Here is a 72,089-nt window from a genome sequence, read left to right as displayed (position 1 = left end):
ACATCTTGGGGTTGTATGCTAGAAACTTCTGAGTACATTTGTCACATGATGCTGTTGCTGTCATAGTTTCTGTTACTGAGCTTGTCTGGTGCTACTTCTCAGTCCATGAAACCCATCTCACCGTGCGGGCTCACGGCCCACCTCTTCTCAGTCGCATGGGCGTTCCTGTGTCTCCGAGCACTGAAGGAGGAAGGTGGGAAAGTAAAGAGTATGTATGTGAGCGAGCGAGCGAGCGAGCGAGAGAGAGAGAGAGAGAGAGAGAGAGAGAGAGAGAGAGAGAGAGAGAGAGAGAGGGAGAGCTCACAGTTCAGGGGAAAGGCAGGCTTGAAGTGGTCCAAGAGCAGACACAGTTCAGCATCTTGTTTTCTGGGATGGAGGGTGGGGGTCCACGTGGCATTCTGGAATTGCGCTGGCCCGCACCAGGTTCCCATCCCATGGCTTGAAGGGAATGTGTGCGTGCTACGCACACCCGTGAGGCCTTGCGCAGTTCTCTGAGCAAAGGTCAGGCTGGTCAGGTGCCTTGGTGGAATGCGAGGACACTGTCCGGAGTCCTCCCGCCCCAGAGGAAAGTCCCCCTAAACACCGATAGCCCCTCCCCAGGGAGGGATGGCTATGGAAGGTTCTAGGGAGGAGCTGGGACTCCAGGAAACTCTGGGTGGATTTGCATTCTTTCTGCCTCTGGATGAGCCTTACTTCCCGCTGGAGGGCGTCCAGACGCAAGCCCTCCTGACTGTCCACCTGACCATCCACCTGGCCGTCCTCCTGGCCGTCCTCCTGACTGTCCACCTGACCATCCACCTGACTGTCCACCTGACCATCTTCCTAACCGTCCACCTGTCTTCCTGACCATCCACCTGACTGTCCTGATCATCCACCTGACTGTCCTGACTGTCCACCTAACCATTCTTCTGACCACTGGGGCTTTTAGTGTCATTACACTTGCACACCCAGATGTGATTTTCAGTGCTGTTACACTTGCACACCCAGATGTGACTTTCAGTGCTGTTACACGTGCACACTGGATGTGAATTTCATGCCATTTTACTCGCACGCCCAGATGTGACTTGGGAACTGGAGGAAGGAACTTTAAAACTGGGAGGGACTTGTGTTCTCTCTGACCATGCCAGCTTGATAGAACTGAGAACTCGTGAACTCGTGCACACCTCTGTGTGTGCCTGGGGTGGGGGGTCCCAGACAATTAGACCTCCAAGGCTTGGGGAATGGTGGCTCAGACCATGGACAGATTCAGCTCTGATGGGCGGTTGGAGGTAGGAGGTGGTTGTAGCATGTGGGTTCCTAGCGGGATGTCCTTGAGGAGTGTCCTGGGGCTGTGTCCCTGGGGTCATGTCCTGCCCTCTTCCTGTCCGTCCTCAGCCCCACCCCCATTGCCATGCTGTGTTCTGGCCCTTCCACGCCCTCCCCACCACGGTGGATAGAATCCTCTGGAACTGTTACTCCAAGCCAGCCTTTCATCTTTAACCGTGCCTCTCATGTATTTGTCACAGAGATGGAAATGTGGCTCATTCATCAGTGCAGCTTTGAAGCTGCACAATGAGCAATCAGAAAATGGTGTCCTTGAGCTCAACTCTCATGTCTCCAGTTCTGGTGGCCTCTCCTGAACAGACCTGAATTTTTCATGGAGAAGCTGACAAGCTGAAGAGCACCACTGTCCTCCCCAACACCTATGATCAGCACCACCGTCCACTCCACCGCACCACTGTCCACACTGACAGCCACGGTCAGGACCACCGTCCACCCTGACACCCACAGTCAGCACTACTCTCCACCCTGACATCCATGGTCAGCCCCACTCTCCACCCTGACAGCCCCAGTCAGCACCACCGTCCACCCCGATGCCCATGGTCAGCACCACCATCCATCCACCCTGATGCCCATGGTCCGCACCACCATCCACCCTGACACCCACACTCAGCACCCATGGAGCTAGAGGCAGTGGGGCCCTTGTTGGGAAGGACAGAATAATGGGTTCTCTGCTCTGCTGTGGCCTGGGCATGACACCAACAGGCAGCTGGCTTCGTCACAGAAGGAATGACCACACGGAGGCTGGCTCTTCAGGGGAGTCAGGTGGGTGGTCAGATGGACACCGTGGAAGAGGAACAGATGGCATTGGCATGGAGGTGGGAGAGCAGTGTATCTGGAGAACAGCATTCTCCATATGGAAGGAGCCGGCGGGGGTGAGACTTGAGAGACGGCATGGGTCCACATTGGAGTGGACTTCACTCTTAGGGGTTTGATCCTCGTTGTACAAAGCAAAGTAAAAGAGATTAAGAAAAACACTGACTGGCTACAGGGTACTGCAGAGAGCTCATCCCAGCTTCTGTGAACGGATTCTGGAAGGAAAGAGTGAGGTCTGGGGCAAAGCAGAAGCCAGGGCTTGGGCCCAGGGCCAGGGAATGGGGGTGGGGGTGGGTTTAGGACCCAGAGCCAGGGCTGGCTGGGGAGGGTGTGTTGACCTTTGACCTGGCTCTCTCAGTGCAGAGCCCAGAGTCTCAGCCAGCAGCATAGCAATCCTTTGGCTGCCACTTGCTGATTTTGAGTAAAATCTATGTGAGCCAATGTATAGGCTGCACACAAGCAAGTCGCCGCGTTCAGCAGAAGCTGGGAAGGAAAACATTGGTAGGAAGTCTAGGCAGAGAACACAGGTGCCTGGGTGAACGGCTGCAGCTGCCATCATCTGCCTGGATATTCCAAGAGTAAGGAGTTATTTCTTCCTTATTGACGAGTCAAGGGAGAGAGCAAGAGCAAGACGATAACACGTGAAGACTTAAAAAAAATACCAATATTCAAAGACAAGGTGCCAATATCAATTATGCGAAGAAGATTTGGAACATAAGGAACAAGAGCGGAGTACTCCATGTCCGGGAGGCACAAAGCGGCTTTGGCGTGGCCGAGATGCCATCTTCATCTTGACTACCCGAAGCCACGCTCCTGGGCCCAGGCTGCACACCGCCAGGCCTTCTCCTGACTCTCACCTCACTCTCCTCAGCTTCCTAGTTTCTAGCAGCGATTGGATGTGACACAGCACCATGGGCTCCAGAGAGATATACCATCGTATCCATGGACTTGAGCGTATAAATGATTAATTTCTGCCATGGAACTTATTATTTGAAGAATACAAAGTTTGAGTGAGATTTGAGTTACATTTATTTGTGGGTTTTTTTTTTTAACCTCTTGACTACAACTGGCATGTGGTACTCTCCCAGGACCAATTTTAACTAGTAAAAAATAAGAATATTTCTGAAAGGTAAATCTTCAGTCAGTTTCACATCTGTATATTTTTCAGATTAGTTTCAAAACAATGTTCTAGGCCATGACCAAAATTTATAATTAGCTCTGAATCGACTCACTAAAACAACAGGAAACTTGAAGGTCCTTATGAAACCATGCACTATAAAAATGTAACTGTGGTTTGAAATCTTTCATCATTTCTCAAAAAGAGAGCTTGTGGAATTCTATTCAGATGAGCTGTCAGAAAATAACATTCAATCAAAGGTACTTGAAATTTGTTCAAGACAAAGATAAAATTGAAGGCAAATTTCTTCACAAGCTATTTTAAGTAAAAGATAAAACTTCGTGCCAGCCTTGGCAATTGGCTAATTCTAACTCTCTACAGGAAGACAAAAAGAAAAATAAAGGAAAAAAAATATCTCATTTAGGTGGAAAAAGCAGTGACTTAGCTTTAACAAAATGTCAAAGGATTATAGAATACAGCAGATGATTGAAGGGGTTAATTAGATAGATCTATCTCATAATTTACAAAATAACACACATGATATATATTATTCTAAATCTTTAAGGAAGTCAAGACATATGAAGTGACTGGAAGGAGGGTTTAAAAAATATTATTTGAACAGAATTTTTTAGAACCAGAAATTAATGGTTTCTCCACACAAACTCCTCAGCTGAATAAAAGTCTCCATGGAAACCTTCACCTGTTAGAAGTCCTCATATGCACATACAAGATTATTTTCTTTGTATTTTATTTCAACAAAAATATGAATAGAATAAAAAGCATTGAACTGTCAGAAATCTTCCTGGCCTTACATAACAGCTTTAGACACAGAGTCCGACATTGTTCCATAGTTGCTATTTGGTATAAGACCAAATGGCTATACAGAATATTTGCATTCATAGACACAGTGAGGACGATCAGCTATCCTGTTGTGGTTGTGAGAAGAAAGCTTCGGTCTTGTGATGTTGTTTAGAGCCTCGGTAGGCACACCTCCAGATTCTAGATGTTTTCATCCGTCTTGAGGCTTCCCGGAAGTGACCCTGCACCCAGATAACACGGGGAAACAGAGGCAGGGGCTCCAGAAAAGCCAAGACCATGGCATTTATCCAAACCTTCGTGCTGCTGGCGAACGGTGAAGATTATGTGGTGGTCCATCCAGGGAAGAACTGGCTAAAGACGCTCCCTGTGGGTGAGGATGAGGATGTTCCCCCCATGGTGAAGACACCTTCCCCCGTGGCGAGGAATCCCCCCCCCCAAGGCTTCCTGGTGAGGACGTCCACTGCCGCGATGTGTAGGCCAGGCACTGTTCTTGAGGGAGAAGACAGCTGCTCCGATTGCAGTGCTCTCAGAGGAAGCAGGAGGCCCACTGGCCGCAGCTGGGCTCCTGTGAGGGCTGGCGTTGCTGGTTACCGAGCGGGTCACGATTATTCAAGGGCTCATTGCTGTGGGTTTGGCTTGTGGATAGTTATTGCAGATGGTGGTGGACATTCTATTTTTAGGCCTAGTCCGGCATATTCACTATCTCAGGATTGAAGAGTGAGGACTGGTTTCATGCATTGGTCAAGAAAGGGAGGAGAAGTTGAGCACTGTTGCAGAAGAAAAATGAATGAGGCGGAGTGAGCATGGGGAGGTAGGGAGGAATATGTGAGATTTGCAGCAGGGACACCTAATGCACAAATGCACTAGGGTGAGGGAAGGAGGGCGGAGCCAGGCAGGGAGAAGGGAAGAGATGTCAAGATACATTGTTCAATGGCAAACAAATAAATTCAATATATATACATATATAAATATTAAAAACAAGCAGCAAAAAATTTCAGCCCAGGGGCTGGGAAGGTGGCTCAGTGGTAGAGCGCTTGCCTTGCATGCCTGAGGCCCTGGGTTCGATTCTTCAGCATCACATTAAAAAAAAAAGCTGGAAGTGGCGCTGTGGCTCAAGGGGTAGAGTGCTAGCCTTGAGCTGAAGAGCTGAGGGACAGCGCCCAGGCCCAGAGTTCAGGCCCCACGACCGGACCCCCCCCTCCCCAAAAAAATTTCAACCCAGCCTGGCTTTCGTGTGACCTTTTCTTAAAAGAAGAAACCATGGGAAGTGACCACCAACCTGCCACCAGAGAGGGACAGGGACAGGGGTCAAACACCAGGCACATGTTCATACACACACACATCCATGAGCACACCCCGGAGCCACGCCAGCCAGGCCGTGTGCCACTACCTCCCTGCCATTTCTTCCAGCTCCGATGAACTTCCTTACAGCATGTGGGCTGCTGGGATATGGATGGAATGAGAAAAGGTCTGTGTTTCGTGAAGTGAGTCAGGCTCAGAGAGACAGAGGTGCATGTCTCCTCTCCTGTGTGCGTGCTGGGTCTGAAGCACGAGCACAGGATGACACACAGGGCTCCACGCATGCTCACACACTGAGGGGAGTCGAGGGGAACGCCTCTGAACCAGGGATGTGCGCTGTCCTCGGAAAGCCAGGAGGGCACGCGGGCTGGGGAAGGCATGGGGCACGTGCAGGGACCGGGGTGAGCAACACAGCCGATTGTCAGTGCACCCCCGGTCAACGGTGGACTTGGGGGGCAGGAGGAGCAGGGAAGGGTGACGCTGACCAGATGCACCGTCCCCACAACCTGATGTACGACCCAGAACCCCTCCTGCAGCTCTCATCATACAGCAGCTCCGCTGTGCCCAATCACAAGGCCTCCAAGTCACATGACCTCAAGGGAGAAGAGCGGTGCCCACTCAGTGCCTTTGAAAATGAAGACTCAGCTTCGAATCCCACTGGCCTGTCACATCCTCACCTCCTTTCCCCCGAAGATGAGAAGTGTTGAAGCTCAGCTCCCGCGGCTGTCCTCCTCCCTGTCCTCCTCCCCATCCTCCTCCCCTTCCTTCTGCCTGTCCCCTTCCCTGTACTTCTCCCTGTCCTCCTCCCCATCCTCTCCATCCTCCTCCCTGTCCTCCCTGTCCTCCTCCCCATCCTCCCCATCCTCCTCCCTGTCCCCTCCCTCTCCTCCTCCCTCCCTGTCCTCCACATCTCCTCTGAAGCCTCGGTGACTCAAGCCCTGGCCCTTCTGCCTAGGAGGCAAACACATTCAACAATGAGTAGCTGCTCTGCAGAGGGGCCGGCGGTCAGAGCCGTGTGCAGAAGGGCCAGCGGTCAGGGCTGTGTGCAGAGCCGTGTGCAGAAAGCTGGCAGTCAGAGCTGTGTGCAGAGGGCCCAGTGGTCAGGGCCATGTGCAGAGCTGTATGCAGAAGGCTGGCAGTCAAAGCCATGTGCAGAGCCCTGTGCAGAGGGTCTGGCAGTCAGAGCCGTGAACAGAGGGCTTGGTGGTCAGAGCCGTGTGCAGAGGGGCCAGTGGTCAGGGCCGTGTGCTGAGCTGTGTGCAGAAGGCTGGTAGTCAGAGCTGTGCGCAGAGGGCTGGCACTGCATGCAGAGGGTCTGGTGGTCAGAGCCGTGTCTCCATGGGACAGCAAGGGAACCCTGGTTGGCCCTCACAACTACCCCACCCCCCACAGCCAGGCCCTCCCTACCCAGAATGGATGGCTGAAATCTCCAGCTGGAGAAGGGAAGAGGTACGGGGCCGTGACACTGTTGCACACTGTGGGCCACCAGCACTCACCAAAACAAGGTTGAAATTCAAGTGTACACACGTCTCGCTTTTCATTCTGATATATGACCCCGCAAACATCGCACTCACAGGGACAGCGACCCATTTTCTGATTGCTTTAACTCTGCTTCATTTAAACTCTGTACCCCCAGCTGTCACCCTGGGCAAGTGGCTGTGCCAGTGTGCTGACGGGAAATACAGAATATTGCCATGCGTACACGGCCCTAGCCACGGACGAGTGGCAGAGCAGGAACAAAACATGGTATCTGGCCACCAAATTCCAAAACCACCCTCCTGGGTGTCCTTGCACTTGAGGAGTGAGGCAGAGATGGTGGGGGGGTGGGAGCTGTTCAGAGGCCCCAGGTGCCCGATTCCCCAGCCTGGCTGAGCCTTCATTATCTGGGTAACGAATACCATCTCTTCTTTGAAGTCCTCTTATCTGCAGAGCGAGGGAGTCAGATCAGGTGACTTCTAGTCTGAATATGAGTCTTACAGTAAACCGTGTGACTTCAAGCACAGATTAAATCAGAAGTAAACAGAGCGAGCTCTTTGGTGGCTCTGCCCGAGTCCAGTGGTAAGCAAGTGTGAAGCATCTCTTTTGTGTTCCGACTGAACGTCGGGTGGACGTGACCATTCACCTGTGGCCCTGCCTCTGCTGGCATCTTACGTCAGGTGATACCAAGGCACACTTTTGCTTGGAGGTTGTTGGATACTAGAGCAATAAATAGGGGTAAGAACTTAGTTGGCAGCCAGGTGCCGGTGGCTCACACCTGTCATCCTAGCTACTCAGGAGGCTGAGATCTGAGGATTGCGGTTCAAAGCCAGCCCAGGCAGAAAAGTCTGTGAGGCTCTTATCTCCAATGAACCACCAGAAAACCAGAAGCGGCGCTGTGGCTCAAAGTGACAGAGTGCTCACCTTAAGCCGAAGAGCTCAACGTCCAGGCTCTGAGTTCAAGCCCCATGGCCAACAACAACAACAACAACATCAACAAAAAGAAAGCTGGCTTCTGCAGCCCAACAAAAAATGAATACATAACCTGAGTAAAAACAGACGAAGGAATCGAACAGGCACTTCCCCAAAGACGATGCCTGAAATGACATCATGAATTCCCAGGGAATTCTAAATCAAAATCATAGACCAAACCTGCCAGGACCTTGGATGTTTAAAACCACAAGACAAGGTAGGTGCTGGCAAGAACAGGGAGGCAGGAAGCAGGAAGCAGGAAACCGGAAACAGGAAGCAGGATACACTCACCCTTCATGGGGGAGGGAAGTTCCCAAAACTTAAATGACAAGCCAAACACAGCGACTCCTGCCTGTAACCCAAGCTACTCAGGAGCTGTTATCAGGGGAATCCTGGTTCAGGGCTAGACCAGGTGAAATGTGTTTGAGACTTAATCATTCCGCAGAATGCAGTGGCACTCAAGTATCACCCTGGCACTGGGAGCACAACGAGAAGATTGTAGTCTAGACTGGTCCCAAGCACAAGGACAAAACCCCCCCAAACACGCTTGACCAATAAGTAGACAAAGGACAAAGGTGAACCAATGCCACAGCCATACTCACAAGACTCTATGTTGGAAATGATCTTACAACTTGGGGAGGAGTTGAGGGGAGGGAAAAAGGGAGAAAAATGAGGAGGGGGTGACCAGTTAGACAAGACATGTAATCACTACCTTACTTATGTAACTATAACCCCTCTGCACAACACTTTGACAATAACATTTTTTTTAGGTACCAAATTTCTTTCTTTGAAGGAATGGTACAAATTAAAAGAACTTAGGATGTTCTGGTACAACTTACAGAAAAGGTAATGATAACCCCAAACATGAAGGCACTGTCCCTGTGACCAGAAGTCACGTGGGGCTTTGGGGGAATCAGCCCAAGGCTTAGCTCTCATCACTTTCTCCCAGACTGTGCTTGTGAAAGAGATATTCTGCCATTCCAGATTCAGGGGCTCCCATCCTGTGCAAGTTGGTGACATGGTCACCCAATTCTTTGATGGATTTCACCTGCTCATTCAAGTAATGAGTCTCAATGAACTCACACAAGTGGGGGTCATTTTTGTCAGTGGCCAGTTTGTGCAGTTCCAATAGTGAGTGACTCACACTTTGTTCCAAGTGCAGTGCATACTCCATAGCATTCAGCCCGCTAGTGGGCCAGGATATGAGTCAAGCGGTAGAAGGCCTCCCTTGCAAGCACAAGGTCCTGAGTTCAAACCCCAGCACTGCCAAATAAACAATGTGATTGCTACATAATGTGGGAGTCCCATCTCTGACAGTGCACACGAAGGACCGAGAGGAAGGTTTGGAAGAGGAGGCTGTGAGTGAGTGGAGCTGGGACTCTTGTCATCAGGGACAGGCCAGATGAGCTGGCCTTAACCATAGGACGGCTAGCAACAGGCTGCTGGGCGGTGTTCCTCAGAACAAGAGCTGAGCTCAGACTTGCTGACCATAGGCGGAGAGGAGAACCACATGTGAAATGAGCTCCGTGTGCAGCGCTTCAGCCCATACTATGAAATTCTTTTTCTTTCTTTCCTTCCTTCCCTCCCTCCCTCTCTCCCTCCCTCCCTCCTTCCTTCCCTCCCTCTTTCCCTCCCTCCCTCCTTCCCTCCTTCCCTCCTTCTCTTCCTTCCTTTCTTCCTTCCCTCCCTCTCTCCTTCCTCCCTCCCTCCCTTCCTCCCTCCCCCTTTCCTCCTCCCTCCCCTCCCTCCCTCCCTCCCTCCCTCCCTTCCTTCTTTCCTTCCTTCCTTCCTTCCTTCCTTCCTTCCTTCCTTCCTTCCTTCCTTCCTTCCTTCCCCTCTTTCCTTCTTTCATTTCTTGGTGGTGTTACTGGGGTTTAAACTCAGCAACTCACACTTGCTAGGAAAGCACCCCACCATTTGAAATGTGTTTCTAGGCTTTCCTCCCCTTCATTATCTTCTGGGTAGAATTTTGATGCTGCTGCTGCTGCTGCCAGCCTGGACCTTGGCCCCTCCATGCCTCCCATGAGGGGCCGATGTTACCTGAGCTGTCCAGGAACTGAGATCTCCTGAGCTCTGCCTCCTGAGTTGCGTAACCTCATCTGGCTCCAAAAGTTAATGGACTTCTTTTGTGCAACTCAGGCTTGTTGACACCTTGGTGGCCTTGAAAGCTGGTGCTAGGGTCTAGGGCTCAGAAATACACAATACAAATAGCAAAGACAACATGAAGTGTGCCAGGGGAACTCAGCGTTGGAGGCGTCAGAATTACTGGGTTCCTAGTGGAGAGACACAGACAGCGTAGAAATGCATGGAGACACACAAGGGGAAAAGAAGATTTCTGGAAAATGAAGTCCCTTCCCCAAACCCCCTACTTCAGGGTGAGTGCTAACATAGTCTCATTTAATAATGAAGTGAGCTATGTGTTTCTACTTGCATAAGGAAAATCTTTCTACCAGTCAACCAAACAAGTGACCTTTTCAGAGTCCTCATGGTCCTGTGTTGCTCTGCCTCCAAAAAGGCACTGCGCACACTCTGCCGATAACTTTAAAGATTCATGAATCTTTAAAATATAGGTAAAGATTTAGGCAATCTTACAAACAGGGCTAAAAGCCTCAAGCACTATGTACTCGGGAGAGAACTGTGTCCCATGAATTTTTAATAAACCAAGCCGTGCTATTTCCATGAAGAACCTGGGTATGCTAAACAAGAGTGACAAGAATTCCACGGGGAGGGGCTGAGAAGGGCAACCCTCCCCGTTCCAGGGGAGCGGGAGAGAGGGCAGGAGCTGGCGGCAAGAGTCACATCTGATTACATCAAAACCAAGGAAGTTCGGATTCCCTGCTTTGCACGAGTTGACATCATCACATCACAAATATTTAAACGTGGTTTTATTAATTTAAGCAAGTTCTTGTTATATCTCATTCCAACAATTAGGGCGTACTACACAAAATAAAGATAATAGTTTGAAAATCAATTTTGTCTCAGAGTTACTAGGTGGCCAAGATCAAAAGCAGAGGCAAAAGGATTTCAAATGGAGAAGTGGATAAAGATCAGACTCCTGTAAAACCAAATGGGGGCAGATGAGGGTGGTGTCCCCATCTCGCCTCTCCACATCTCCTCATCTCTGTCTCAGTGGTCCTCCCTTCCCCAGCCTGCTCCTCCCCTCCACCGTGGTGTAATGCCTGCATAGAGTATCATCATTGTTCAGTCTTCCAAAACCATTCTCACAGCAAGCGTTTATTTTATTTTAACTAATAAAAAGGTAAACTAAAACTATGTTCTCTTGGTTCAAATGCTTGGGAAAGAGGTAGAGAAGGAAGGAGGGGGGAAGAGAGAGAGGGAAAAGAGCGAGCCATGGCCTCACATTCTTGACTCTTGAGCATTTATGGAGAGGTGGGTGTGGATATTGCACCTTGAATCTTAAATGAGACAGAATTAATGACTTCCCTCATCAACACGTCCTCCTTTGGAATCCTTAGTGTGAAGGCCTACGAGGGGTTTTCTGGAAAGAGTGGACCACCTGGGAGAAACTCGCTTCTCAAAGAATTGGGGTGATGGGGGGGGAGAAGGGAGGGAACCAACCGGAAGGTCTGAGCAAGAATGAGTTTTATTCATGGAGAGTGGCAGATAAGATGCACGTGAAGCACCCTGTTTCCTTTTGTTGTCTGAGAAGACTGGGGTGTGTCCACAAAAAGTGGATCACTAGTCAGCTGAAGAAGTGTGGCTGCCCGTTCTCAAGAAACCACACTGCAAACCATGCTACATGGACAGGAAGTGAACCTGTGGACCATTCTACAGGGACAGGAAGTGAACCTGTGGACCACTCTACAGGGACAGGAAGTTAACCTGTAGACCACCCTTCAGGAACAGGAAGTGAACCGAGGGCACACTTAGGCAGTGGCTCGCCATTTTCCATCTGCTGGCAGTGCCATTATTTAAAGGCTGTAATTGGAGAGTTAGGTTTCACTAGGGCAGAGATAGGGAAATATACATTATTCATATTTCATTGTTATTTTTTAAAAATTATTTTTGCCTGGAGGAAAAATGGTCAACGAAGAGTGAAGTACTCAGCCACGGGACACATGCATATCAAGTTGACTGGCAGCATTTCTTTCCACTGCAGGAATTAGGGGCAGGCTGAGACAGAGCCTACGGAGTGGAGCGGAGGGTAGGAGCAGACTTGCTGCTTAGCAACAGGGCCACAGATGAGAAAGAGTCATATGGTGACTGTCTCTGTGTGGGCATCACTGGGCCACATCCACAGGCCTAGATGGTGTGGTCAGACACCGGCAGGAGACACACACATGCACACCAATACACACATGCGCGTGTATACACGCACACACGCACACAAACACATCTGTCGCATGTAGGGCCGTGAACAAAGGAACATGAGTGGAAATCAAGCACAAGAACAGTGGGCTGTCAGGGAGTAGCACACAGGCCGCTGGGCAGCCACTGAGCCTGGGCTGGAGATGTTTACGGTGGACAGCTCTCACACAGGCAACAGGAGAACTCTCAAGTTGCAAGGCCAGGTGGAGTGTGACACACACCAGGCCCACGACCTCCATTGTTAGTTTTCTTCACCCAGGGCGGTGGGCCTCAGACAATTGCATGGGCCACACTTTCAACAGCCTGCCTGAGCCCTGGGTTTGCTCACCCCAGCGTCCTCACCCACACAAGAGAGACTTGGTGAGCTAGATGTCTCCTGAGCAGCCCGAGGCCTGGGCATCCAGCTCCATTCCAGTGTGACAGCCCCGTGTGTATGCGGGACATCGATGGAAACCCCATCCCAGCACATGGCCTCACTGCTCCCTGAGGGAGAAATGGAAAATGGCTGAACCCTGGCCACAACATCTCTATTTGTGGCATAAAAAGAAAAATACAAAACTAGACCAAGACTGGATGGGGAGCACTCCGTGACCTGAGTCTTTACCCACTGCTGCTGCTGCCGCCTATGGCCATGTGCCTTCCAGAGAAAGCCAGGTTCAGATGTTCTGTGGTGACCTTGCAGACATTCTGACTCAGAGGATCTGGATGGACTCTGAAGCACAAGAAGTGAAGGCAAACGCTGGCACGTCAGATCCACCACAGTAAAAACCTCTACTCAGCCCAGGAAAGAAAAAAGCAACAACCTGCAGAATGAGAGAAAATACTTGCAGCCTGTTCACCCAAGGGTTAATATCTGGCACATAACGAACTCACAAAACTTAACAATGAGAAAGAAATCCATTGAAGAACAGGAAAATGATCCGAGTAGAAACTTCTCAAAACAAGGAGCACAAACAACTAACAAATACAGAAAATGCAGGACTACCAGCCACCGGAGAAACGCAGATCCAAAGCACAAAGCAGCTACCAACATGGCTTCACTTCAGCTGGCGTGGCCTTCCTGAAGCAACCAACAAAGAGCAGATTCCAGGAGGAGGGGGAGGGAAAGGAAGGTGAACACACTATGATGAGGAACACCATTACAGGAAACAGAACAGAGGGTTCTTGAAAAGAACCATCCCCTGACCCGGGAAGTGAGGTCATCATGCCGCAGAGCAAGCTTCAAGCTGTGGAGGCAGCCGGGGGGCAGTTCAACGTGGTCCACATGCAATAGAATGTTAGTCAGTCAAGAAGAAAAATTAAATCTTTCCACTTGATATAAACTGGATGGTGCTGTAGGGCATTACGTTAGACAAAACAGGCCAAAGAAGAAAATCATGTGTTCTCTTGCATGATGTAGGTGGTAGGTGAGGATGGTGGCATGGTGAGAACGCAGCCTGGTATACACACTCATATGTATTAAAACATCACACCCAACTCCACCAATAATGTACAATTAATGCCTGTTAATACTTCAAAAGAGCTGGGGACTGGTCCCCTTGCCTCTAATCTGAACTACTAAGATCAGCAGAGCACTTCCTTCAAAGCCAGCATGGGCAGGAAAGTGCTGGAGCCTCCATCTTCAGTTAACCAGCAAAAAGTGGGACTGGAGACATGATTCGCATGGTGGTGCACCAGCCAGCCGAGAGCAAATGAGTCAAAGGAAATCGAAGGCCCTGAGAAGGAAGGAAGGAAGTTCATTTTAATATGGAAATGTCAGGATAGGAACTTTTGGAGCAAATGGGAAGAATTTATGGCCTGATAAAACTGTGAGAGTGTGCTGTTAGACCTGGCTGCAAAATACAGCCTGCGTGAGGGGATTTATTGTATGTGCACATAAAGTAGCTTCTTGACTAACGTGTGCATTTTTCTATATCTTAATATTTAGGGGAGTTTGGAAATCCAATTTGCATCAGTTCACCCAAAAATTGTTAGAGCGAATTGGGCTGTTCTGGTTTAAAAATTCTCAGCAAATAAGTTAATTAATCTTTTTCTGTGACCCTCATTACATCATCAGGAAATATTTCAGAGTAGCAAGGAGTCTGGAAAGTTCTGTATATATTCTACTCCTTGCAAACATTGGCATGTCTGTCCAGCAACTCAGGGTGGGACGATGAGTCAGGTGGCTGGGGGGTGGGTAGATGCTGAGGTGTGCCAACTTGCCTGGGCTTCTGCTGTCGCTGGAGGCCAGGGTTGTAATTATCACCGAGAATGGAGATGCTGCCCCCTCTGCTCCTCATCACTGTAAAAGCTGTGCATCATTGTCACCTGGGAGCACCACCCCTGGAAGGCCTCATCTCCTTCGCTCACACCATCCTCAGCAATCAACAGTGTCTTAACTTCAGTTGCTTTCTCCTGCAGGACAGGAGAACAGCCTGGACAGGTGGTTTGGCGTGGCTAGTGGGCAGCTCTGTGGCAGCTCGGTGGTAGATTGGCAGTATATAGTGGGATGAACTGAGCTGCATCCCACATGTGGGATACAAAGCCAAAACAACAACGATGATAACAGTATTGATATTGGGACAGCTATGTAACCGGGAGAGGAGAAGCCAATGAGAAGGGAGAGAGAGGAAAGGAGAGGAGATGGCAGGCTAAAGACAGCACAGCAAGCCCCACAGAACACCGAAGAGAGGGGCTGGAGAGGGGAGTGTGGTCTGTGCAGATTGTACAGCAAAACCTCCTCATCTTACCCACCAGTGCCCAGTCAAAAATAAAAACATCAGGCTGAGTTACATGTGTCTTCGCCATATTTGCTTTTTCCAGGAAACAATTTGATTAAGAATCCCAGGTGTTCTATGTTCTTCTACATCATTCAAAACATTCCCTGGCTGGGAAGGTGGCTCATGAGGCCCTGGGTTCGATTCCTTAGCACCACATAAGCAAAAAGAAAAAAGCCGGAAGTGGCGCTGTGGCTCAAGTGGTAGAGCGCTAGCCTTGAGCTGAAGAACTGAGGGACAGCGCCCAGGCCCAGAGTTCAGGCCCCACGACTGGATGCAAAACAAAACAAAACAAAACATTCCCTGGTGCCACTTTCCTGCCTGCCGTGCCCAGGCCTCGGTGTCCCCCTGTGTTTCAGCCCTTGGGCCCTTGTCCCCGGGGAGATCTGTGACTCCCTTAGAATGACTGAGGGGTTTGTCAGACCCCTTAGTGCTGGAGTGTACCCCATAGGAAAGCCTGAAGACCAGGAGGACAAGGCCCGGGCTGGAGAGGCTGTGGCATTGCAGGTGTAAATCAGAGATGTGAGTTACAACGCAAGGCCAATTCTGAGGTCTCAGAGTCGGCTTTCGATTTGTGATATGCACTGGTGTGCCCAGGGGCTTCATGGTAGCCTGAGGCTAGCCCATGCCAGGTAGTAGCGAGATGATTACTTACAAATGTGTCACCTGCACACTTTAAATTGGCCAGGCACCTATGACCCACACCCATCACTCTCGCTGCTCCCAAGGCTAAGATGCGGAGGATGCCGGTTCCGGGCCAGGGCTGACCCAAGTCCCAGGCCTTGCTGGAGTATAGTGGCTCCCATGTGACATCCAGCATAAATAGGAGTATCACTGTCTAGATTACAAAAAAAAAAGCAAGGCTGTCTCTCAAAAATCACGAGGGGAAAAAAAGGCTTCAGTAGTGTAACACCAGACTGATGAACACCAAGCAAGCTGCGAAGATGAGTTCAGTGTGGAGGATGACGGGCATGGGTGGCTCAGCAATGTCCAATGACAACCTTTTGGTGCGGGGGTGACCGTGCTGATGCTGGGATGGTTTCTGTGTGACGATCCACTCAGTCACAGGGGTCTGTGTCAAATAGAGAGCTGGGACAAACCGGCACTGGCAAAGTATGGACTTCTTACAGCAAACTGGCATGCATTTAATAAATACGCGTTCTTCATATAGTAACCGAAGTCACTGACCCCCTTAGTGTTCTGCCACTTAACAACAACAAGAAAACAACCCTCCTTTTTAAACCCCAGACTCTGCCACGTGAATGTACAAAATGCTGTTGGATGTTAGTGCTCAGATACGATCTCACATGCTCACCTCACCTGAGCTATAGTGTTGTTGATTAAATGTTTCTGTCAGAGGTGGAGGCCTAACAAGGCGATCACAGCACGATCATCACCTGGGTTGAGTGGAGGAAAGGTGGTGCTGGGAACGTGGAGGTGAGTATGTTCTTCTCGGGAAACAGCTTCCCGTGCCTCTGGGTTCCTTGGCTGAGTTCACTGTGCCACACAGGGCACGTGAGCCCGTGAGCACTCACTACCTAAGAAGTAGCACCTGAGACTGAACGGGTCAGCCTTTCTGTTAGCATTGATAGGTAATGTCAGGGCTTTTCACTTGGTGGTAGCATTCCCCCCACACCACCCCCCACCTCCCCACCCCCGAGATGAATAAAATTAGTCCAGTGATGGCTCAAAGCAGTAGAGCACTAACCTTGAGCAGAAAAGCTCAGGGACAGTGCCCAGTCCAGTGATGGCTCAAAGCAGTAGAGCGCTAGCCTTGAGCAGAAAAGCTCAGGGACAGTGCCCGTTGCCTGAGTTCAAGCCCCACAACCAAAAAAAAAATGTAGACTAGTGAATTCTTGATGAGCAGGACATATCTGGAGACGTGGCCTGAGTAAGACTTGGCTGTGGGGTTGAGGTACCAAGACATTATCCCACCTCAAGCGGGCTGTCCTCCACAGGCTCTCCCTGCCAAAGAGGACGCATGAGCCTGAACAGAGGGAGGGTGCCTGGCCTGGGAGGAAAACCCGAAGCTCAGAAGCTCAGGTGCGGCCGAGCCAAGGTTGGATGTGATGACAGCCGCATCCCCGTCATCTTCCATGTGGCCCCTGTAGCTCCCCTCACAGGAAGACCCCTGAGGAATGGCTGGGCTGGGAAGCCAGGCTCAGTGTCTGGAGACACTTGTATGGTAGATGGTCATGGCTTCAGCCAGCGGTGGTCAGCCAGACACAGCCACAAACAGTTCCTCCCATTTCCGGTAAAGGACAGGATTTCATCTTTCTTTATGGTTCCCCACCTTCTCTGAGAGCCAACGCATGGACTGACTCATGTTCACGGCAGGGATGATTCCTGCCAGGGAGAAGAATGCTGCTTCTGTCCTTTTGCCTTTTTGTGGTTTGGGTGACACTGGGGTTTAAACTCAGGACCTTGTTCTTGCTGGACAGGTGCTCCGCCACCCAAGCCACACTTCCAGCCCTTTGTTTTGGCCTGAGGTAACAGAGCCTTTTCCAAAATGCCTGGCCGGTCTACGATGTCTTCATCTGTTTACTCTTTGTCTCAAGGCAATGGAGATAGAGCCTTGTACTTGCTGACACTGTGTGCTTCCACTCAGCCAACCCTGCCCTCCGCATCTCTCTCTACTGACTTGAGCTCACTGTGAGGCGAGACCTCGGACACCGGTCACTTGCTGTTGACCGGATGACACCACGTCTACTCACACTGAGGGCTGATCCTGTAGAAAGATGCCGCTTCTTCTCCAGCTCCTGGGGTCCAGTCACATTTGCTCAGAAAGGCCTCTAATGTGGGCCTGGAGCTCAGGCTGGGTTTGTTTCCTTCTCTCACCTCCTCCCATCTACTGAACTCCTTCCTGCCTCACTTTCCCTGGCCATTCCACCCCCAGGTGCTGGTCAGGTGAGCCCTGCTCTGCCTATGCTGTTGCTATGGTGAAGAACACAAAACACGAATTCCACAGCCAATGGCGCTCCCAGGGGAGGAAGGCGTGTTCCCAGTGTGCATGATTTTCCCCTCATAGCTAAGGAGGAGGGCACTGGCTGGCTGAAGCGGCACCCACACTGTACACTCAGAGCGTAGCACTGCTCTGAGAAATGATGCAGACCGCTTGAAGGGAGGGATGTTCTCAGAGGGCCTCCGTGTGCTCATTTTCCCCCAACTAAAAAGGAAATTGACACGCTAGATGTCCATGTAGGAATCTGACCAATCCCAGGAGCAGTGTCGCAAAGATCCTTATCAAGTCAAGCTTTGAAAATAAACTTAACTTTAGTCCAAAGAGCCTTCATTCCTCTGCACATGCAAAGGGTAACTATGTATGGTGGTAATTCATGGGATTCTCAACACCAGATCTTGCTTTCCCGTCCTTACCATCTCTAAGTCCCGGAAGGGTCTGACTCTCCCTCCCCGCTACCTACATTGAGCATACTGATTCTGATGAGCCAGCTGGGTATGTCAAGATTCTTCTAGAAGAGCGGCAGGGCCACACTGAAGCCAAGAGAGGACCGGAGGATCTGAGGCGGCTGTTTTCATCTGTGCAGAGGTGTTGGACAGACGTTAATCACTGGGATGGAAAACATCTGTGAGACCGCAGGCTGATGCTACCATTCTTCACTAGGATGGAAACAAGTGAAAAGCTTTCCTGACAACATTTTTCTCTACTTATTCAACTCTAACTTACTATGTCTCAGTAGACAGAAGCTAGAAGAATAATTTTCAAAAATGTAGACTGAGAATACTTGAAAATAGTCAACATCTAGTTTTCAGACCCACTCTTGGAATAGTGAACAGAGACATCATTAACTACAAACAGAGTGGAGCCCAAGAGTGAAGAGACATGTTGAAGTACATGGAAAACACAAGAGGCATGGCATCAGACTTCAGTATAAAAACAGCTCAAATAATAGAACAATGGCAGGAAAAAGAATGCCAAATGCATGTGAGGGTGTCTTTAGAGGAAGGGAAGATGCTTTTCAAAATAAACACTAGACGAACTGTCAAGCAATTGTTGTAGAAAGAGTATGACTGAGGTGGATGTATGGGAAAGGGCAGGGAAAAATGATTGCAGAGGCCTGTGTGTGTGTGTGTGTGTGTGTGTGTGTGTGTGTGTGTGTGTGTGTGAGAGAGAGAGAGAGAGAGAGAGAGAGAGAGAGAGAGAGAGAGTACATGTATGTATGTGTGAATGTGTGTGTGTGTGTGTGTGTGTGTGTGTGTGTGTGTGTGTGTGTGTGTGTGAGGGTGTGTATGGCATGGCCCTTCACCTTAAACAGCTCTTCGTGTGTAATCCTTCATATCAACCAGACGTGATGGGAGAAAGCACAAACATTTTTTCAAGAATCAGAGAAGACCTCTAGCATAGAACTCAGGGAAGTGATTTTTGCAGGACCCCGGCTGCCTCCCTCCTGCCCACAAGGAAAGAAAACATTCCTAATATTTTGGAAAAGTGGCTGCTGGAAGAAAAGACTTCAGAAAACAAATTCGTAGCACTTCTGGTGCATTTATTTTCTATATTTCTTTCCCCTTTTGTTTTCCAGATACTGGGATTTGAGCTTGGACTCTCACATGGCTTTGGCCGGGGCTCTGTCTACCTCTTCAGCCATGCCTCCAGCCCATGTTTGATGTTTTGTTTGGTACTTGGCAGTCATTTGACCATGGAATTGGATGTTCCAGGCAGCTGTGAAAGCTTCAGGCCTCCGCTTCCCGACTGCACAGCGCCCTGCTTTTCATCACAGCACGGTGACGTCATGGCGACGGCACGGTGACAGCCATGGTGACAACATGGTGACTGGTCTCTGTTTTGCACAGTGTCACCGCTGCATTTGCTCTGTTTTTTCTGGTAGAGCCCTCAGTCCAAGATCCAGAGAAGCAACGTCTCACCACAGACGCCACATTTGCCTTCCAGAACTTTCTAATGCCTATGAACACTTTCCGGTGAAATGCACAATGGTGTCTCCTTACTGTTCAAAGTTTGTGTGGGGTATTTCCTCTTGTGCAAATGAAATCGTAGAGGAGAAAATCACTCGTGCCTTGCTGTACTGCATTGCATAATACATGGCCATTGCCACACATTGCTACCTAGGTTAGAATTAGAATCACTAAAACTAAAACTTGACTTCCTTGGGTGCTCACTGGACTCCTGCGAGCCATGGCGAATGTATGAGATAGCCCAGGCATACAAGAACTCCATCATCAGGACAGCTCTGTGGGATAGCCCAGGTACACGGGAACTCCACCATCAGGAGTCTTCCTCATTCACTTTTAAATAAATAACCTGTTGAGCATTTGGAGGGCTTGCCAGTTATCAAAACAGAATTAACTGCATACATCTCTTCCAGAAGATCAATAAAGCCTCTTCCTTCAATAGCAGTCTCTCCTAATGGATGTTTTGCTGTGCAACTGGAAAACAATACTGAGCATAAATGAAATAAAGATTAGTTACATGCATGACCAAGTTCACAGTCATGTTACTGAACACACAATAAGGTCTGATTCTAAAAGCTCACTTTATAGGTAGTATATTCTCATTGTTTTCTTTTGGGGGGGGGTTCCGGTTGTGGGGCCTGAACTCTGGGCCTGGGCGCTGTTCCTCAGCTCTTCAGCTCAAGGCTAACGCTCTACCACTTGAGCCACAGCACCACTTCCGGCTTTTTTCTTTTTGCTTATGTGGTGCTGAGGAATCGAAGCCAGGGCCTCAGGCATGCAAGGCAAGCACTCTACCACTGAGCCAACTTCCCAGCCCTCTCATTGTTTTCAAATACAAGGACATATGTTTTGTCAAACCTGCTCTCCTGAGTCATTGATACCTGGTCTTTCACTTTTTGCCATACACAACAGAAGAGAAAGGGTTTCGCTTGACGGCGGAATGTGTTAAGATCTGTATTCACACACAGGAAGTGATAGGAACACAGGGTTTACCTGCTGGGGTCTGTTACGTTGGTCTCACTGCCACGTGGCTTCCACAGCAAGATGCTCAATTAAGTTAATTAGCAGAAAAGATGACACCTGTGATTAATAACCCATGTGCAATGCCGGCACACCCAGGTCCCTGAGCTGTGCATCCATCCCAGGTGTGATCTCGTGGGAGTCAATGAAGTAATAAAGTCTTTTGTCTACATGCTGACTCAATGGGAGTTACTCCTCAGTGAGCCTTGGTTATTTTTAAGATGCTTTTGTCATTTATTTTTGAATAACAATGTTTGCCTTCCATTATCTTTGTGATGAAAAATGATCACACGGCCATTTCCAGACTCATGGTCATGGCTGTGTGGGTATGTATGTGTGCGTGGGTGTGTGTATGCACATACAGGTATATGCATACATCCATATTCACACACATAAACAGGTTTCCTTCATTTCTTGTGTTTCTATGTTGACTGATCCCACAGTCTCTCTGTTCTTTCGGCCTGCCTCTCACTTTTGGGTTACACAGCCACGGAGGAAAAACAGAATCTGTGCAACTGGGACCTTCTTTGGCATTTCCTCCCCCAGGAACACCCTGGTGAGCGTGTTTTTGGTAGTATGTGCACTTCCCAACATGTGTCAGAGCCCTTGTGTTACTCAGTATGTTCTGGATCCAAGTGGGCTACTGAGTAGTTTGGGTTCAGAGTTGACATGGTTGAAACAGTGCAGACTGGAAGTGAGATCAGGCCAGTGGACCCCAACACATCTCCTCCTCGCTCTCATCCTGTGTGAATGAATGATGGTAGAGGTCAGGTGAATGAATGATGTGGTGCCCCCTTCCAGGTCCACTGGGCAGCGAGGCCGTGGTGACCGCCACTAACAGGCAGCAAGACAATTTTTCTTCTTGAACCTTCTTTTCTTTATCATGGGTGTAAGGAAGAAGAATGAAGTCTGTAAAAATGGGAAAGGAAGTTGGTGTGGGAACGCCCGACATCTGTCTGGATCCTGGCACCGGCAGTTGCTGGGTGTCTACCTGGTCCATCGGTCAGCGTCCAACATCACCAGCCCCATGGAGATGTGGGTGAAAGACACTTTGCTAGAGAACGAAGATACCAGGACATGGGTGTGGTGTTGGGAGTTCATGGGTACATTGCACACACAGCTGTCATGCTCAGATGAAAGAGCGTATCCCTAAGTGAATGTGTGCGTGGCTCTGGCTCCTGAGTGGAGTGTGGGTACTGGGACCCGACGTGTGTCCCTGAGTCACCTGCAGAAGCAGCTCTTCTGGCTAATTCCCCCGGCCAAGTCCCATGCAGCCCGGTAGAAATTGTTTCTCACTTATATGTTGTCTCTCAGACGTGACTTGGCTTCACACCGCAGCCACCTTCTAACTCCAGCTGAGGTGATCTGAGGAAGTAACTGGCAAGTGTAGATTTTAGAACTAAAAGGGTCACTTCAGGTATCCACGTTTCAGTGTTTTGAACTGAATGTGCTCAGGATATAGAAGTGTCCAGATGCTGTCCCTTCCTCATGACCCTGCTGCCCCTGTCTGCCTGGCTCCTGCAGGCTTGGCTGCTGGTGTCCTGTGTGGCTCCCTGGGGGCTGTGGGGCTGGCGTCCCACAAGGACCGTCCCCAAGGACGGTGAGGCTGAATTTAAAATTCCAACCAGCCAGGTGTCTGTGGCTCATCCCTATAATCCCAGCTATTCAGAGATCACAGTTCAAAGCCAGGCCAGGCAGGAAAGTCCGTGAGACTCTTGTCTCCAATGAACTACCAACAAAATGGGAAGTGTGCTGTGTCTCAGGTGGTTGAGCACCAGCCTTGAGTAAGAACATAAGTCAGGGACAGCACCTGGGACCGAATTTTTGCCTCAAGACTGGCACACACACACACACACACACACACACACACACACACACACACACAAACACACACACAATATGGCTGATTTCAAATCACAAAAACAAAACTCCTGCGAGGAGTCCAGAAGAGGACAGACTGCCGTGGGAAGGAAAGTCAGGATGGGGCTGTGTGACCACGCCTTGGGCCAGGACAGGAAGCCAAAACTCGGACAAGTGGAGAAAGGCTGATCGTGCCTTTCCCTGGTTGGCCAGCTGAGGAAATCAGGTTCCATGGTGAGTTTAACAGGAGCCGTTGGTGTGTGTGAAATGGATGGAGAATAGAATGGAGGCGAGAGGTGGGAGAACAAAGTGTTGGTGAGCATGGCGGGGAGCTGGGGCCAGGACTCTGTGCCTTCTGCACAGACTGAATTCCATCACACTTGCAGAAATCACACCAGCCTCGGCTGTCTGGACCACAGTAACGGTGCTGAGCCCTTGTTTGTTGAAGAGCAGGCAGGTGGTAAACATTCGTAAGAATGATACAGTGGATATGAAATCCAGTCAGCTACTCAGTCTACATATGTAGGGTCTGTCTTCCCACACAGCCGCTTTGCTTCCTGGATCCAGCCTCCAGTCGGCTCCAGTCTGTGGAAGCTCAGCCCTGCAGCTGCAGAGCAAACTCAATCCTGGTGGGGACGGGGCGCAGAATGTGCAGGCAGGCTTAGAGTGTGAGCCCTAAACGCTCAATGCCGCTGGAAGGAACTCGACCATGGTTCACTCTGCCCCCCATTCACACATGGCCCTGCGCTCAGCACCTGCACAGTGTCAGAGCCATGGAGACGGGGGGGGGGGGGTCAGGTACAGGAGGCCCGACAATAAATATGCTGTGTGTGAAATCACCTGCACCGTGAAAACCCGAACCGCAGCACCAGAGGAAGGAAGTTGCTAGTGACAGCAGTCTGGGGGGCACTTTTGTTTCTTTTCCGGATCCCGAAGGTACGGGAGTAGAAAATGTACCAGAAGCAATTTGTCATCAAAGCACTTCACAGCGCCGCCCGGCAAGGAGGATGAATACTTCTCAGCAAGAACTTTCTGTGAATGTCAGAACCGTGGCGCTCAGCAGAGGAGCGCTTCATTCTTCCAGCTCCGTTGGTGGCGCCTATTTTGAGATGAGAGACTGAAGAATTCAATTATGCACCTCGGGAAAGGATACCAGAGGAGCAAACAGGCTTTATTTAGAAATACGGCACTTTGCAATTGCACTCCTGAAACGGAAACCAAGCCACATGACTGAGGGTTCCTGAGCTGCATACACTTAGGGGATAACTTACTTAGCAAAACAGAGGGGTCATATGGAAGGGCATTTTCACAAGCATCTCTGGAAGATTGATTCGGTCACACAACCAAATAAGACAAGAGACAGAGTCAGTTAAGAACAACACCTCTTTACCTCGTGGAGAGGGAGGCTGGGCAGGGGTGGAGGGGGAGAGTGGGTGGGAGGGTGGAGGGCAAGGGCAGGTGGGGGTGGAGGGAGATGGTGTGTAGGTCCACATCTGGCATCAAAGTGGCGGACACAAGCCCTCTACTGTGGACGAATTTCAGTTCCTTGATTTTAAGAATTCACAAGTTGGAGTGAGCATGCTGAGCATCAGAAGAGAGACACCCTGTGGCATCCCAAGAGGATACTCCTGTGCATGGTGGTCTGACAGGCTGAGCTCGTGTCTCTAATGTCAGCCTCGCCTCCTGAGCGTTATGCACCGCTGCCTGTGTCTCTTCTGGAAGGACTACAGCAAGTCCTCCGGATGACCGGGTGCCTGTCAGACGTGGCCCCTCCTGGAGGTCCACTCCAGCAGGGTGGTTGCCCACACTTGACGAGGAGGGAATGGGAAGCTCTGCTGTCCTGGCCGCAGAGCCACGAGTTCAGGACTGGCCTGATTAAGGACTTGGATCAGAAGACGGCATTGCCATGCGTGGTGATGGTCACACCTCTGTCCTCACGACTGTACAAGCTATGCTGATAGACACAAAGCTGCGTGGAGGAGTTCAATGCGAATCACCCCCGGTCTCCAGGAGCCAGCAGATGTATCTCCTCCCAGGCCTGGCTCAGGACTCGAGTGCCTGCTCACCAGGCCTTTCCTGAGGCATTTCGAACACACCTCTGAAGTTGTCACCCTAAGTGTTCCAACTCTAACCAGCACAGCCATCTGCTGATTCAGACAAGATGTGGATGAAATCATCCAATTTAGACTTTAAAATGTCTGTGATCTGTACTCTGAGTGAAACTTAAACGCCAGTGTTTTCTTGCATAAGAAATGGTAGTCACAACCCTGTCAAAAATTGTATGGAAGTACGACCGGTACAGACACGAATATTTGGACACAAGTAGTGCACACTGGTTCGAGTCCCTGTGTTTTTTCTGTGTCGGGCTCACCGTTTGCTTCTCTTGATTCAGTCATTGTTCAGAGTCTAGCCTAGAAGAAGCAGCTGTTGAGTGGCTGAGGGGAGATGCACTGGCCACTCCCGGTACTCAGTTCTCCATGCCACGGAGAAGAATTGATGAAAGTAGGTTCTGATTTTCCCCTAGAGAAAATACGTCTGCACCATCCCCCAAAGGTGCTAAAAGGAAGTTCATCATCATCACCATATACCATGTTTATACAACGCACATATTTCGGAGACACTGGTGGGTGTTTCTGTTGTGATCAGCAGTAGGAAGGAATAAGGTCACTCGGCTTTTACGACTGGACAGCTCTCGGACTTCACAGCACAGCTTGGCTGTGTGTTTGCAGCAATCTCACTCCAAACGCTGCGGCGCTAAGTCTGCCTCCAGGCGACTCCTGACCACTTTCACCCAGCAAGCCAGAGTAAATGGGGTTTCTACTGGAGAGACTGAATCCGGGAGATGGAAAAAAAAACACCACTAGAGTTCTGACATTTGTGTGCCTGAAGCATATAAAACTGGTAATAACAGGCTGATTTTGATCCACAAAAAAATGACAGTTGCACATGGCTCAATCCAGCATTGGTAACGAGTTCTCTTTCAGCACTTGGGACTTTTTCACGTGTTCACTCCTTTGGTCTTCACACGAGGCTGGTTCTGCAGTAATCCTCATTCTGATGGTGACAGAAGAGCTGCTTGGTGCCTGCGGAGGAGACTGGAGTCCCCCCAGCCTCACAGACGGAAGCCCGGCCTGGCTCAGGAGCCGAGGCACCGTCTCCCACGCGGTGTTGCCCAGCTCTCTCACCTGCATTTGGCCTGTAGAACACAAATCAGCCGGACTTCCCATTCCTGGATTGAACTCGCCATGCTTAACTTTCTATTCACTCTTCAGATGTAAATGAACTGCACATGCAGACCTATGGCTTCCTCCTCCACACAGCTTCCTTTCCTTCCACTCAAGCTCTCAGGGGAAACATTCATACACGCATGCACGGGTATACACACACACACACACACACACACACACACACACACACACTCACACACACACACACTTACCATCCCACATTGGCTAGGACAAACCATGGCTGCTCCCATCTCTCTCATCTGCTACATGACCCGTCTCCTGTTTTTCTGCCTATGTCTGAGTCCATGAGCCACGGCAATTTCTGCACATGCAGACACAACTGCTCCAGTTTTGTGGGAGAACTTGTCCAGAACGCTCACCACACCATCTGCAACTCTTGACTAAATTTTTTCTCCTGTCTCAATTAGTCTTGAGTTCCAGCCCGTGAGTATTAAGTTACCACTTTATAAACCGCATTAATAAATCACTGTGCTATGCGATGCATGCGCATGCACTTGAATTCATATTTATGTATGTGAAATAAAGTGTTCATCACTTCCGTAAACATTTGCACCTCAATTACCCAAGACGTTTGTTCGATCATTCCTTCCCTGAAGGATTTTCCCAGGTAGCGCCTTATCTGGCACGATCACCTGATTGTCCAGTGGCCCCAGGAATTTGCAGCCGGCTGGAGCCTTTGCTGTGTGGTTGGGTCAATTCGTGTGTTCCACGATCTGCACTCCTGTTTCTGATTAGTGTGAATGACCTTGAAGGATCCATCTTTGTCAGATCCAGTGCTTGAGAAGGAATTTAAAAGGAATCAGACTATTGTGTCTTCAGAAAGCAAAGCCTGAATTCTTCGCGGCACCTTACATATGTACGGCTTCGGTCTACTGAAGGTCTTGCTCGTGCTCAGATGTACCAACTCAGGATCACACTTGTCAGCCACCTCCTCCCACATGGCACAAAGAGCCCATTGCCTGGACAGCCTGTGTGGGGTGGTTTGCCATGGAAACCCTAACTTTTATTACAATGTACTTTTGCTTTTGTGGTGTGCTGGTATGTAACCTTCTCTGTGGAAATCATGGAGTGTTTAATTGGCTATAAATACTTCTTAGAAAGCCTCTGGGTCTTCGAGGTGTTCTCTACTGTAGAATGTCATCTGATCTGTCTAAATCTCATCAAAACAGGAGGCATGAAGGCACTGAGGAGAGAGGTGCTGGTGGCAGGGAATGAATAGGAGAGAGGAGAGCTTAGTGTGATCTTGTGTAAAAGCCAGGCTAAGCTGAGTGCTTGGGGGCTCATGCCTGTCATCCTAGCCACTGGGGAGGCTGAGACCTAAGGATCACAGTTCAAAGCCAGCCCAGGCAAGGAAGTCTGTGAGACTCTTATCTCTAATTAACCACCAGAAAACTGGAAGTGGTGCCGTGGATCGAGGTAGTAGGGACAGTTCCCAGTCCCTGAGTTCAAGGTCCATGACCCACAAACAACAACAACAACAATAAAAAAAATAAAACAATGTTAGAAAAGTACAGAACCCAACAGATTTTGCCTGCAGGAAGCCTGGTTCTCTAGACAAAATGTCTCGTGTGTCCTTTCTAATCACCTGGACCAGACATGAGCTACTTCTGCCCACACAGGAACATGTCCAGGGCTGTGAGTGATGTCCGGGCAGACCCCAGCATCTGCTCACAAGGCCCTGCAGCGTTTCCTGTGTCTCCCTCTTCCCTAGGACGCCTTACTCTGGGATGACTGGGGAAGGGACACAGAGGGCCGGGACCAGAGCGAGCACCAGGGCGAGCAAGCGCCAGGGAGAGCGAGGCCCAGCGCCCTGGGCTTTGATCACGTCCACACCGGAAGACGGAGCAGGAGTGGGAGCAGGTGCTTCCTGCCAGCGCGTGGAGCTCTAACTCTTCTTCACACTGTCCAGCCTCAAAGCCCATCACAATGGGCAAGGACTCATTGCATTTTTCTGGGTCATCTTTTCTTAGGCCTATTCTTGGATTCTGTATCCAAGCGTCAAGAATGTGTGCGGCTGTGTCATCTCTTCCCTGGGGAAAGTGAGCTCTGGGCATTCTTCTGCTTCCCGTGGCTTGAGGGAGGAGAAGCAAATGAAAGCAAAGCAGAAAGGCTGGGCTGTGGCTCATGTCCCTCTGTCTTGGTGGTTTGATTAGTTTTAATCTTACTTACTCGTGGCTTCAGAGAGAGTCATCCTGGCTGATGAAAGCTAATGTGTTCATATCAGGAAAACACTGAAGGCACAACTTTAAACCATTCAGCCTTTCAAACTCATTTGCAGAACCTCAGGGTACTTAGCATAGACTTCTATCTGTGGCTGAGTTGCTTAATTTTAGGTTCTATTTTGAATTCTTAAATAAAACTCATTAGCAATTAGCATGCCAATAAATGAGGCTGAGTAGATGCCTGTCAGGCAGACATTTAAATCAGGTTTTTTACTCATATTCTTTGATATGTTAGGTCTAATCCTATAATGACTTGTTTCTTTTTCCCAATGTGTGCCTTTTTAAACTAATGAGGACTTATGAGAACATACTTAAATATAATGCAGAATAAAAGGTCAAATAAAGAATAAGTGTAGGGGCTGGGAAGGTGGCTCAGTGGTAGAGTGCTTGCCTTGCATGCCAGAGGCCCTGGGTTCGATTCCTCAGCACCACATAAGCAAAAAGAAAAAAGCCAGAAATGGCGCTGTGGCTCAAGTGATAGAGCACTAGCCTTGAGCGGAAGAGCTGAGGGACAGCGCCCAGGCCCAGATTTCAGGCCCCATGACCGGACACACACACACACACAAAAAAGAAGAAGTGTAAACATTAGTTTTACTGGTGGACCATAGATCTATCCTTAAATTTTAGCTCTTTCTAGAACTCTGTGAATTGAAAACATTGTAATAACATAGAAGCAAGAAACAAGGTTCTAAGAACTAGCTTGCACCAGATGCTTCTGAAATCAGTTTCCCGAGACACTTGGTATAATTCCATTCCTGTCTACTCTAGCAGCGGTCATAAGAAAACAAGTGATTGGTAACTGCTGACAGTAGCAGTTTCTTGAGAGAACTGTTGTGAGGGTTCACTGAGAAAGCACATGACAGAGACACAGATAAATACTTCCTGCTGGCATTCCGGTGGAAGCTGTAGAAGAAAAACCCCAATACAGTTGTTGACATTGTGTGAACGTTCAGCCAAGGATGGGATCCACAGAGGACAGGCAGCAGGTGTCACAAAGCACCGGCTCCCCTGGGAGGGAGCGAGCATGGACATGGCCAGGCAGGGCAGGGTGGAGCCAACCAGGGCTAGGCTCAGGCCGGAGCCAGCGCTGGAGGACAGGACGGGTAGAGACATCAGGGCGGCAGCCAGGCCCAGCAGGAAGAGAGGGACAGCCAGTCACATGGGAAGACAGAGGGACAGCCAGTCAGCCACTCAACTTCTGGTGGCTTCTCACAGAGCAAGACCAGGAAAGCTGCTGGAATTCCCTCATGGTTAGCTACCAAAATTAAATTAGATGTGGCAGTTTTCTAACACATGCATTTTATATAACTCTACTACATGAGGATAATTGTTCGTAAAAGTTTCATGGAAGGGTGGTAAGAAGTGATTATATTGTAATAAGCCATCTGGGAAAGCCACCATGAGGTAGATGTATTTTCAATTCAGATTAAGATTGAAGGTGGGAGGTTCAGAACTGAAATAATCTACAGTAACAGTAGCTCCACAAACATACTATACTTAGGGGTTGGTCGTGGAGTTTGTAGCACCTCTCGGGAACCATTGTCTCCCTGGGATTTCCCGTCTCCTCCCTGTCCCTTCAGAGAACACGGTGTGACCTGGGCATGGGTTGCTATGTGGAGGACAATGCTTAGCAGAGCAGGAGTTGACTTTGGCTTCCTGAAGAGCTGACATCTTGGGAACCTGTGGACAACCACTACTGTTCACCTGCACACGCCACTGTTCATCTATACACACCACTGTTCACCTGCACACACCATTGTTCATCTATACACACCACTGTTCACCTGCACACACCACTGTTCATCTATACACACCACTGTTCATCTACACACACCACTGTTCATCTATACACACCACTGTTCATCTATACACACCACTGTTCATCTATACACACCACTATTCACCTGCACACACCATTGTTCACCTGCACACACCATTGTTCACCTGCACACACCACTGTTCACCTGCACACAACACTGTTCACCTGCACACAACACTGTTCACCTGCACACAACACTGTTCACCTGCACACAACACTGTTCACCTGCACACGCAGTCAGCTCATTTTCATAAAGCTAATTTGAAAATGAAAAAAGAATGATGAAATACTGATCTGATTTTTAAAACATTAAACATTTGGGAAACCTGTTGATACAGTTACTCTGTTGTGTCCTACCCAGAGATGAACAAGAGGGACAAAAGAACATTGTCAGATTGCTCCTGCATGCTTCAAACACAAGTATGGGAAAGAACATACCGGCGTGAGGCTCAGGGGTGGGACCTCACCAACACAGCCATCAGTGTGTCAGCTTAAAACCAATGTCAGCCATTCCCTGGGTCTCTGCAGGAGTCCAGCCAATCAGAGTGGTGGGGGGGCAGACATCTCTCAGATTCAGCAAGTTCAGCAACAAGGACAGGTGCAGGCATCTCCCACAAGCACACACACACCAAGGGAAAACAGCCAGCCCAAGATTCCTATCCACTCTTACTGCTGCTTACCAAATCAAAACCGACCTGCTGGCATATATGTGGTTAGACTCTGATTAACCTGCAACTTCCATAACATTAATGGGTGAATACGCTAACATCATATGCGGTATATCTGCCAGCTAACACAACACCTTCACACACATAAAATTTAGCCAACATAATGCTGTGGGGTCTGTATTACCTCCTGGAGGATTCCATGCAAGACAGAGTTTAACAGGGACTCAATCTCTGAACTATTCCGTGGCTTACATACTTCCATGTATACTGAACGTGTTATAAGGATGTGGTCACACACATTGTCACTTAAGCACCAGAATCGACTACCATTGCACCCATTTCACCACCTCTCAAGTACAGCCAGAGTTGTGAGTTATTTTACTTTAGCACACCTTCATTGCGGAAATAAAAGGGAAAGTCTCAAAAGGATTTTGAACTGGCTGGCAGTTTGCACAGTTGTGCAATTTCCACATTTGCACAATTCTCTTTGCACAATACTACCCAGGGGTCCCAGAGACCCTGTGGTGCTGCCCCAATCTCTGCCCCCTGCAAGGACATCTGCTTAGCTAGGCTTCAACACAAGATGGAGAATTGCAATAATTAAAAGTATCAAGGGTTGAAATTCAGAATGACAACTGAAAAAGCATGTATGCTTTATACCAAGTCCAGCAGAAGACCTGAACATAGACCAAGCCAAAACACATCACATATACCTGATCTAGAACTAAGCAGATGGAGTGTGTCCACACTGCAGCTAATCCACCAACCTCTCAAAGTCGGCGCCTCATTACATCACCCTCATTACGTCACCCTCGGGACACAGGAGAAAATCTGAAATGCAGCTCATTTGGGGAGGAGTCCCAGGGTTTGAAGTGAGAACATCACACTTGCTGGATGTGATGGCGTTCAGTGACAGCTGTGGCACTGTGGCACTGTGGTTTCTTCTGGTCAGTCGTGGGGTAGAGTCTCAGTTTTTGCATGGGCTGAAATCCTCTATCTGGGCTTCCTACCTGTCTGGCATGGATGGAGTTTTGCAATTTTTTTTTGTTGTTGTTATTATTGTTTGTTTAGGCTGGGCTTGAAACATAATCCTCCCGATCTTCACCTTCCAAGTAGCTGAGAAATACGGTGAGATCCAGCAGCTCCCAGCTGAAATCTTTTTCCTTTACTTACAAAATTAATGTTAAAAATTCTGAATGTTGCATCATTTAATAATAAATGCATTAAAATATAAAAGACTAGAGAGTTATTTTAAACCTCTTACAATATAAAAATATAATTAGGAAAATCCAGTTGGGTAGGGTATTTTAGAGAGTTATACCTCTGTATAATAATCTGAAATTAGAGTATATGCACATCTTTATTATTAATACCATGAATATAGATCAGGAAAGATGCAATTCTGCCTTAATGTAACAAAATTACACATGGTTGCTTATTGTATTCAGTGTATTGATTTTACTTTTGTTCACTGAGATGTAGCTTTGTCGCCTTGATAATTAATCAATGTAAACATTCCTGTGCTTAGTGTTTAAGTTTATGCATTGGAGCTCAGTTTCTATTGTGATTCTTTTTAGTATGCTATTATCCAGAGAGAAAAAAAGAACACGTTAGAAATATTCCATAAAAATGCTAATATAAAGTCTGGCTTCATCAATTCAATATTTATGCAGTTTATTTCACGTTGACCGTACGTGGTTAAAGTCAGCTGAAAGATTTGATTTGCTTTCATCTTTCAAAGTTCCATTTCTTACTTAGAATTCTGAGCTATGATGGCAGAAGATGGCACAAATGGAAGCAGGGAGGGTGGAGGCCAAACTCTCCAGTCCAGGGAGCAGGGGTGGAGTGGGAAGAGGCCGGGCTCTCCGGTCCAGGACTCTGGGGCTGGCATCAGTGCAGCCTTGCGCCCCTCCACTGTTGCATCCTTCCACTGTCCTGGCGGCTGGGAGGAAATGCCCACTCTGGGGCAGCGGCTCCCACAGACCACCCATCCACCAGCAAGGCAGCAGGGTCGGCCTGTCCACCTACCCTGCCCAGGCCATGGTGGACACAGACGCCCATTGGCAGCAGCACTTGCAGGGTCCTGCTGAACAAGGCTGGCAGCTTTGGGATCAGCTACAAACTCCACAAACAAGCTTTGCTTTGTTTCCAACTAAGCTCGGTGACCATCTGGATCGAGTGCGGGGCCTCCACTCAGTCTGTTTGATGTCAGGGCTGTGAGCTTATTAGACTGGTGCTCTACTTCTTTCACCTCAAATCCTGCCTGCTTTTTTTCCGGTTATTTTGGAGATAGAGACTGCCCAGAATTTGAGCTCCTCCAGATGGAGGAGGAAGGATGACAGGTAGATATCAGTCTCCAGCATCTGGACTAAACCAATGGTTTAAGTAGGCCATGATTGGGAGGAGGAAGGAGGGAGGGACAGGGCAGGAGGGAGGGGCAAGGGCACAGAGAGTGAAGACATATCTCAGCTCCACCACTGCCTTACTACGTGGCTGGCGAGCTGGGGTTTTCTAGTTGGGGTTTTCTGGTTGTGGCAGTACTACCTCCTTCTTCGGGTTCAGCCTGTGACTTCTTTGAGGCCTGTGTGAGGGGTGATAATACCGCTGGTGTGGTGGTGTGTTAACACAGGCAGAGCGAGCTACAGCACACAACCCACGGTGACCAATGCTGTCCCCAGTGAAGATGGTTGAGTAAGAGACTTTGCTCATCCAGAGAAGAGGAAAGAAGGACCGCGTCCTGAGTGCCGGTGGCCAGGGAACTCAGGTAGATCCACAGAGGTCTAGAAACCAAGGATTTTACCACAAGTTCATGCTGAGAAAATAATCACAAATAGGTCAGGTTGGCTGCCGGTCGATGGCCAGATGGCCTGGAGAGGAACATTACCTGGCCTCGGCCTCGCCCCAGCAGCTCAAACCAGGCCTCTCAGGACGGGGCCTGAAGCCCACACCTGAGGAGTTCAGGGGCCACGTGGAAGGCTCCACTGGGGAACCTGGGGCATCAGTGCGACACCGAACCAGGGTTCTCCGTCTGGGGTTCTCCATGCAGACCCCACGCTTGGGGGTTCTCCATCTGGGGCCTCCATGTTCTTGGGGGTTCGCCATCTGGGATCTCCTTGCTCTTGGGCGTTCTCCATCCGGGGTCTCCATGCTCTTGGGGGTTCTCCATCTAGGGTCTCCACTACGACCAACCAAAGAATTGATTAGACTTTATTCCAACAGCATTATCTAAATGTCCATAAACTCAATAAAGAAAATAAAAACAAACTCTTGCTCAGTACAATTCCATTTCCTTAGCTATTTTTCAATGTTTTTCTGAGTTGGTGCTGACGTGAGTCATATTTCAGTCACAGATTTCCCACCTTCTCCCCGCTAAAATATTAGAGAGAAGGAGGGGGAGAGAAAAAGAAGGAGAGAGGGAGAGAAAGAGAGAGAGGGGGGACTATTTGTTTGGTTGGCTAACAGCCTCCAAATGCTGTAGAAATGAGTAACTATGGCAACGGCTACACCACCTCCCACTCACGTCTCCAAAGAAATACTGATAAAATATGTTGAAAAGCCAAAGAACAGAAGAAAAAGCAGACCTGACATTTGGTTGTTTCACATTTGAGCTAGTTAGTGAGGGCGAATAATCTCTTGAATTGTCCTCTATTCCTTTCAGTCAGGTGTGTGTGTGTGTGTGTGTGTGTGTGTGGTGTGTGTGGTGTGTGTGTGTTTGTGTGTGTGTATGTTCCTTATTTCTACAGTATTTTCAGAAACCTTACAGAGTTTTGTTAAAACACTGCTGGAACACTTGAGCCCCTAAGCTCACACCACTCTTGTGATTGTGATCTCAGGTTAATGTCTTTAATTCACTTACCAACCCAAAGCATCTCCTTTGCTTTGATTCAAGAAGAGGGAAGAAACTCCAGTGTTTTGCATAGAGAAGCCTCTCGTTTAATACCATTATTCATTATTTCAGACAGAGGACCAAGACAGTAGATGGTTTTCCTGTCTTTTTCAAGATCACATTAATAGTTTCCCACCGTGTTCAAGGACTTGGCAACGTGTTCGTGGCGAAGAACTCAGTGGCTCCTGGTAATAAAAGGCTCCACTGCAGCAACGCTCCAAGTCTGTTCAACCACTTTTTTTTTTAGCACAATATTCACTTTTATACCTGCACTCAAGAAAACCACCTGAACGTGTCATTTCCCCAGACTTATGAGCTCTTATTATGAGGAGATATTAGAATAGATGGGGGTGGGGAGGATTGGGTGGGGAGGCGGGGGGGGGGAGGAGGATGGGAAGGGATGGGAAGGGGAAACAAAGGAGGATGCTACAATGCCTTGATAAGAAATGTACTCATTATCTTGCCCATGTAATCGTAAACCCTCTGTACAGTGTTTTCACAATTAAAAAAATTGCAAAAAAGGCAAAAGGATTATTGAATAAAATGGAAACTCATGTGACCTTGGAAAAAAAAAGAAAAAAAGAAAAGATGTACATGCGTCTGCTCCACCAGTGTTTAGAGAGTCCAGATTTCCTAAACCTGGGAGCTCGTTCGCTCGGATGTATCCTTAACGGCTAAAGAGGGAAGGGGTCCCCCTCTCCTCCGTGCTCCTCCCATGCAGATATGCTCTATCTGGGACACAGAATGCCCACAGCTCCTGGAAAGCCTTTCCTCCCTTTATTTCTCCTTTGCCCAGAGTGCCTGCCATCTCCTGCCTGATATATTGTCATTAGAGAGTCCTTCAGCCAGCCAGGCTTTGCATCTTCCCGGGTTCTCCATCAAAATGCAAATCGGCCCCTAGGGGCTGAGGCTAAGAGGCTATTTATTAGGAGACAGGAGGTGGGGGGCGGGGGCTTGGCGAGGATCCCATGCCTCTGAACACTTCCTTACATGCAGAACTGAATGTCTCCTGGGGGAGGTGGTGAGGAATGCTCTGCAGGGCCAGAGACCTGGCGCAGGGAAGCAGCCCACAGCAAAGGGGAGGCCAGCCGGTGGGCAGGCAGGCGGGCAGGCAGGCTCGGGACTCTGCCCTGGTCCCAGCAGCGTGAACACACAGGCCACCGCCAGAAGACACTCCTCTTTGAGGCTTGGGCAGTGAGGCTGGGTGGAGATGGACACCTGAATCCTCCAGACCTCAACTGCAAGAGCCGGGCCTTGGGGGTGTGAGGGAGGAGGTGTATGTTTTAAGGTAGCTTGCATTAATTTAATTGGCTGTACAAGGGAGTTTCACCGTTGTTCCCATACGTGCATTCAATGTGCTTTGGCCAAATTCACCCCTCCACCCTCCTCCTTCATCGGCCCGTGTTAAGAATAACACGGTTCCCATATGATTCCCTGTAGCATTTTCACTAGGCAATGACACATGGAACCCATCCACCTTCCCATCCTCTGCGTTCATCCTTCCTCTAGACCCGCCCCAAACAGAGGCACCTGTGACCCACGGCCTGCTCACAGACAGCAGCAGGCTTCCCTGTGACAATGGTAAGAAAACTGGGACAGCCATAGAGCAAGGTGGGCAGTGAGGGCCACGGAGACCACGGTCCCACGACCCCAGTAGGGAAAGCCACACCACTTCTGCAGTTCGGCCTGTGGTAGTGACAGGCATCTACTCACCAACACGCAGGCCCTCGACCTCTGCCACCCTTCCTTCAGAAGTCTACAAACGCAGAGCTCAAAGCCAGCATCATCGATTCCTTCTCAATTCAATTCCCCCAAACCACTGTGCTTGTGATTCACTCACAGGCATGGTCCTTAAAAGCCTTCATCCATTATGAATCTACCTGCATTTTCATTCTAGGTAGTTCAATTTTGAGTATTTTTTAAGCATCATCTATTATTAATTCAGTGTTGAGTGATAATAAGACTTCATAAATAATAACTCAGACATCAGCTTTTAATAACTAATACCTGATAATAGGAGCCTGTCCCAGAGAAACTGAAACTATAGCGGACATTGGTCAGGGACTCCAATCCTGACTCAGCCCTAGCATTGGCCAGCGAAGCGGACGGGAAAGGGGCATGGAAGGTGATCTACAGCCACATGACCCATTCAGGACAAACAGCCAGCCTGGCACAAAAGACGGTCATGCTAAGATGAAATGAAAATGATCTGATGCTCTGGACTCGCCATGGTGCTTGTTACGAACATTTCACAGACGATGACAGCTGGAACGCTACCTGGCCTGGCTTGTCTCTGGGACAGAGTCTCCTTGTGCTCCTCTCCCTCTGCTGCATCTACATCTGTCAAGGATTGTATAGTGCTCAGTACTCACCTGCAAGTATTTGCTGTTCAGTGCTCACCCAGGAGCACACAATGCTCAGTACTCACCCAGGAGTACTCGGTGCTCAGTACTTACCCCGGAGCACACAGTGCTTAGTATGGACCCAAAAGTACTGAGTGCTCAGCACTCACCCAGGAGTAGAGAGTGATCAGTCCTCTACACATCTCTACCCCTCTTTATTATGTAGTCATTACCTCCTGGACCCCTTTTTGGCAGCTCGGATCCCAGGGTCACCCCACTTCTGCTGCTCTCTGGGGCAGCTTCTGGGTGCTTGTGTGCACACTGCCCTGCAGGGAGCCCTGTCACGCTGCCCATGCAATGCAATGAGGCCATCACTCCTGCTTCTCCACAAACTCTGGGACCACAGGTGCTGCACATCTCCACCCTTCACTCCTGGCTTCCTCTTTGCCCTGTGCCACACCAATCAAGATAACATAGGCATTATCAGACGCGGATCTGCTGATCACATGTGGATAGAGTGAGTGATAACTTAGAGAAAGACGTGGGCAACAGAACCCAGAGCTGAGACACGGAGGGCCAGATGCCCACACAGCAGCTCACCCGAAGTCAGCCTCGAGACCTTTGAGCACATGCTAGTACCCACCCGAAGTCACCCTGGACACCCCTGGGCAGACACTGCAGGGCCTTCACACCCCCAGTCACAGCACCACGAGTGTGAACTCTCAGGGTTCAGTTCTCACACATCAGAATATTTATCTTCACCTTCTCTTCTGTTTTCCCTTCATGGGAAACAGTATGTATCAGTCCCATTTCATTTTATGAAATCCCAGAGGCACTGTGGCTGCTTTTATAGTTTATTTGAAGAATCTTTTTTTTGTACTTGTATGTCTAGTGGCCCTATTTATTCTCACTAATAGCGTTTGCCCAATGTTCTACTTTACATCTTTTGTTTTCTGTTTGATGTACACACACGCACACTCACATACCCATATATATGTATATATATGTATATATATGCACATATATATGCACACAAATGACATATACACACACATGCACACACATATATGTATGTAGGTAATATTCTATCCATCAAAAGTTCTGTGCATTAGAGATAGTCTTTCGATTTTCAGCTTCCCCTGTTTACTATAAACCGGTAGGAAATTTGGCTTCTGCTCTTGTCTTCACATGGATGGCTCGAAGCACAGAAATGCCCAGAAGTAGAACTGCTTGGTCACTCGAAGCACAGAAATGCCCAGAAGTAGAACTGCTTGGTCGTCTAGTTAGAAGCTTTCCCATGCAGAGGCCTCGCAGGACCTTAGGCAGAAGCAAGCCTTGAGGATGACTTTCAAATGTCCTCCCGTTGCCTTCCCTGGATCTCCAGCAAAGTTCCCCTGTCGAGTCACACGCAAGGCTTCCTAGTGTGCTTTTAGGGTAGTCTTTCTGTCCACACACTATATACGTGATATGAATGGCATGAAAGCACATTTAATAGTTAGAAAACCTGAATGTAATGCTTGATTCAGAGAACACAGAAAGCCTTTAGTATCTAAACATACTTTATGCTTGAGTTCAAATATTTTTCTATATTCCCATTTTATTTATATTTTACACTTAGAAAATCTAAAAAAAATAAGTATGCTATCTTATTGCATGAAATCATTTGCTATTAAACCTTCAATATATTCCTTATTCTGTTTCCATGACAACTGAAAACTCAAAATAAGGATCACTTACTTCCTGACTACTTCCTAGTCAGAGTCCACAGCTACTTAGCTGTCGATGCTCTGTAATTAGCTATCATCTTCTATCTGTATCATCCATAATAAAGATTATTTTACATCTCATTGTTACAATGGGTCCAACCTTGCCCATGTAATTGTAACCCCCCTGTATGGTATCTTCACACACACACACACAAAAGATTATTTTAGATGCTAATTAGCAAAGGGTTTTGTGGGGGTATTTTTTCTTTCATCTTCCATTAATGAAGGCCTTTAATTGGACAGACATTTGTATGTTTAATTGGATAGATGTTTCCTTGCTGTAATCACATGAGGAAAGGTTGTTCTAGATCTCCTTTCTAGACTACAAGTGATTCAGAGGCACACAGTCACTCCCAGGGTGACATTCAGGGCACAAGACTCACACCAGTCCTGAAGTTGACACATCCCTGGTACTTCAAAAGTCGATCTATAACATCCAGCAAACGAATGGTACGGGTTCCTGAGCAGGGGCAGGAGACAGGAAAATGCGGGGTGCAGGCAGGGACCTCAGATGGGTGCCTGTAGCTCAGGCTCTGCTCCCAGCCTGGGGCCAGTAGTTACCACATCACGATAAACAGAAGATGTCTATAATAAACATGGGGTTTCTCATAAGCTGGTTTGAGACAATAACATTTTTTAATATTCTTCTTCCCATACATATTCTTTGTAATTGTAGCAATCAACAGTCTTCTAGAATTATTTTGTAAATGAGGAATTGTTTATCTGGTATGCTTCAAGAAGACCAGTATACATGTTTTAAACTTAGGATATTTTACTTGTATCACTCATTTTATTTCTGTCGGTGGTAGCCCTGGGGTTTGAACTCAGGACCTCACACTTGCTAAGCAGGAAACCTACCACCACCACTTGAGGTATGCTCTAGCGCTGAAATTTATAGAATTTTTAACATTCTAAGTAATTTTGACTTCCTCATTCCACACAGATCTAGTCAGATTCTCCTGTATGCAACAGCTTAAGTTCATAGCAGACCAAAAATATTAACTCAACTATGGGCCCAAAGGCTTCCCCTCCTCTTTAGGGAGAGAGAGGAAGGGGGAGGGGGTATAATCCACACATACCAGGGAGACAAGAAGGTAGGTGGAGAGACAAAACTGTCCTGGTTTGAGGGAAGAGGACTAGAAGACCAGACCCCATTTATTAGCTTAGCTCTGAAAGTCTTTGCAAACTTTGATCAACTAATATGAACTTCTTAAAATATAGTTCATATAATTTGTGAAACAAAATGAATGAGCATCGTGCAGAACCACTCACAGAAATGAAAGCCTAAAGATTAAGAGAAGTATTGCCTAACACCTCTGTCCCAGAGCCTTGCTCCTGGTGCTTTTCAATGTTACATTCAGCACTCAAAACAAGACCGACTACGGGGAAAGGGAGCAGGGAAGACGTGCGGGCATGAGCATGTGCAGGCATGAGCGTGCAGGTGTGAGCATGTGCAGGTGTGAGCTGTACAGGCGTGAGTGTGTGCAAATGTGAGCGTGTGCAGGCGTGAGTGTGTGCTCTTCTCCTCCAGGGCCACTTCCTTCCTTCTTTGATAACTTTGTGTCCAGACTGGCATGGAGTGGCCCATCTGGTCCCTCCCTTCCTTCCTTCCTTCCTTCTTTCCTTCCTTCCTTCCTTCCTTCCTTCCTTCCTTCCTTCCTTCCTTCCTTCCTTCCTTCCTTCTATCTTTCCCTCCCTGAGTGGTGGGTGGGATGTAGGAGGGAGAACACCGTTCAGTGAACTCTCCCCCAGACAGTCCTCATGTGAAGGACAGAGAGAGAGGCTGGACAACCCTGGGACTTGCCCCCAGAGGACAGGCACCCACACAGCCTGGGAGGAAGGGCTCCATGTGGCCAGAGGAAGACTGGTCCCAGGCGGCCAGGGAGGATGGCTGGGAGGCGACTTTCAACCCAGGCCAACACTGTACTCTCACAGACCCCTGCGCGGCTCTACACGATAAGATGACAAACTTTCCCTCGTGCAATCTCTCTCTGAGAGAAGCAGCGTAAAGGTGAGCTTCTAAGGAAGGGATGAGAAGAGTGCAAGTTTATATGACTATTGCTGAGACTCTCTTTCCATAAATTTGAATTTTCCTATTGGATATAAAACCAAGAATAATATCTACTGAATCTCTTGATTCTATGACACAAGATGCGAAGAATAGGATACCTAGGAGACAAGCAATAATCACATTGAGAAAAGTAAGCCCTATTTACTATACATTTGCTTTGAGATTTCTTTATATGAGAAAATTAAACTTCAAAAATATCCAGTCTAGGGCTGGGAAGGTGGCTCAGTGGTAGAGTGCTTGCCTTGCATGCATGAGGCCCTGGGTTCAATTCCTCAACACCACATAAACAGAAAAAGCCGAAGTGGTGCTGTGGCTGTAGAGCACTAGCCTACCTAGCAGGTAGCCCTGGTGAGCCCTCTAATGGCACACGTGTATGTGTGTGTGTGTGTGTGTGTGTGTGTGTGTGTGTGTGACTGTTACTTCATGAAGTGTGGGGTGCACTGTGTACACATTCTGTCAGGAGCACTTTTAGATCTCCACACATTTTATGTAAAGCAAGAGTGTTTCCATTTGCACAATACATGTGTTGTTTAGTTTTAAAAACAATTATTTCTGCTAGTGCGATGAAGATGGGATTTAAAGTAATTAATAGTGAAGGCTGTGAGATGTTTATTTATGGAAAACAGCAGAATGCTAGATTACTTATGTAAATATGTCTGGATGCATGCTATATACATATCCAGTGTGAAAACAGTACACTTATTTTTTCCAACCCAAATAACAATAATATTTCAAAAGGATTTCTTTCTCAAGTTGAAGGTGCTCTCATGTGTATAACTTAGAAGGGCTGATACTAATTTACATAAAGAAGCAATTAAGGAACAAAACTCCTATGAGAGATGTCAGTAGGAAGAACTGTGGAAACGCCCCTTGCATACTAAAATAAGTTTTGTTGCATTGACCAAAGCTCCTTCAACCTGCTGCGCTGTTGCAGGCATTGCTCCTGACTGAGAATTCTGTACTGTGAAGTGGGTCCCAGGACCACGTTCGGGTTCACACAGCTGGGCAGACGTTGGTCTCCAGTGAGGAAAGTCAGAAATATATTGGCTTAGCCATAGCATTTTCCTTCTGCACAGAGGGGAGGAGGTGGGGGGAGGGGTGGAAACGCAATCAAGTAGAAGCTGGTTCTTATTTGATATTCCTGCTCCCTGTAAATAGTTGCAAGTGGTTTGACATCTCCCACCCTTGCTTTTGTAGCCTTCAGCTCAAGATGGAGATTGTCACTGCTGTAAGACTGTCGGAGGACTGATCAGGAGAACGAATGCTGGGCTCTGTCCCCTCTGGGTGGCCTCCACCTTCTCCTCCTGTTCATCAGCCTAGCCCAAGTCTTACAGCCTGAGCCTTGGCATTCCCTCCAATCCCAGGTGAGTCACAGAGTTCGAGGAGAGGCACCGGTGATCAGAGTGGAATTGCGGGTTTACCTGCCAAGACCCCACTCGCCACTCACAGACCACAGGCAGATGCTCATCTGCACCCACCGCCCTCGAGTGGGCAGCTCCAGGCCTCCATGCACAGCGCAGGGCTGCTGGCCTGTCCCAGGCACCCAGGAAACACTGAACACCACACCTGGAGAACACCAGATGGGGCCTGAGAGCGCTCCTGCCACACACACACATACACACACACATACACACACACGTACACATGTACACACATGCACACAATACACACGTGCACACACATATACACATACACTCATACACACATATACACATACATGCATACACACGTACGCATGTACACGCATGCACATACATACACACGTACACATATACACATACATATACACTCATATACACACAATACACATGCACATACATACATGCATATATACATACACACATACCCACATGCATACATACACACACATACACAGAGCTCACACCCCAATATTTTAAAAATCCAGATGCCAGTTTTTTTGGGTGGCAGTCTACTTTCCCCTTTATGGATACAGAAGGTAAAATATTTTCCTTTGAAAGTTTCTGCTTTTGCATAAATTTGGGCATGTTTTCAAAAGGAAGAAAAAGTAGACATTCTAAGAGGGAAATTTTGGCTCCTGAGCCTTCACTAAAATTGGCTGTTGTTTCTGAATAACAGGAACTCTAAACCCGCTGGGGAACTCCCCGGGGACGCAGGGAACCGTGAAGGGTCTCTTCCAGAGGGCCGGAAGGGGTGAGGGTGAAGAACAGACAGTCTCCCCTCTAGGCTCTGTAGTAATGGTGGCTTTGCTCCGGGGGGGACATGGATCGTGTTCGCAGGTTGTTCTGGGTATTTCCAGCAGGATAGAGGGAAAGGGGGAAGGCAGCACTGGCGTCTGGTGGGTACAGACCTGGACATGGCTAGACACTGACCATGCGGCCAGGAATTCCCAGGCCCAGGCAGCACTGGTATTGACAGGCCAGCCTCTAAGACCCCTGAGCACTCAAATTTGAGCTCGACGGGAATGCTAGATGGAATTAGGAAGACGGCTGAGAGGAGTCTTGCTCACATTTCAACCTAAAATAAAAACCCACACCAAACAACTCCTTACATTACAGCAATCTACATCTTCATCCATGAGAAGCCTACGTCACACATTTGTTTGGATTCTCTCTGGCTGTTTAATCACTTTGTGGCATATTCACAAGGTAGCTGGCACTGACAGCTTTTGTGTCTCCTCTCTGAGGCTGCTGTACAGACGTCCACCTGCATAGTCCCGCGTGATCCTGACCTGGGTGTAACTCTGTTTTCTACATCCCCCAAGATGGCGTCAGTCAGCCTCCCTGGCTTTGTGGGCTGGCTCACACCAGGCCTCTCATTATGTCAGGTGTCTCATTTCCTTCCAGATCTTCTCTGATTGAAGACAAACAGACTTTCCTCCCAGAGAGCTGGGTCTGGAAGATTCGCCCGGTGGTGGGAAGGGTGGGAATCCATCGGCAGAAGGTGCCGGCAGGACAGCAGATGTCAGTGGAGGTGAGAGGAGGAGGAGTCCTCCCTGTGAGCATAAACCAGAGCAAGCTGAGCTCCACCTGCCTCAGCCCCTCCGCTCTGACAGCATGTCTTTCGTTAAAGAATAACCCAACATGTGTATCCCTGAGGAAACCATTCAGTCATGGGTTTTCCGGCTTAACCCAGCTGTGGTAGGAGAAAGCATCAAGGACTGCCAACTCTGTGCTCGCTGGCCAGACCGGAGGGGCTCAGCTATGTGTGTCTTGCACAGGTATGTAGGATCACCACTGAGCTGTGGAGAGAACTAGACACACCCCACTGGGTGTGGGGGGATTGGGGACACCCGGCAAGCCATGGGTGAATTAGGGACACCCCAGTGGGCAGTGGGTGAATTAGGGGCAGCTCGGTGAGCAGGAGAAGCAGTAGCCGTGCAGAGGACACTGGCAACAAGAAGGGCAAGAAGACCATCATTCGAGGAATGACTTAAAAACTGGAGATTTTTCTTTGGAAAACAAAAAGTGGTGAGTGGTCAGGGGGGTGGGGGGGTGTTGAGGGAAGGTCTACATGGCAGCAACTGGAGAAGGACTGAGTAATTTGATCATATCTGATCTATCCTATCAATGATCGAAAGATTTCCTTGCCATGTAAGTTATGAAAGAGCAGCCGAGAAGTAGAGCTGAGCCATTGGTGACCAGCCACGACTAAGTTGGAGCTCAAGGACAGATTCGCAGCATCACTCAGTGTGGGCACTGAAGGAGAGGAGAATTCAAGCCTGTGACTGAGTTTGCTTTGTCACAGAGATAACCCAAGCCCGAGGGTAATTGTACTGAGCAATAGTTGATGGTGAATCAAGAGATTCATGCTTTGCTCTCCTTAAGGGAGATACAAAATGTAAGCACGACTTCAAAAGAGAGACTAAAACTTTGATTGTGAAGTAATCTCTGTGGTGATGCAGAGAGGCGAGGCATTACAGATTGAGAGAGTGAATAACTGATGTGTGGTGCAGCGTGGTCCTCACACAAACCAGAGTTCTTTGGTTTAAATGACCCCGGCTCTTGTTACCCTGGCTGGTATGCCCGTCATGGTACCGGGAGCCTGCCCAACCCTCTCCACCATTCCTCAGATCAATTCACATGGGGGAGAGAGGGGAGGAGGGAGGAGAGCACACTGGGAGAGGGCTCAGCCTGCTCCACTGGCCTTTGAGGGGAGAGCTTGGGGACTGAGCACTGCCAGTGCTGTTCCAATGCTTCCTACCTAATTTTTGAGTCCCAATGCAAAGACCAAGGTATCCAATGGATAAACAAGTCTCTCGCCACAGATCTGCTGTCTGCCGTTCTTTCTGAAGAACATCTTTCATTAATTCTTTAGTCAATATCTCTGAAGGGTACGTTCTGTATTTCTGCAAACATTCTTTACTGTTACCTGTAAGTGACAATTCAGCTGTGTAGAAATGATTCTCAGTCGGCATTTGCTTCCCTCTGCTTTCTGAAGACACCCCCTCTTGCTGATGGGTCAAGAGCAAATCATCTACTTTTTCTCTTTGGTTCAATACCTTTATCATTTTTCCATTCGCTTTTTGTGGTCTGTTGTTCTCCTTCACTGTGTCTGGCTGGACAGGTGCTTACCTATTGTGTTTTGTTTTGGACTGAATGTGGGCTTTGTTAGTGTGACAACTCACATTTTTACATCGTATTGGTACAGTTTTTTTTTTTATAAACGTACCTTTTTATTGTGAAAATACTGTACAGAGGGGTTACAATTACATGGGCAAGATAATGAGTACATTTCTTATCAAGCATTGTAGCCTCCTCCTTTGTTTCCCCTTCCCATCCTTTTGCATCCTCCCCCTGTCCCCCCCACCAAAGTTGTAAAGTTCATTTTTCGACATAACGGGTCCTCCTGTATCCCTGTTTTAACTATTTGTTTTTTCCCTTCCCCTGTATTGGTACATTTTTATAGCATTCTTTATTGATTGAGAATTCTTTTTTGTTTTTTTTTTTTTTTTTTTTTTGGGTCCGGTCGTGGGCTTGAACTCTGGGCCTGAGCGCTGTCCCTCAGATCTTCAGCTCAAGACTACCACTCTACCACTTGAGCCACAGCACCACTTCCGGCTTTTTTCTTTTTGCTTATGTGGTGCTGAGAAATCAAACCCAGGGCCTCAGGCATGCAAGGCAAGTGCTCTACCACTGAGCCACCTTCCCAGCCCTGATTGAGAATTCTTGATGCATTGCTTTTCTCCTGTTCTTCTCATTCTGTGGTCAATCTCTCTTAGTAACGTTTGCTTTCCATCTCTCCCTATGGAGAGATTCTGAGTCACCTGGTCCAGTTAGCCTCCCAGCTGAGCTCTGCTTAACTGTGGGAGACACCCCCTATTCAAAAGAATATCAGCTGTAGTTTTGTTATACATAAAGTTCCACAGGGATGCGTGGATTTACAGAGTTAGAGATGCATGCTCTAGAAGATATCTTTATAAGGTAGGGTCTCTTTTTGTAAACATTAGCCATAACACATGAGGTATCACCGACATAAGTCTCACTTAATGTACAGACCCTCTCTCCCTCCCATCTTCCCATATTCTATTTCCTTCTGTATAAATGCCCACACTTGCCTTGATGATTGTATCTCTGTGGACATGTTTGGTATGTTCATTTCTCCTCTGCAGTTTCTTCTCGTTGTTGCTGGTGTTTTGGTTTGGGCAGCACTGTGTTGAACTCAGGGCTTTGTGCCTTCTGGGCAGGTGCTCCGCCTCTTGAGCAATCTCGGGTGCATGCTTTGCTTTCATTCCAGCAGACAAACCAGGCAAGCGGTACCCACCCCCATTCACCCTGCCTTAGCCCTCCCTCTCCTGCCCTCCCAACAGAACCTGCCAAGATATTTAAGATCAAACAGAAACTTAGAAAAGGCGCTCCAAGCAAATGAAAAGAACAACACAATGCAAAGATTGCTTTGGCAATGTTCCATTGGCCAAATGAACTTGAAGGAGAACATGGGGACGAGACGCCAGAGTGTACAAGCAGCACTCGAGTGCTCTGGTAAGCCGTTACTGAATAACAAACACTGAGGTGTGTGCACAAAGAGCTTCAGGGCTTTTAAAAGCAAACTCAAGGATCCACTGATGAATCCCCCATCAGAACATGATCTTCCTGAATCCAGCACTCAATGACTGACGTGTTACGTGGATAGAAAACCAACACAAAAACGTGCAATTTACGGTCTGTCATCGTCATGGAAATGCAGTTTGAAAACTGCATTGGGATGTCATCTCTATCCAGTGGGGATGGCTGCAATGAAACATAAACTATTTTAAAAATGTCCGGCACTTGTGCTCACACTGATCACCGTGGTGTTTTGAGCGGCTGAGAAGGGTCTTCATTCCAGCTCATCCCAGACATTGACGACCACAGGACCCAACCTCAGTCAGAGAAGCTGTGTGTGGTGGGTGTGATCACGTAAGACATTTTTAAATTCATTTTTAACATTTTTCATTACATTTTATGTTGTTGCAAAGGTGCTGTGCAGAGAGGTTACAGTTATGTAAGTAAGGTCATGAGTACGTTTGCTTCAGAACATTGTCACTCCTTCACTTTTCTCCCACTCTCGCTGAACCCCCATTCCTCCCCCTCCCCCACTAAAGTTGTAAAGTCCATTTCCGACATAGTGTCCTGTGAGTATCACTGCTGCATTGGGTCACCTTGTGTCCTAGTTTCATCATTTAGTTATTCCCCTTCCTTCCCCAAATCAGATAAATGTATATGCAAGATGCAGGGCTCCAGAATAAAAAACAGTGACTACCGGGGTAAACCAAAGGGAAACGTAAAATAAAATTAGAAGAAAGAACTTGATATACTACAAGGACAACAACAAAAAAGAAAATGTAGTACATATACACAATGGAATTCTCTGCTTCCATCAGAAAGAATGGCATTACTCCCTCCATAAGGAAATGGAAAGACTTGGAAAAAAAATCATATTAAGTGAAGTCAGCCAGACCCAAAGAAACATAGACTGTCTAGTTTCCCTCACTTGTAATAATTGGTATATTCTAGGGTAGTCCTAGCAGAAGATCATGATAGCTCAGTAGCTATGTACATATGACCATATAAAATGATTTTAATCTAAATGAACTCCAAGATATGGACACAAGAGATCTTTTCTTTACCTCCAAAGAGAAAGCTGCTTACTTACCAAGTAGTGCTAAGTAGCACATGGTAGCAGTTTCCTTGCATTCCTTTAAAACAATATGGTGCTCGGGTAAAGATTGCTTGGTTGTTCAGATACTGCAGACACATGGATGTTTTAGGGGAGGGCTACAACGGTTGTCCTCCGGCTTTGTCAGTTAGTGCAGGTCCTGGTGCAGTCCTGTGACAAGAGAGAAAGGCAGATACACGTCTAATCTGTACCTGCACTTTGTTACGATACAGGCCTTGCCCCACCCAGGCTGTTTCTCATGCTTTGTGTGAAATTCACGTGTTTGGAATTTAAAACACATTCGATGTGGACAGAGCTTTCAGTGGTTGTGCACACACAATCAGGTGTGCACATGCATGTGCATGCATGTGTGCTGCAGTCAGCTGCGTGATGCATGGTTGGGGTGTGTGCATGCAAGCATGTTATGTGTTTGCATATGTGTGCATGTGTGCTGCAGTCAGCTGCGTGCATGCGTGGCTGGGAGAAGCACGTGTGTGCAGAGTAAAGGCAAAGGCTGTGTGTGCAGATTTGGAGACTCCTTTCTCTCTGAGAACAGATTGTTCTTATCAGTGACATATTAGAAGGGGGGAGGGGAATGCAAGGGGAAGTTTTCCAGCTAGGCTGACTCTTCTGTTTTCTTTGTTGGCTTTGCTTGTCCTGATTTAACTGGAAGGACAAGTGACATCTGGGCGGTCAGCTGAGGCCATCCAGCAGACAGCTGTCCTCGGGCAGCAGACCTGGGTCAGCCTGCAGACGGCAGCATGGGGCGGGGTGAACATGGACCTGTTCCTGAAGCTTGGGCTCTGGTCCCGTTCTGACACAAGTCACAGGTATGTGTGTGCCTGTGCACTAATAGTTTCTGCACACATGTGCACTGTTCTACGTGGACGTGTGTGCATTGTACTTACCATAAACAGTGAAAATCCCAGAGCAGTGCACAGGTCATTTCTATGGTTGCCTCCACAGATAGAAGTTGAACACACAACTTTCACTTTCTAAATCCTAAGCCTCTATTATTAAATTCCTTTTATAATCAATGTTTGTTACTTTCTATTATAAACGCATACCAGATGCTTCCTTTACTTTTCAGTTCCCTTCTGAGCCCCAGAATCATTGGAGGTCTACACAGAGGGAAGAGGGGAAGCCACCGTGGGTACACGTGTCCACGGACTCCCCTGTCCTGGCTCCTGGAGCAGCGGGGCGCACATGCGGGCGTGCCGTGGATGTGCGTCAGCCCCTCACCACCGGGCACGTGGAATGGGACGTCCGGCACATGTCCGCAGGAGCTGTGGTTAAGCTCTGCACACCCTATTTCCCCTCTTCACATGGAAGCGCGGCTTGGCGTGTTCCTTACTCCCCGTCCCACCACAGGGCTGAGCACTGCCTTGCAGGGCTGCTGCATAGTGAGCATTTCCAGAACTGAACGCTCTCAGTAACATGGGTGCCCCACTGAAGAGAGAGAGACCCGTTACTATGGAGGTAACAGAAGCCTCCAGCAAGAGGGTTGCATTTGATAACGCAGTTCTCTTATAAATTATATATACATAATATGTATACCCATACATATATGTACACACGCATATGAGTTTCTATCTCAACAAACAAGCCAGGCATGGTGGTTATGCCGGTAATCACAGCTGTGCAGGAGGTGGAGGTGGGAAGATCACAGTTCCAGGCTAATACAGGAAAAGGCATGATATTCTAGGGGGAAAGCCAAAAGAGTGGAGGCATGGCTCAACTGGTAAAGCATTCCCCTAGTGAGCACAAGAGGCCCTGGGTTCAGAGGAGAACAAGATTAAAGAAAGGAGAAGGTGGAGGAGAGGAGGAGAAAGAGGAGAACAGGAAAAGATGGTCAGTTTTGTTGCTGGCTTTGTCATTTTTCACTGCAGTCAGAATGTTTTCCAGGTTTGAAGAACTGAAATGTCATTTTTATTAAAACTGCCTCTGGGGGCTGGGAAGGTGGCTCAGTTGGGCTGGGAAGGTGGCTCAGTGGTAGAGCGCTTGCCTTGCATGCATGAGGCCCTGGGTTTGATTCCTCAGCACCACATAAGCAAAAAGAAAAAAGCCGGAAGTGGTGCTGTGGCTCAAGTGGTAGAGCGCTAGCCTTGAGCTGAAGAGCTGAGGGACAGCACCCAGGCCCAGAGTCCAGGCCCCACGACCGGACCCAAAACAAAAAAAAAAAAACCTGCCTCTGGGATAATGCAGTCTAAAGAGGTAAATATTAGATTTAGGCTTGATGGACACAAATGTACACACATGTAAAAGCATTTTTGAAGGAGAAGGGGTGATGAGGGTTCACATGTTTAGGAGCTCTCAGATACTCCTCAAGATACAAGCTAGACTCCTTCGAGTTTCAAAGCCTACTGCACATGACGGAGCTGCAACTCTGTGTGAAGTTACGCAGGGTTCCTCTTAAATTTCGTGGATCTTTTCCAGTGTTGTGATAAATGCTAAGCCTCCTGTGTGTGGTCATTATAGTAAAGCCCACACTGTAGGACGCCACTGTGTTATCAGGAAGAAGGCTGTCCTTCTCCTCCGCGGGTCTGGGGCTTCCTGCCTCCACTTCCCCACTTCCTTTCCTGACACAGGCCTCTCTTCCCTTCCCGACCATTCCCAAGTTGAGGGCTCAAAATGGCCCTGATGGGAAAATACCCTCCTCCCCCTGCCCCTGCCCCACTCCCTCTCTGATCATTTCCGGGCCTTCCTGTCCAGTCCTGTTACTTCTGTAAGGATTAAGTTGATGCTCAGAAAACCTCTCGTAGCTTTTCTAAGATGCAGATGGAGCTCTTTTCTATATGTTAAAAGGAGGTGCCATGCACATCTTATCAAGTCATCTAGCAGATGTAGCATAACTGAGAAAAGAACAAACTTTATGATCAGCGGGCATCCTCATTAATTCAAAACACGGAGGCCAGCTCTGGGGAGGGCTCTGGGAAGGACTCTGAGGAGGGGATGAGCTCTGCCTGTCCTGTCCTGTCCTGTCCTGTGGCTGGCTGGCTGGGATTTGAGCCGCTGTTTCTGGAGATGCACTCAGCAGAGGGCCGGCACTCTGGAGATGCACTCAGCAGAGGGCCGGCACTCTGGAGATGCACTCAGCAGAGGGCCGGCACCCTTCCTTCACAAGCCAGGGGACCCCACTGCCCAGAAGGAGGGGCCTCCTGCTGGCTGTGTCACCCTGTGGTGGGGGAGCCGGGCCAGGTCCACCGCCCTCAGCCGAAGACCCTGCCATTAGCAAGGTGCCGCTCAGCCTCAGCGTCTGAACGTTTGATTCACAGCTAGCTCTGTCAACTACCAGCCTGTGCTGCCTGTCTGTTAGTTCGCATCTCAAAACCTCAAGGGCATTTAAAAAATTCTCTTCCAAATGAGTGCGGTGGATACCAGAGCTGTCCTCAGGGTGGACTTGGGAGGTGACCGGACGTGGGCAGAGGTGGGGGGGTGGGGCTCCAGAAAGGGAAGGGTCCTTACGGCAAGACCCACGGGGATGCCTGCCTGCCTTCACCCCCTTTACCCAGTGAGGACACAGTAAGATGGCAACTGCGTGGTGCCAGAAGGAGGCCCCCACCAGAATGAGGATAGAGGACAGAGGATAGAGGCTCTCACTGCATAGAGGATAGAGGCTCTCACGGGGGAACCAAGCTCGCCAGCACCTGGACGCCCGGCCATAACCTGAGAAGTAATTGGGATATTCTGTTGGAGTCCCTCGGCTTGCTAGGTGAGGGCCCTGCTGCCTGGGCTTCCCGCAGTCCTGACTGCTGCCACTCTTTTCCAGGTACAGTCTTGCCTGTTTGCCACGGGTCTGTCTCAGACCTCAATCTTCCTGCCTGCGGCCTCCTCCACAGCTGGGATCGCAGGCTCGTAATACCGTATCTATCTTGTTTGTTGATTTGGGGTCTCTTAACTTTTTCCATGCCTGGCCTCAAATCTTGCTCCTCTCAATGTCGCCTTGAGTGGCTAGGGCCACACCACCACTCCTTCTTTAAACTACACAGTGATTAGAGGGGATTTGGTACAGTGTCTGAGCGAATAAAAGGTAATTTAAGAAAATGAAGAAAAAAATGTCCTAAATTACCAAATGTGACTGCTTTCTTCAAATGAGGGTGGGCGTGGTGGCTGGGTGATGCTCTGGGCTGGATCTGATCCTCGGCTTTCCCAGGTCCTCGGCTTTCCGAGATCCTCAGCTGGACACTCAGGTCACCACCACCAGAGGCCCTGCCAGCCAGCGGGCCCGCAGACCTCCAGTGTGAGTGAGTATTTGAGTCATCAAGGGGCCGGGGCTCCACGGCATCCCTCCTGAAACGTGGCCTTTCCCGACACTGGCGCCCCTTTCCCCAGCTCCACCGGAGACAGGGAGAAACACGCTCCACGCTCTAGTGGAGAGTAGAGAAGGCTCATCCCTGCAGGGGAGCAGAGATACGGTTTTATTATGCAGCAGGCCCCACCCATCTCCACTCCTTCTCCCAGCAGGTGTCCTGCACCAGGAGGCCCTGGAAATAAACCCAGGGACCAAATGGAGGAGCCCTGGCTGGGTGCTGCGCATTTACAGGGGCCTCAGGGGAGAAAGGCACAGACGCAGCTTGATTCCACCTCTGTCTGTGGGCAGGCTCTGCCAAACAGCCAAACTGGCCACCAAGCATCAGGAGTTTCTCATGGGCAGCGATGCCTGCCATGTGCATGTATGGGGAGAGGGGCGTGGGGAAGGTTTATGAGGAAGAAAAAATGCACTCTATGGGCTTCATTCTGTCCTCCGGCTTCCCATGGTTAACAGCTGGTCAAAAGGAAGGGGCAAAAGAAATGTTCAGCTCCACGAGCCCTCATGGTGCTCGCCAGGGCCTTTGGGCCCAATCAGCCTCCAAACCTCTAGGTGGTTTCAAGGAGTGGAAGCCTGGAAATGTGCATTTGTCACATGTTTGCTGGTGACCTGAACACGGCTGATCTCAGGATCACGTTTTAAGAAGCACCAGGCTAAGGAAAGAACTCTCCACAGCCTTTATCCAATAAAAACACATGTCTGCTAGAAGGAATGTCTAGCTTGCTACTCAAGACAGAATTTTCCAGACCTCAATCTTCCATCGGCACCAGGAACAACCCTCTTGCAAAAAGTGAAAATATGTCTTATCATTAGAAAGTGACGTGGTGCTGCCCAGCCAGCAAAGATAAGCAGGGAAGGCAGAAACAGGAGACGTCCTTTCTGTCTGATATTTAATACGCCAGGCATGCTGGGAGATAAAGCGGTCAGCATCAAAGGAGGCTGAGAAAACAGCGCCTTCCGTTGCTCGCTCTCAGAGCCCCGAGTGGAACTAGAATGGGTCTGAGAACGAGGCCCTCGTGCAGCCAAGCCGTTAAGAGCGTCACATTGTGTCTACTTCAGAAACCCTGCAATCAGCCCTCACATATTCGGGAACCTATTTAACAGCTTCATACTATCATTAATGGAAAACTGGCACTCACTTAAAATACAAAAGCATGTAGCTGCTAAGATGTGGTTTAAGGAGTATAGCACCTGCAATGCCAAAAGGGAAAAGAAAAAATTATATAGAAGCCAGCATGGGGCTTGTGGGGGAGGTGTGTAATCAGTGTGGGGGGGGGAAGGGGGAGAGTGTGTAATCAATGCGGGGGGGGGGGGGGAGAGGGAGGAGAGTGTGTAATCAATTGCACAGAGCTGCAGTCACCTGAGGTGAGATTTCCGTGCAACCCTTTGAAGGATGTGGATGAATTTCGGGATAAAGCACTGTTGAAAATAGAGGAAATGACAGGCGATGCATTGACAATACCCACCAGAACCAGTTACAACCAGTCCTGAATTCTCTCCAGTCTGTGTCATTCTCTCCAGCGGCTGCATCTCTTTGAAAGAACTCAACAAGTCACAAAAATGTGTGTTAACACTGAGGCCAACTAACCCTCTTCAGAGGCGATCTACAGGATTCCATGATCCTGCAAACCTCCTCTAAATTCAGCATTGCTTTTCACAGAGACGTGGAGCCTTACAGGTAAATTCCCCCATTAAAAGGCAAAAGAGCCAGTTGGACAAGCACAAAACCCAGCTTTGTGCTTGCTTCAAACCCTTCCCTTGGTTGTGACCTGGGGCTAAGAATTAATGCTTTCTAACCCGCACTTGTGGAACGGAAGGTCATCCCTGGCCAGGGGGCTCTGGGCCTCTAGTCTTCAGGGCCCGACAATATCAGAAGATACTGTCAATTGTCAGGACTGAAGCAGAAAGGTGGTTACTGAAACCTTGGGAACAGGGACCAGAGACACGTCTGAACCCCTGAACTTCATGACACCTCACCCCGTGGAGGAGGAGCCCAGGCAGAGCATTGAACCCCGAACTTCATGACACCCCTCCACATAGAGGGGGACCCAGCATTGGCAGTGGGCCTGGGACGACACTCCTGGGAAAGCCTGGGAGGAGAATCCAAGTTGAGGCTTCCCAACAAGGGAGGGGCAGCCTGGCCCAGTGCGTGCTCACCTGTGCACGTTACCTCTAAGCTCTCCTGTGCATGTTACCACTGAGCTCGCCTGTGTACATTACCACTGAGCTCGCCTGTGCATGTTACTTCTGCGCTCACCCGTGTACCCTACCACTGAGCTCGCCTGTGCACATTACCACTGAGCTTCCCAACTGAAAAGAGAAACTCCTGCCACAGGCTTGGATGTACTTCTCCCTGAAGAGCAGAAGAGCCAAGATGCAGAGTGAGAGTCACTAGCCAGAGGTTCTCACTGGGCCTGGCGGGGAGCTCCCCAGCGTGGTATGTGGCCGCAGTCTCCAGTCTTCACTGCTTCCCTCTGCTTTTCTCTGGCCTTGCTTAATTCTTGTTATCGCTTCCTGGAAATGACAGTGGGTACCTTGACCTGTGTGTGGGAAATAAAGCCTAATTCATATTAGAAAGTATGTGGTGGAAAGAGGAAGTTGAGTGAGCTCTAGGCTATGGTTCAGTATCAGCAGCTTGAGCATGGTAATCCTCTCTTTTCAGGGATGTGTGCAGGGTGACATCAGGAGACAGGACACGGAGGCGAGGCAGAGCGCTGCCCTGCACCCACTCTCCTCCGTCAGCCCCCAGCCCCGTATGAGGGCTCGAGAGTCCGCTTACTTCCGCTTCCTTAAACAACTGGCCTCGAACTCCAGACAGCCAGCCGCAAAAATGTTTCTTTGATGAGCAGTGTGTTCATGGAGCATTTCCACCAATGGGGAGATGAAAGCAGAGTCCCTCCCCGACGTGTTAGAAAATTCAATGGCCAGAACTAAGTCTCAAGTGTTTAGATAAGTCCCTGTGTGAGGCCGGCACAGTGAATCACCTTTAACCGCACAGAAAACTCTTCCAAAATGGTAAGCTGAATCTTCAGAGCACTGAAACGAACAGACGAGTGGCCAATTGGAAAAGAAATTCAAGATCGCCGCAGGGACAAAGATACCTGTTCCCTGGAATGGGGCAAAGGCAGGACAGGCATCACACACCAAGCAGACTGAAGAGACTGTACAGGACAGGGAAACAGCAGCATGCAATCAGGCCGCCTGGAGAACGCTGACGGAAGGCATCCTCCACCAATGCCTCATGGACAGCAGACACATTTCCAGGAAGACAGTTCAAGTCCTGCACCATGAAGCAGATCTTCTAATTTTCTTAGAAATCTTAGAAATGATAGCATGTCACTATTCTTTTTCTGATGATCATGTTTTGCTGTATTTTTAGAAACATGAAGCTCTTTGAGACGCTCTCTACAATCACAGTCAAGCATGGCTACTCTGCTAATGATGGCATTTAAGGCACCATGCATACATGAGAAGAAAAGTGGCGAACAGTTTACTGGATAGCAGGTGCAGTTAGCTGTGACAAGCACACACAGAGACCTCTGGCTGCCTCCCAGCATCGGCTCCCCGATCCCTGGGCGGCCGATGTAATAAACAGGACTGAGAACCAAAGCAGACACGGAAACCTTGCTTTATTAGACAGGGGAGCCTAGGAATCGGAAAAAAATGCATGAATTTCCCGATTCAGAAACTTCAAAGTTTACTTAAACAGCAATTGTCTGATAAGAGACTCTGGGATAAACCTAGCCTAACATAGAAAAGTTAAAGGAGGGCTGGGAAGGTGGCTCAGTGGTAGAGCACTTGCCTTGCATGCATGAGGCCCTGGGTTCTATTCCTCAGCACCACATAAGCAGAAAAAAAAAGCCGAAAGTGGCATTGTGGCTCAAATGGTAGAGTGCTAGCCTTGAGCTGAAGAGCTGAGGGACAGTGCCCAGGCCCAGAGTTCAGGCCCCACGACCGGACCAAAAAAAAAAAAAAAAAAAAAAAAAAAAAAAAAAATATATATATATATATATATATATATATATATATATAGTAAAGCATGCACACGCCTCTTTCACAGGGTATTCAAATGGAGTATTTTTAATTTAAAATGATAGTGCTACTTTTCACTAAAGACAGTAGGCACACTTTTGTTTAATTAGTATGCAGCCTCATATTTAAGCAATGGAATGGGTCATCACCAACTAGAAGCATGCCCTGAATGCAAAGTGATTGTGTCGTCCAATGCCTCAGAGCCGCTCTTCTCAATGCTCCTGAAAATGGAGTCTCACCTGTATCCGCCCTCCCCCTCTGCCTAGCAACCACTCACACTCAGTCCCAGTAGCTCCAGACAAACTCAGCCTTGGTATTTTTGAGTCTCCTTCATGATCTGCACGTCACCTGCTCTGCTGCAGACGAGAGGGGCAGGCACTTGTGGTCACCAGGGCAATGAGGTCAGCGATGATGGGGGGGAGGGGAGAGGGAGGAAGGGGGACTGCACCAGGGTGAGTGAGACAGGACAGGTGACAAAAGGCCAGCTTCCTCCACAAGACTCTGCAAAAATGGGAATAACTTGAAGGGTGTAAACAGTACAGGTTGGAAGGGAGCAGCCCTCCAGGTGTGGAGTGTGCGTCCGCGAGAAATGCCAGCGAGAACCCCAGGTGCTGCTGCAGATCTCCATGTTGACCCACACCCAGACAATCGGTGCACAGGGCAGTCTACCTCTTCCAAGGACCAGAAAGCCTCGAGAACTTACAAATACCTGGAAAATACATCATCCACTCTTCATTCACCCTTCAACTTTCCTCAACAAATCTCCAGAACATTCCCTTTACACCTGGTGGAGGTGAGGCTCATAAACATTTGCACAGGCTAGCCTCCAATCATGATCCTCCAAGATTCTGCCTCCTGAGAAACTAGGACTGGAAGCATGAGCCACCACACCCAAATTTACAGTACGTTCTTAGCTCCTAAATATAATATTTAAAGACATGTCAAAAAATCACACACAGAGCCGGGTGCCAGTGGCTCACGCCTATAATCCTAGCTACTCAGGAGACTGAGATATGAGGATCATGGTTCAAAGCCAGCCCTGGAAAGAAAGTCCATTAGACTCTTATCTTCAGTAAACTACTCAGAGAAAGCTGGAAGTGATACTGTGGCTCAAGCCCTGAGCACAAAGAGGTTCAGAGACAGCACCCAAAAGTCAAGCCTGAGGACCAGCAAAGAGAGAAAAGAAAAGAAAGGAAAAAAAAATCTTATTTGAGCACATCATACAGACACAATGTTCTCTATCCATTCTGGTGTGTTCCAAACTCAGTGCCAAAATAGCATGGATTTTATCTTGCTTAGCTTCACTCAAAGTAGACTTTGGTACAGGAAGAAAGAAAAATCCTCCTTATACACACATTTTAAAATTAAAATTAATGCCTCATAATAAAAACAGAAGTCTCCCCCCACTTTTCTCAAATATTTTGTACTTTGTGTTCAGCAAGTAAACAAGCACACACAAAAACGTTGATAGGTTGAAAGTAGGAAAATCGTGTCCTTGTTCTTAAGTCCCATTATTGCTAACATTCTATAAAGGTTCAGGGTATTCTGTTGCTCAGAGTGGTCTAAAAATAAACATCAGGAAAACACATCAGAAAGAAGGATAAAGACATGCAAGAAGTGTGAGCAAGAATCACGCGGCCCACAAATGGAGGACAAAGCCCTCTCTTTGTTCCATGGTGACATTGTCCTGACGCGTAGGCTCTTCAGCAGCAAATGAAACCATGCTCATATTCCAATAAGAACCAAGAAGATGTCACTGCACCATGCAAAACCAAATTATCACTTGTTTCTCGATATTTTATGTCTGTCCTACGGGTAACAGATGATTTCTGTCCATTGTCTCGTGGCCTCTCAGTAAGAGGATCAAAACACAGATAAATTAGACTGTGAGCATTGTTGAGAGTTACCTTGAAATGCATAAAAGAGAGACTGATGTAAGACAGAGGAGTAACATGGAGAGGTTGAGAAATGATGCAAATAGAGTAAGACACTAATGACAGAATATATTGCACATACCAATGTCTGGCTCATGCCAATCGCACAGCAGGGGAGGCTGTGTGAAGATGGGGCGAGGAGCAGACGGGGTCAGGGACCAAACGCCAAGGAAGGCCTGGCATCAACCACAGCTGGAGGAGGCTGGAGGCGTCTGCCGAGGGCTATCACAGAGCCTGACCTGAGGATGCTCTCAACTCAGACTTGGAGAGAATGAATTCCTGTAGTTTCAAGACACTCAATTTGTTCCAGCGGCCCTTGGAAACTATTCCAGCATCTGTTAAAACTCCACCACCAATGGACATGGAAGGATGAGTCTGAGCCCATCTGGTCTAAGACTGAGAGGCAGGCAAGGAGGGCTGCACTAATCCTGTCTGTAATGCCGAACTGGGAACAAGTCAGGCAGCAATCAAGGAAAAGCAGCAAAGGTGCACCGACAGAGCCCTGCAGTTAAATGAGTGAGGATTACCCAACACAGAATACAACCTTGACTAAAATATCCCAAGGAATTTGGAAGAAAAACACACTACTAGAGCTGGTAAGTGAATGTGACAAGTTACATAAAAACTAAGAAATGGCTAGAAATGTTTAATACAATATTTACACAAAAAACTACTAAACATTTCTGAGAAAAACTGGAGCAGACTTACAGCAATGTACAGACACATCATTTCTCTAAATCGGAAACTTAGTGTAATTAAGATAGCAATCTACCTTGTGTTAGTCTATCCATTTGAGACAATATCAAATCCCAGCAGGGGTTTTCTATGGAAAGATATATTTCCAATTTACACGAGGCCAGAGAGGACCTGGAGAAGCCGTATGTGTTTAGAGAGAACGAGTTGGAGGGCCGGCGCTCTGGAGTGTGAAGGTGGCGCTGAGGCTCCGGTGAGGACCGAGGATGCTGCCAGGATCCACAGGTCCATCACGGGCAGGATGCTACCGGGATCTGCATGCCCGTCGTGGGAAAGCAAGCAGACACCACCTGTTGATTCTCCCAGGATTCGCCGATGTGGCTCAATGGGAAAGGACAGGCAGGCTCTCAACAGAAAGCACTAGAACAACTGGAGACTTGTTAGGGAAATAATTAACCCAATCCATAACTCACTTCACACAGACAGTAACTCAGGTTGGATTAGGGATCCGAAGCAGAAAGTTGCACAGGAAACCACAGAACTTCTACACAAGCTGGGCTGGACGATTATTTCTTAGAACGCAGGGAACACTAACACACAGAAGCAAACAGAAGATTAAATAAATGACGTTTAGGTGAATAAAGAAACACATCTAGTCTAAAATTAGAACACATCTAGTCTGAAAAATGTTGAATGAAGCCAGATTCTGAAGGCTTGTGCCTATAATTCTAAGCACTTAAGAGACTGATATCTAAGGCTAAGGTTTGTAGTTGGAGGACAGCCTAAGCAGAAAAGTTCATTAGGTTCCATTCCCAAAATAGCCAGCAAAAGTAAGGCTGTATTCATGGCTCAATGGGTAGAGCACCAGACAAGCACAGGCCAAAGCAAACAGGAGGCCCTGAGTTCAACCTCCAGTCCTTCCAAAGATGTTTGAATGAATACGAATGAGCAGTGACCTCAAAGAGGATTCAGGCAAGCAGATGAATAAAGTCAAGAAGCCAGTCAAGATCTCAGGGGGAAGTCAATGACTCAGACAGGAAATTCCAAAGAAAGTGTTCTGGGAAAAAAGAGAGAGCAAATCCTGGAAGGAAACCAAAGTAGTTCAATGAAATCATCCTCAACAGAGTAAACTAGGCGTGAGAAAGAGTATCAGGAACTGAGAAAAGGTGGAGGAATGACTACATTCAGATGTCAATAAAGTAAGTAACAATAACGAATGTAGTATCCAGGGGCCGCAGCACACAACACGCAGGATCTCCTGCGCTTGCTAATAAACACAACCGTAAGAATCCCATCATAATTTATAATTTCTAGCAAAGTCACTTCTTCTTTTCCTTCCAATCAGAGAATCACTTTAGAAAAAGTGAGTTGCCTCTTCCTGGCTAGCTCCCAGATCCTTGAGTACCAAGCTAAATTGTGTAGAAAGCATAAGTCATGTTCTTGTTGTCCTAGGAGAACAAACTAAGACTGCTCACTCTCAGGGACAGGCATCCAAGGCAGGAGGCACATGGTGACCTGTGGGGACAAGCATTTTCCCTTCATCTGAGTTCATCTGGGTTCTCTGTTGGTGAACTGGTTTTCCTAACTTTTTGCCCATTTTCCACTGGTTTTGTTACCTTTCCCAGTTGAATGCTACTATCCTCTTTTTATATATGGCAGGCAGGGGACATCACCATTGTTGTACTTTGCACTACTATTTGCTGTTTTAAGTGTATTCCTGATGACTGAAGTTGCCTAGAGTCATTGAGGGTAGATGTTTCTGCCTACAGTCCTGTTTATTAAAGGCTTAGCGTTTGGTGTGAGTACGGAGGCATCATCTGGTGCAGGGTAGTGTGCTCTGTCCAGTGTGCTAGTTATAATGGAACAAACAAGTTAAAACAATCAGCTTGCCTTTTGTCAGGTAAGGGCCTTGTCAATTGATTTAACAGGGCTCTTCATATCTCTTCCTAAATTAGCTAATTTGGGAGATTATTTCAGAGAGACTTCAAGTTATGCTAACCACTTTTCTAAAACAAATGTATTCCTTTGTCAGTGCAAATTGGAGAGAATTAAAGGGCACATTAACATACAAAGTGTAATTAAAAAAAAAAAAAAAAACAGTGCTGAAAAGTCAAACCGTCCTGTGGCTTATCCTAACAGGAAGAGCTCCACAGAGGGGCACCTGGTGTCTGTTTTGCAGGTAGTCGAAAGGTTAAACAAATGCACAGTAAGGATGAAGCTGGCCCTCCAAGCGACTCGCAACTCAATTTTTTCTGGTACGTCAAAAGAAAACAAACATGTTCAGCAGTTCTTTCCTTCAGGGCAGAGGTAACCTTGCATTTTTGTGGCTGTTGAATGTTAAATATTGAGGGTTATTTTTGATGCTGTTGTAGTTTTGCTCACGTGTGGAATCTCCAAAGTGTCGAATTTGTTTGTTATGTGAGATCTTAATTACATGAGATGGGAAGCTATTCAGAATGTTCCATAATTTGTATTCCTAGAATTCCAGAGACCATATTTTTAATTTTTTTCAGATGGAAATGCTTGCTTTTAGAACCAAGTGTTCTTTTGTAATGTCTCATCGCATTTTGGTCGTATTCTTTCCCTCATAAATTTGACACAAAATATCCCTTCTACTTTTTCAGTACAAACTGTCCAGTGACCTCGCTGATTAGCGGTGCCACTGTCTACACAAGAACTATATTCTACTTCTTCATCCCATCTGCCTGGGAAAGGTTCGGTGCGCATGCGCGGGGTTTGGGGGGGTTGGGGAGAAGAGGCTCGGTGCGCATGCGCGGGGGGGAAGAGGTTCGGTGCGCATGCGCGGAGGAGAGGCTCTGCGCACATGCGTGGGGGGAGAGGAGGCTCAGTGCGCATGCGCAGGGGAGAAGCTCGGTGCACATGCATGGGGGCTGGAGCAGGCTGGATGGTGGACTGCAGGCGGGAGCTGGTAGAGAAGGGTCAGCTGCGTGGCATCATGGTGGAGAAAGGTTCTCCAGCAGCTCAGCCGCCAATCTTCGCTGTCTTCAGCGTCTGCCCCACGGCTTTCCTACCTGTGCACGCCTTCTTTCCACATACAAATCTCATGCACACACGTGACCCATAACCAGCTCATGAAACTCAACGCCATACGTGCCAGCGCCACACGCCCCATGGCCACAGGGCTCCCTCCTTCCAGGAACAGGCCCACATTCCTCCCTCGGGCCTCTGGTCACAGTAGTGCACACAGAAGCCGGGGTTCTGTGTCAGCGATAAATGGTGCACATGCCTCACATAGGGACATGCTAATACTAGACCATTCGGAACTAGGAACTAGATGGTGATCAAAGGAAACTGCAGATCTCTTCAGATTTATAGCTATATTTTGTAATGCTTCATGTAGTGCTAAAAGTTAAGTGATTTTGATTTAAAAGTTCAGTAATCATTGCTTTTAATTTACCTCCTAGTTTAAAGAACAGTTTTGAATGCCCTAGAGTAGATTACTTTTTCCAAAAACCATTTTTAAAAGTTGCTGCTTTGGGGGCTGGGAAGGTGGCTCCGTGGTAGAGCACTTGCCTTGCATGCCTGAGGCCCTGGGTTCGATTCCTCAGCACCACATAAGCAAAAAGAAAAAAGCCAGAAGTGGTGCTGTGGCTCAAGTGGTAGAGCACTAGCCTTGAGCTGAAGAGCTGAGTGACAGTGCCCAGGCCCAGAGTTCAGGCCCCACGACCGGACCCAAAAAAAAAAAAGTTACTGCTTTGATGTCTTCTGTACCTGCTAAGGTCCACAGCTCTTCTGTGTTCTTGTGGCCCTGGTGACACTGAGTCTCAGGGGCATGGAGAGACCGCAGCCTCCACTGTGCTGGTGCCTGTGCTGTGCAACACAGATCCTGGCTTAGAACACCCACTGCCAACCTGAGTCTGTGAGGCAGAAGTCCCTTCGGGCACGGCTGGCAGCTCAGGCTGGCCACAAAAGGTTAATAGCAAGAGAAATGACACAACACACCCAGGTCGTGAAGATGAAACTACACCAGGCTGAAGGGTCGATGACTGAAAAAGTCAGAGGGAATTCTCAAAGTTCCTAGAATCCAACAACAATGAAAACATAAACCTAGCAGAATCTCTGGGATAAAGCAAAGGCAGTGTGCTAATGTGTGTCACAACATCCCGCAAAGCAAAGGGAGCTCAAATACACACCAAGGTGATGGAGCTCAAGCTCCTAGAAAAGTAAGAACCAGCCAAACCTAAACTAGCAGATAGAAAGAAATTATGAAGACTAGGGTAGAACTCAATGCAACAGAGACAAAAAGAAATAAACAAAAGAACAGCAAGAACAATAAAACTATACCAGAAGAAAAACAAAAAGTTGATGATTCGCTGGGAAGTTGGCTCAGTGGTAGAGCGCTTGCCTTGCATGCATGAGGCCCTGGGTTCGATTCCTCAGCACCACATAAGAAAAAAGCCGGGAGTGGCACTGTAGCTCAAGTGGTAGAGTGCTGGCCTTGAGCTGAAGAGCTGAGGGACAGCGCCCAGGCCCAGAGTTCAGGCCCCATGACCGGACCCAAAAAAAAAAAAAAAGAAAAAGAAAAAGTTGATGATTCAAAAAGCTAAACAAAATGATCCACCTTCAGCCCATCTTACTAAAAAGAGAAAGAAAGACATAAAATTTAAGATGAAAATGGAGATATCACAGCAAATGCAAGTGAAATCCAGAGATTGTGAGGAAATTGTGTTGAAAATCTCCACTTAAATAAAATGGAAAATCTAGTAGAAATGGATGCTTTTCTAGGCTGATAAAAATCAAATCAAGAGGATATAAACCACATAAGTAGATCTATAACAAGCAATTAGATTGAATTTCTGATGAATGTCCCAACAAAGAAAAACCCAGGACACAACTGACTCATGGCTGAATTCTACAACCTTTACAGAATGAACCTCACCACTGCTCACACTTTTCCATGAAATAAAAAGAGAAGAATCACTACTGAACTCACCCTATGAAGCCAGTATTAAATTCTAAAACCAGACAGGGACACACAAAATAGGAGAAATATAGACCAAAATTTTTTATTAACATAGATGCAAAAATCCTTACTGCGATACTTGATGGCCAAATTCACTTACTAATCATAGATGTAGACTCTGGTAAAGTTAATTTCATTCAGGCATGCAAGATTAGTTCAACATGCATAAATCACTAAACATAGTATACTGCACAAACACAATCAAGAACAAGAATTGCACAACCATCTCAGCTGACATAGAAGATACTCTCACAAAATTCAACATCTTTTTTAAGACAAAAGCTTTGAAGAAGCTAGACATAGAAGAAATGCACCCTAATACGATAAAGGGTGTATGTAACAAACCTACAGACAACATCATTCTAAGAAAAACCTGAAACCATTTCCTCTAAAGTCAGGAACATGGTCCATTCTCTCCACTTTTCACTTAGTATAGTACTGCAATTCCTGGCCACAGCAGTAAGACAAGAGGGGAAAAAAAGGGACAGATAGATAGATCAATTGATTGATTGATAGACAGACATGGTCTATATGACTGAAGTATAGGTTATGTGGAGATGAGGTGATATAGTGAAATGCACTTTAGCCAAAACAAACATTAGGAATTTGAAATGTGTCTTATCTGGGCAATACGTGTGAGTGTGAGCAGGGTATATGAACAGAGAGGGGAAAGTAATATGAACAGTGTCAAAGCACCTTTCGCTATACAGGACAGTTGAGCAAGGAACACTGATCTGGCTGCTGTGGAAGGGAGGGGAGGGGAGTCAGAGATGGGCGTGGCCTCCTGAACGGAAGTGTTCCTATGTAACTCCCCTAAGGAAAACTCCTTTTACACCTAATTGATGTTTCAACTACTTGATAGAAGAAGTATGACTTCATTTTCTGATACACATTTTCATGCACAGAGAAAAACAGCTGGAAAATATAGACATGTTTTATTCACACTTCATTCTGGAATTTTCAATTTTTTCTTTGTTCATCTGTACTATAATTTTCTTCAACAATCAAAAAGTATGGCCCACTTTGATTCAGGAAAAACAACTTTTTAAAAATTCTAATAAACTCATTAAAAATCTAAGGACTCTATAAAGTATATTTCATCGAGCAAATATGTGTTTTCGGCAATAATTTTTGACAAGAAAGGAATTACTTTAGGAGACTAAAATCTCTCAAACAGCAGGACCCCCTACATGTGGCTAGAAAGATAGTCAATAAATACTGCATGAATAACTCTGCACACAAAATAGCTGAAACATTAATGATTCTACTCATTGCTTTTGTCAATAAATAGCTCCCTTTCATTTCTCTATAACATGAGAAGACATAAAAATATAGAAGCCGTTGTAACTTGTGCGTTTTTATTCTCTTTTCAAGAATAGAAGACACTATAGGGTACAAACCCAAATAAGAGCACCATAATAGCAGAAGTATGCAATTCATCACCCACTTGGGCTCCAACGTGAGAGAAAGAAGAGCATATGGCATGAGACAAGGCAGGAGCGGCCGGTTCTGAGGACTGCCTGTTGTTAGTCTGGCGTCAGGGGCTTCTGATGGGCGGCCCCTGTGAGTACCTCGTCTGGAAATGACTGGAATAAGAAGAAGCTTCACGGTGCTTACACGTTGCTGGGTGTCTTTCTGGCCTTTCACGGCAGTGCATGGCTCATGAGTCAGCTTGCTCACTGGTGAAATATCAGCTGACAGAGCAACTGAAAGTGTGGGTGGCTGGCATGGCGGTGGCTCGGGAGTTCAGGTCCTGGGTCCTTAGCCCCGCGGACTCTGGGCCCCTGGCAAAGCGGAGCTCTTGGTGAGGATGGTGGAAGAAAGGCTGCTCTTCTCGTGGTGGGCAGGAAGCAGAGGGGGAGGAAGGAGCAGGGATGCCATCCTGGTGACCTGACTTCATCCCGTTCAGGCCTGTTTTCTAAAGTCCCAAAACCTCCCAGATAGGGTCATGGTGAGCAAGTGTTCAACCCTGAGTCTGTGGGCACCATTCCTAACCAAACCACTTCACGCCATCCCTCACCCCAGAGCCCATGGCTGACTCCTGATGCAGACACAGCCATTTCCAGCAGCCCTCATGCGCCAATGGCTGCCACGCTGCCCAGAAGCACAAGATCAAAGTCTCCCAGACTCCAGGCAAACTCGGAGCTGTCAGCCCCCATATACTCCAAAAGAAAAATACCTAACTCCAATATGCAGTGGACCAGCGCGAGCATTCCTTCCCTACAAGGAAGGAGCAGGAGGGGAGCACACAGATGAGGAGGGGGAGCAAAGAAAGATCACAAGCTGGCCAGCTGGGTGAACAGTAAATCTTGTCCTCAGCATCTGACAGCTGGTACCCTGTAGAATGAGGCTGTGGGCAGCCTTGCCCCTGATGACAAGAATACAGGAGCAAGGGCAATTACTCATAAACAATACCATCATGAGCCTTTGTTCTGGAGGCCTCTCTACGTGGTGGTGCTGAGTACAATCAGCCTGTGTGACACTCCCTCCTCTACCTCAGATCTACAACAGGAGCAGAGCAGCTATGGGCTGGGTTGGGCTGGGCTGGGTTGGTTCTTTGGGAGTGTTCATTGTACCTGAGCACCTGTACAAGTTCCTGGCTAACACTTCTCTAGCCAGATCTTGCTTTATTTAGTTGCAATACAATGGAACCAATGAGAAAACTCTTTCTTGCGCTCTCTTATTGCCTACACACTAGCCAAATTTCACAAGCAGTACTGGGATTTTTTTCTGGCAGGAACATTTAAAGGAGTCCGGACAGCTGAATTCATCTCGATTCCCTGATCCTCAGGCAAACACAGGGCTCTGCCTTTAATGCACAGATAGGCTGAGGAGCATTTCCACCCAGCTATTTCAGAGGGCGGATGAGTGTGTGCTGGTGTTACTGCCTTGAACTTCTGAGCAGGGGAGGACCTCGCTATGTATGTAGCATCTAATTCTGGGTCTGAGTTCATCTGAGGCAGGCTCCGTGCTGACCCCCAATCACAACATCCTTAACCTTGTCTGAACACTAAAGGCAAGCTTTCATCTTCTCTTCTATAAAGGCATTTTCAAGCAGCAAAGACATATAATTGCTAGACAAAGAGGTATTTCTCACAGGAATTTGCAATATGTGTAATTTGTCTTCTCTCCTCCTTATAGTATGTATAATTTATCTTGCAGGACAGGGCACAGCAGTCTTTCGGCAGCTTGGTTATTAGTCACAGCTTAATACCTCATTCTTCCCAAGAGAAATGGGGAAATCTTCAGCATCGTGATATCAGAGTCTCAGGAGGAACTTGCTTAACACTGGCTGTGTCAAGTGATCCGATGTGCATATTTAAAGTACTGACACGGTAGTTGTGTTTTACTACTCTCTCAGAATACACTTCATTACAACTGATCCAACTTCCTAACAGTGAGCTAAGAAGTGCTCTTAAACAAGCGAAGGATCTGTAAGCAAAACAAAGGCTGTTCACAAGCAACGCGTGTCTGGGTGAAAGTCTTTATCTGGGACGTCTTCATCTAATAATTAGATTTGTATCATGTTGACTATTCAATGTAAGGTGACTTCATGAAGATAAACTACAAAATAGAGTTCATCTCTTAACACCTTACCATTTAACTTACACTGCAGTGACTTCTAAAATAAACGCATCACAATGAAGCCCACTGAAGATCAGTGAAGACATTAGCCTTTTAAACAAAATTACCTTGGAGATGCACATTAATTCAGCAAATAGATTTTTTTAATTTTTGCCATCCACCCCACACTATTGTAAGTACAGAAAACCTAGCAATGAATTTAGCTAGAAAACTATCCTTGTCATCAGGAAATTACCCTATTTTGGCCTATACATACGGAAAGTCGAAGACGTAACAAAGATGGCACAGGTCCCTGTTTACAAATGCCACAGCACCTAGTGTCAGCTGGTGGAGCCAGGGTGTCAGTGAACGCAGAGAGCTAGATTTTCCTGATGCTAGAGAAGGCTCACTTCCTCATGTGAAGCTCAGGTCGAATGTACTTCAGACTTCAACCACTCTGATCTTCTACAAACTTACCATAAATTTTAAGCTACTAACTACCAAATCTTATGTTTAATCCTATGTGTTCATTATGGCCTAATTCCATGGCTGCTCACTGGAAACACTTGTGTTTAGTGAACACAAAAATCTCTTGAGATGGTTTTTCCAGGGGAAAAAAACATCAATATGGGCCAGGCGCCGGTGGCTCACACCTATAATCCTAGCTACTCAGGAGGCTGAGATCTGAGGATTGTGGTTCAAAGCCAGCCCAGGCAGGAAAGTCCATGAGACTCTTATCTCCAATAAACCACCAGAAAACCGGAAGTGGTGCTGTGGCTCAAGTGGTAGAGAGCTTACCTTGAGCTGAAGAGCACAGGGATAGCACCCAAGCCCAGAGTTCAAGCCCCATGACCAAAAAAACCCAAAAAAACAAAAAACAAACCCATCAATATGGTATTTGAGTCTTTAGTTTTAGGATGCCTTATCTGTTTCATCAGGAAAACATACAGTTTTAGATTTATGGACTTCTTGAAGTATTCTAAGAATTTTGTCATTCTTAAAAAAACTTTATCTGTGTTTCGTTGTGAGATTCCCTATGGGAGAACGAGGAAAAGTCCTCTGTGAGTCGTAGGCTGTCACTTGCGGTGTGCCTACAAAATCACATCTCAGCTAAAATCGGCATCAGAGACAAATGGCCCACATTAACAAGGGCTTTTCAAACATCTCAAAATGCTCCATTTTATAATGATCTCCATGCCTACATGTCTCAATTTGCAAATGAAGATAAATGCTAGAATCATTTCTACAATTCACAAATGTGAAATGGAAGAGCGATCTAAAGTAGCTTCGCCGTCTAATGTCGGAAAGAAATGCTTACTACCCTTTTAAGACAAATAATGTTACCTAGTTAGACACTCACTTCAATTTCTCTTTCATTTATTAAAAACAAAACTGATCAAAGCATGTGATCCTGCCAAGTCTTTGGTGTGTCTTTGGATCCAGAGTCAGACAGAGTCAGTAGATTCCTTGCATCCTGCCTGATGTGTGGAAGAGGTGTGAGGCAGGAAGGGTGCCAAGGAGAAACAGAGAAAGGTTCCAAGGTCCAGCCAGAGTCCCTTACCTCTCTCCTGTCTCTTCCCGCCGCCCCAACTTCCTTCTGAGTCAGAACCTTAGTTCCCAACACAGGAGCCTGAAAATACTTAAAACTCTGAGCTGAAAAAGATGAGGGCAGCCGAGACACAGTGAGCCAGAGACCACGGCACCGACTGTCCCTGACCACTTTTCCTACCAGAAATAATCATCCACCTCTCTGTTTGGTGAAGTCCTGGTAACTGAATTCCTGCTACGTGCCGACGGGCCAGTCCCGCTCTCCCAGTTGGGCACTGGCTCTCCTTGACCATTCGGAACAGGCTGGAAAAAGATCCCTGCAGAGGGATACACTGTGCTCAGCGCTTCTGATCTCCCAGACCTGTTTGATGATCACACATCTGCCGCTCCCTTGTGCACGGGCTCTCTGGCCACCATGTTCACCACGGGCCTCCCAGCCACGCATCTGTAGCCATGCCATCAAGCCATGCGTTCCATAGTTGCATTTTGTAGTCATGTGGTTGAGCCACGCATTCTGTAGCCACATCATCGAGTCTCTAAAGACAATGTTCAAACTGTAAATGCCTCAATGCCATCACCAGTGATGATTACTGACATAAGACAGGGTGCTGTGTGCACACAGCCTCTGGGTGCTCGCGTGTGTCAGTGGCTTAGTACAAATGACAGAAATAACAACAAACACCTCTGTAGGTCAACATGACTCTGACTTGTTGGGGTATGGCTGTGGGTCCCAGTGAGGGAGTGGGTTTCTCTGATTCTTAAAGAAACGCAGACAGGAGGACACACGGCCAGCATTCTCTCCTCCTGGCAGCTGGCCCTCACCTCCCAACGCCTCACAGTCCACTGAGGAACGTTACTTGACCTCCCCCTTCTTACACACACAGGCATTTGTGTCAGCCATCAGCCGGTGTCAACTACAGACTAAGGCACTAAAGACAGGAAAATGCTCTGCCAGAACTGATGTCTTTCAGCTACGCATACCTAGATGTGAAGGTCTTCATCCTTACACACAATGCCTTTTCGGCTTCATAGGAAGCAAAGAGGAGCCTCAGTGAGAGGTTCTGACCTCTGTTCATATTCTAAGTGGAGAGGAAGTACTCAGAGAAGATGATGGAGACAATGTGCTTTATTGCTTGTACTTAAAGCTGAATAGCAACCTCCTCTTCCTCCCTCTCCTCCTCCTCCTCTTCCTTCCCCTCCTCTTCCTTCATTTTCTCCTCCTTCTCCTCCTCCTTTGCTTCCTTCATCTCCTCTTCCTCCTCCTCCTCCTCATTCTTCAGGCTGGCTCTGGGGCTTGAACCCTGTCAGGGCCTGGGTACTGTCCCTGAGATTTTTCACTCAAGGCTAGTATGCTACTCCTGGAGCCACAGCTCCACTTCTGGTTTTCTGGTGGCTCATTGGAGATAAGAGTCTCATGGATTTTTCTGCCTATGTCGACTTCTCATCATGAGCCTCAGATCTCAGCTTCCTGAATAGCTGGGATCACAGGTGTGAGCCACCAGGGCCCAGCTAAAAGTGAATTTCAAATTTTTGTAATTATATTTAATAACTTCATATTCTCTCGGTAGCTGTTTTAATAAAAAAAAAACCAAGTTACTTGTAAAATATTGTTCTTTGAACACAAGTACATGTTGACACTGGGAATTGGCCACATGTCTATATGGTTCCGGCACAGCATGGCCCTAACAAAGCTGCCTGTCCTCTCAGCCAGTCTGTAAAGTTGGGGTCCTGGGGGAAAAGATTCTACTAAAGAATAAGTGAGATGTAGAAGAGGAAGCCAAGCCAGGGCCACCAGTCCCTCCAGAGAGCAGCTTCGTGCCGGCTGGAGGGGGAGGGCCAGGCCTGGTGGCAGCCACAGGAGCTAAAGCCAGGGATTGTGGACAGTGAGGAGAGTCACGGGCATCGGGCTGCGGACAGCTTCGGGGCTGAGCACGGCCCCTGGGTGGACAGGACTGGCCAACGTGCTGCCTGAAGCTAGCAGAGGAGGAGCTGCGCCACCCATGGGGGAAGAGGAGGAGGAGGGAGTGCCCGCCGGGGTATTCAGACAACCCCCCGGAGCACGTGGAGAGTCTGAAGAAGGCTGCCGTTCCTAGGACAGCACGGAACTCTGAACCTATTTTTTTTCCTCTAAGACCACTCTAAAAATAATAATGTCAGGGGGGAAAAAAAGAAGCAGTGACATATGCAAAATTTCTTTACGTGAAATAGATCCAAGTGACTCCAGAGAAGATGACCAAAACCATGATAAAGCCTAGACGGGAAGAAGAGCAGTGTGCGGGCTAAGTGCGTGTGCCTCACACACTCAAACCCTCGAAGGCATCCGTGGAAAGTGACCGTCGGTGACATCTGAGGGGACTTTCTGTAAACATGAGCTGCTGTTGGCCCTGCGGGGAGATGGTGGGTGACATGGGTGCCTCTCCTCCCCGCCGCAGGGGCGTGGCGAGCTGGGCACATGATGCAGAGTTGCTCCCAGACCAGAAGGCGGGGAAAGCAGAAATAAAATCAGCATGCGAAATCTTGTCACAGTGAGGTCAGGGGACTACTGAGCTTCAAAAGATGGAAAGACAGAGTGGTCTCCAAACAGGCAGATAGAAGCTCCCCGAGAAATACGAGTTTTGTGGTTATTAGACACGGGTGGTCTTTTAGCACCTTTTAATATCTACCGGATGACTTCACGAAACCAAGCTGAAAAATACACTTTGAGAATGAAAAGGAATCTGTCCGTTGGTAACCTTTTCAAAGCATAGAATAACGTGGAGTGTGATCGATACAGACTGTAAAACTAACTCACACGGCACAAACACCTTGAGAGACAAAGAATAAAGTCGCCCAATAATGTTTGGGGATGCCAGCTGAGGATTTATTCCAAAAGTCTTATCAAATAGAATCTCCTTTTACAAAGTCTCCTTTATAGAGCCAGTGTAACTGTGTATTTTTACTTCAGCAAGTCCCCGTGGTTAGTCGTTCTGAGAGGAGAGGTGCCGGCAGCCGCCAGGGGAAATTGCTTATGGCCAGAGGAGGGGAATTGGAGATATTCTCAGCAGGAGAAATGGCATGTTCTGCCATTTCTGGATTCTGGCTTCTCCTTCCACGTTCTAGTTATACTAATGCTGAAAAACCAATCCACTAGTTCCCCAGCACACACAAAAAATGGAGTGAGCATGCTGCTCCCAGACA

This window comes from Dipodomys merriami, unplaced genomic scaffold (genome assembly GCF_024711535.1).
Source record: "Dipodomys merriami isolate MVZ:Mamm:240054 unplaced genomic scaffold, mDipMer1.0.p SCAF_56, whole genome shotgun sequence".
Lineage (NCBI taxonomy): Eukaryota > Metazoa > Chordata > Mammalia > Rodentia > Heteromyidae > Dipodomys > Dipodomys merriami.
The sequence above is the reverse complement of the archived record's forward strand: the minus strand, read 5'-3'. Positions refer to the sequence as shown.